This window comes from Diabrotica undecimpunctata, chromosome 1 (genome assembly GCF_040954645.1).
Source record: "Diabrotica undecimpunctata isolate CICGRU chromosome 1, icDiaUnde3, whole genome shotgun sequence".
NCBI lineage: Eukaryota > Metazoa > Arthropoda > Insecta > Coleoptera > Chrysomelidae > Diabrotica > Diabrotica undecimpunctata.
In genome coordinates this window covers 5,958,261-6,030,349 of record NC_092803.1, presented here as the reverse complement: position 1 = coordinate 6,030,349, position 72,089 = coordinate 5,958,261, and the positions used below count along the sequence as shown (strand labels likewise).

Genomic DNA, 72,089 nt, shown 5'->3' with positions numbered 1-72,089 from the left:
ATGGTTGTCCTTAGGAAAAGGGCAATGAGGCTGAGCTGCACGTTTACCTCATTGTATCTAGAAACAAGCACAAGCAAAGTGCAGGATACCTCCTCGGAACCAGGAACCTCAGACACGCGGCAACCGACTGCGGTTGCTGAGACTGAGACAACCCTGGTCCCACAGCAGGGAGAAGATCATCAAATGATGGTTGACGAACTCTGCGGAGGAAGTTCCGAAATAACTGAGGCTGCCCCCTCCTCAACTGAGGAGGAAATGGACACCTAAAAAGAGCCGAAACGATACCTAAGCCATGGGCAAGGATGTCGAAAAAAATAAGGTCACTATTATTCAATGCAACCTCCAACACAAAAAGGTGGCAACGGCAACACTATGTCGCCGCCTGGATGTAACGGAGGATGCAATAGCACTAATCCAAGAACCTTGGATAAATAAGACCAAAATAACTGGTCTTAGCAGCCTAAACGGTCAAATTTTCAGCTTACCAAGCAATCAACAACCGAGAACAGCAATATATGTTCCCAGAAAAATCAAAGCCTCCCCTATGGCGCAGTTTTGCACCTCAGACGTAACTGCGGTTAAAGTGAAGTGCCCATGGGGAAAGGGCAAAAATAGAGAGTTGATACTAGCATCAGTCTACCTACCCTCAGATGCAGCCACCCTACCACCAACAAGGGAAATGGAAGATCTGGTAGACCATTGTCTCAGTCAGAAGGTAGAACTTATTATCGGCTGCGATTCGAACTCTCACCATCTAGGCTGGGGCAGCAGAGATAACAACGCCCGAGGTAAGTCTCTTTATAACTATATTACTATAAAAGATTTGTATATCTTAAATAAGGGCACCGAACCTACCTTTATTAATGTTCGTAGCCAAACAGTCATCGATATCACGCTGGCAACAGCTGAAATATCGAATAAAATTCAGAACTGGCAGGTATCGGAGGATATTTCTATGTCCGACCACCGCTGGCTAACCTATAATATTAGTCTGGAAAAAAGCCTTATCAAATCGCGCGACCCTAAGAGGACGGATGTAGAACTCTACAACCGACTCTTAGAAGATGCTCTGCGGAATGAAAGGGCTTCAACTCCAGGAACTAATACAGAATTGGAAAGGTATGCGGTATCTATCCAAAACAAAATAAGCTATGCTTATAAAAAATCCTGTCCAATAAGGACGGTCCAGGAAAGTCGCAAAACCAACTCTTGGTGGTGCACTGAATTGGAACACCTTAGGAAGACAGCAAGAACAGCTTTTAATAGAGCAAAACGCACCAAACTCAAAGAGGATTGGGATTCTTACCAATCAAATCTCAGAGAGTTTAAAAAAGTCTGCAGACAAAGACAAAGAGCTGCTTGGAGAACCTTCTGTGAGGAAATCGAAGATTTCCCGCAGGCTTCCAGGTTACAAAAAGCGCTCTCAAAGGACCCACATCGGCATGTCGGCATACTAACGAAGGAAGATGGGAATAAAACTTCCAACCTTCGCGAAAGTGCTGAGGTCCTGATGAAAACACACTTTCCCGGTTCTAGTGTCTCAACAGCACCAAACCGGATGGAAGAAGCAATCATACCGTCAACAAACGACTGGCATCTCGCCAGAACAATGATTAATGAGGAAAAGGTAAAATGGGCCATATTGTGCTTCACCCCTTTCAAATCACCAGGGCCTGACGGCATATATCCAGCCCTACTACGGTGGGGACTGGATATCCTTCTGCCGCACCTCGTGGAAATATTCAGAGCCTCTTTGGTTCTGAGATATATTCCTAGGAAGTGGAGAGAGGTACGTGTGGTCTTCATACCAAAACCAGGTAGGATGGACTACACCCTACCAAAGGCTTTCCGACCAATTAGCCTAACATCCTTTCTGTTGAAAACGATGGAAAGGCTATGCGAGAGGTACATAAGGGATGAAGTTCTGGTCCATAACCCACTTCACCCAAATCAACATGCATATACTTCGGGAAGATCTACCGATTCTGCACTGCATCATGTAGTGGGAAGAATTGAAAGATCGCTGGATAATAAAGAATCCACCCTAGGTATATTCATAGACATTGAGGGAGCGTTTGATAAAACCACATTCCCAACTATCACCCAACAGCTCAACGTCAGGAATGTTCCCCTGGCCATAAGCGAATGGATATTCAGTATGCTCTCTAATAGAGCAATAAGCATAAATGTAGAAGACGTTTCTGTTAGAGGCATGGTTACGAGGGGCTGTCCACAGGGAGGGGTGCTATCACCACTACTCTGGAACATAGTTCTAGATACCCTGGTTGACCAACTCAGCAGCAACGGTTTCTACACAATAGCCTATGCAGACGATATTGCTGTCCTGCAAAGCGGTAAGTTTGAGAGCACACTATGTGAGAGATCACAAGTTGCTCTCCGACTAATAGAAACATGGTGCAAGGAACACTCACTATCTATAAATCCAAAGAAAACTGAGATGGTCCTCTTTACCAGGAAAAGAAGAATCACGGGCTTAATACCCCCAAGGATTCTAAACTACAGTCTAAATTTTTCTGACGAGGTGAAGTACCTTGGTATTACCCTTGACAAGAAGTTAACATGGAACTCACACTTAGATGGTAGAGCTAAAAGAGCATATATTGCCTATGAGCAGTGTCGACGAACGGTCGGACGCACCTGGGGCCTCACGCCCAGGGTGATCGCCTGGGTCTACACCGCTGTCATTAGGCCAATGCTAACTTACGGAGCTATTGCTTGGGTACCAAAAGTGCTACAGGCAACAGCGATTAACAAACTAAACCATATTCAGCGGATGGCTTGCATAAATATAACAGGTGCCATGAAAACAACACCAACTGCTGCAATGGAGTTGATCATTGGCATCACGCCTCTAGATATATATGTCAAAGAGGTGGCGCTAGTGACAATGATGCGACTGCGCTCAGCTGGTGCAAACCTTGATGTAGGAATGGGACAATTGAGAACTCGTTTCTGGCGAGAAGAGTTGGATGCGTTACCACTTCTACAGGCAGGCTGCGACTCAATTGAACCAAAGTTTGTCTTCAACAAACCCTACAAAATTGAAACAGGACAGTACATGGAGGCAAACGTGGCAAATGCCTATTGCATATACACCGATGGCTCCAAAATGAAAGAAGGCTCAGGATGCGGGATATACTCCAGATCACTGAACCTAAGAATAAAGTGGGGTATGGGCAAAAATGCCAGCGTAGTTCAGACAGAACTGACTGGTATCTCCATAGCCGCAAAAGAGATAACCCAAAAAGGTATAGCAGGTAAAACTATAATCATCTGCACAGATAGCAGACAAGCGCTACTAACCTTGAATAGACCACGTGTCACATCAGGTTTAGTAATGGAGTGTCACAAGTCACTAACCCAAGCTTCGGATGGTAATACCATCATCCTGAGGTGGGTTAAAGGACACAATAGGAATAAAGGCAACCGCATTGCTGACCAATTAGCTAGGAAGGCGGCAGGCCTAAGACTCTTAGGACCTGGGGATCTTTTTGGTTGGTCAACTACAACAATCGCGGAAATTGTCAAATGTCACTCCCATACTCAAACCGTAAAAAGATGGGAAGAAAGGAAAGGATGTAAACTTGCCAGGGTAACACTAAGTAACCTTGAAGAGTCAACATCTAAGAAGTACTTGGGAATGACCAGGAAAAACCTACGTTTGGCAGTTGGTTTTTTAACTGGTCATTGTCAACTAAGCAAACACCTCCATACACTGGGGCTAGCAGACACACCTCTATGTAGGAAGTGTGAACGAGAAGACGAAACTGTAGAGCATGTCCTATGTGAATGCCCAGAGTTATCGTTAATACGAGAGTACGCGTTCGGCGAGTCCTGGCCAACACCTGCCCACATAAGAGAGATGTCTCCTGGTGACTTGTCCACCTTCCTAGAATTGGCAGGATGGACAATGAGCTAAGGGTGACAGCTCCCTGGGAGGATGCACAATGGGTCAATTGTGGCCTAAGTGCTGTGAAACTTAACTCGCCCTCCCTACTCTACAGATACAGATATATATATATATATATATATATATATATATATATATATATATATATATATATATATATATATATAGCGACACACACTCACAAGTCACTCGACACTGAGGAGTAGGCAGATTGTGACCTCAGTGCCGAGAGACAGTTCTTGCAATATAGATACTGGTACGTCTCGAGTGAGGGGAGTAGGCAGATTGAGACTCCGAACTCGAACCGAACCGTATCACTCTTGATAATGCCTCCAAAATGGGTGCCGAAACGTCGAGTTTTAAATTCTCAACGCGGTTCTTCCCGAGAACTCAGTAATTCTCATATATATATATATATATATATATATATATATATATATATATATATATATATATATATATATATGTATATATATATATATATATATATATATATATATATATATATATATATATATATATATAGTAAACTCTTAAATATTGGGGAAATCTGCAAGAAATACTGAAATACTCTAATGTGTATCAATTGTTTCGCCTAACGTTTTCGCCAAAGAGAATTAATTTGGCTTCTTCAGGGCTGAAAGAGAATAAATTATAATTAGCTACCATATATTATCTATTAAAACATTATTGATCTTACCGTAACTTAGAATTGTAGAGTTAGAATATTAAAAAACTTTGCTAGTAACATAGTGGTGTTTTTTGTTACTATGTGCAAAAAAAGTTTTTTATAAGGATTGAAATGTATGGTAGCTTCGAACTTGACACGCAAAGGCTTACCCAAGGTTAATCGAAAAACCCAATGCAACTACATTTAAAAGGAGGTAATTCTTTGAATTGTCGGCAATAACTAAATTTTTGATTTTTATATAGTTAAAAGTGAGGTTCTGTTTAAGCCAGAACTTACTTCACTTTTAACTATATAAAAATCAAAAATTTAGTTATTGCCGACAATTCAAAGAATTACCTCCTTTTAAATGTAGTTGCATTGGGTTTTTCGATTAACCTTGGGTAAGCCTTTGCGTGTCAAGTTCGAAGCTACCATACATTTCAATCCTTATAAAAAACTTTTTTTGCACATAGTAACAAAAAACACCACTATGTTACTAGCAAAGTTTTTTAATATTCTAACTCTACAATTCTGAGTTACGGTAAGATCAATAATGTTTTAATAGATAATATATGGTAGCTAATTATAATTTATTCTCTTTCAGCCCTGAAGAAGCCAAATTAATTCTCTTTGGCGAAAACGTTAGGCGAAACAATTGATACACATTAGAGTATTTCTTGCAGATTTCCCCAATATTTAAGAGTTTACTATTTAACTAATTCTCTATATATATATATATATATATATATATATATATATATATATATATATATCTAGAGGGAAGGTAGTGGCATAATACCTAAATCCAGAAATAAAGCTTTACAGTGCTCCCTATACTCTGCTCTTGCAAGTATCCTCACTACTCTTTTTTGTAGTTTAAAAATTCGATCTGCGTGAGAAGAATTACCCCAAACTTCCGTACTGTAAATGGCTATGAAATAGTGCAAAGTAGCACATTCTAAGGGTATTTTTAGGAATCATATAAACTAAGTTACGTATTAAAAATATACTTGTAGCAAGTCTAGAACTTAAGTAATCTATATGAGCACTTCAATACAAATTATCATCTAGAAAGATTTCTAATAGTTTAACACTATGTCTTGAGATATACTTCCAGTCTGAACTAAAAATAAAATTCTGATTTTTCTCTTCATTTAACTTTAGCCCATTATATGCAAATCAATTTTTTTCTTTCTGGGTATAACTACCTATTTTAATTTTTAAATTATTCTGATTAATATCAGTATTTATGAGAGTTGGATCATCTGCGAAGCAAACAAATTTTTTAGAAAAAGTGTAGTAAAATAAATCGTTCAGGTAAATAAGAAACAAAGTGGGTCCTAATATCGAACTTTGAGGTACACCATATTCGACAGTATTAAACTCAGAATAGCTGTTATTAAGAAAAACTGCCTGTTTTCTATTTGTTAGGTATGATCTAAATAGATTAAGAGTGTTTCCCCTAATACCGTATTTATGCATTTTTCCAACAGTAATTCATGCGAAACACAGTCAAAAGCTTTGGATAAGTCACACAATGTCAAAGACAAAAAATGACCTTCCTCCAAGCCATCAACTATATCTCTCATAATTTTCTGTATAGCTAGTGTAGTGCTACATTTTTTTATAAAGCTATATTGATTACAGTGAAGTATTTTGTGTTTTTTTAGATATTCTACCAAACGAACATTTAGAATACTCTCAAAAATTTTGCCGAAAATGGGAATGATTGAGATGGGACGATAATTTCCAATTTCATCTAAAGCTCCCTCTTTGAGCACTGGTAGCACTTTTGTTACTTTTAAAATATCTGGGAAAATCCCTTCACTAAGACAACTATTATAAAGTATAATTAATTTGCCAATAATTATATCGATTGTTTCCACAATTATGTTTTTGGTTAAGAAATCAAAATCCGTGCAGTGTGAATTTTTCAATCTACGCAAAACATTCCTGATTTCAGTGTCACTAACAGGTAATAAAAATAAAGAGTCGCAAGGAGAATGTACATCTTTTAAAAAATCTATGGCTACATTTTAATTAATGTAGCCACAGTAGCCTAATGTAGAATTAAAAGAACTTCTAATATGTTTAGACACTGAAGTAAAGTAATTATTGAAATCGTTTGATATAATCGCGCTTGGACAGACTTTTTTATTTTGACATTTATTTCTGTGATAATTTTAAACTTTCCAACTATTACAAGATATATTTTCTGAATTGGAAAATAAATTCTAATAAGCTCGTTTTTTCTTTAAGGATATTATTGATTTATAGTGCTTCTTAAATTTTTTATACTGACTTTATTCCTTTGTAACATCAGCAATTATCTTGACTGTGGAAAGATTTTAATGCATTACTATTGGTTTATCATCAAACCAAGAATACACCATGATGAGAAAGTAGTTTCTTACGTTGTTAGCTGATTGGTTGAATATTCTTATTAAATCTTTTATTTAAAAACTTTTACCTTCTAATAATCATTACACTAGTATCATAAAAGTGTCATTATGATATCTAACAAGATGTACATCAAACACAAAACATACTCATAGAAGAAGAGCTAAATGCATATAGTAACTTTTTACTTTTATTTTACATACGTAATCTTGATATTTAATCAAATCAGACTTCTTTTATTAATCATTATCATCATTCAATATTTGCTTATCCACTGCTTGACATCTCCCTCATAATTTTCTATTTATTTTGGTATTGTGCCTCTGGCATCCAATTTCTATGGCAACGTTTTAGACGGTCAGTGCAACGTGTTGATGGACGACCTCTCTTCGGTAAGCATCATCTCTTAATTGTCATTCCAGTATCCGCTTTGTCCATCTGTTATCTGTTATTTGAGCCACCTGATCTGTCAGTTCCACTTCACTGTTGCTATTTTCTCTACAACATCATCTACTCTTGATTTTTGGCTTAGCTGGCGGTTTGGGATTTATTATTACCAATATGTGATCGTTTCTTTCATAGCCTTTTCTAAAACACGCTCGGTCTATGGGGTTTTTTTATTTAATAAAACTCAAACAGGAATCTCATGAATATTGCTATCTAATCATTCACTATGATTAATAAGCAAGTTAGTTCTATATACAAGATATTACAAAAAATTTATCTAAGGTTATATTCAGCAATATTCCTTAGGCTCTAATACAGTATAGTACTACTAGCGAACGTAAACACTTTAGCCGCACTCTGCTCTGCTTTTTCACTTTCACTCACTTATAGAACTAACTCAAATGGCTTCGTTTTCTTAAATCTTTTTATCTGGTTGGCGTTGTCTAGGAGTTTGATGGCCTTGACATTCACGTGTTTGGAGAGCCTTTGTTCATGACTCTCGCCAAACTTACTAGTTGTCTGGATAAGCGTATCCATCATTAATCATTTATTCTGATATCGTTGTATAATTTGGATGTTACTTTCTTTTGTACAGCCCTATATTCTCTCCGTCCGGCTCGCAGAGATAAGAATACGACCGGGGTCAGAAAGCCCTGCCTGTCGTAAGAGGCGACTAATGGGTAGGAATAGAGAGGTGGAGAGCCGTCGCTTGAGGTGTCGGGTTGGTAGAAACGCACACGGTCGCTTCGGCGACACGGTCACCGGTCTACATTCCTAGTCTCCGAGACGAGACTCTCATGGGATCACTCTACTCCCATTCCAAAAGAGCCTGGCGAGGTTGAACGAGCTGGGCCCGTACATACCTCTCCTGACCTTGTGTCAAGCGTGGTGTGGGTGCCCCGGCACGTACCCACCGGGAGATCCAAGAGTGGTAGAGGAGAGATCCTCGGCGGTGACCTGTCTACGTGCGAGGTGGAAATTCCTCCGCCTGCCAAGCCTATCCGCCCGTGGTGTGGGAATAACGGGTAGGTGAGGTACGGAGAGGGTGAAGCCCCCACGTGGTGTGACTTGCACACGCTGCGTGGCACCTTCACTTTGGTGTCGGACTCGTAGGGGCAGAGGTTTCACTAAGCGCGTATGTCGAGAGATAGGTAGTCCAGGGTCCTGCCAGGTCTTTTGTACTTGGAGGGCACGCAATTTTGCAATGTACAGCCCCATAGCTGTATCCTATATACTTGTTTATACAATAACAATTTGTTATAAGTAGACAGAGTGGATTTTTTTCCCATCAACCAGTACATCTTTCTGAGTTTAATTTCTAATTCCTCCTTTTTTTTCTTAATATGTGCTTTCCAACGTAGCTTGGAATCTAATGTCATACCCAAATATTTTGCAGTATTTGCATAAGGTATTTGGTTTCTATTTATACTAACTGGGATATTTTGTTCTCTTTTGTTAGTAAAATTGACCTGAACAGATTTTGTTTCATTCAATTTGATATGCTATCGCCTGGTCCAGATGTTAATTTGTTCAACAGAGTTCTGTAGCATTGTTGCTGCATCCTCGTGGTTTTGTCCGACTGATAGAATGCATGTGTCGTCTGCAAATGTCGCAATTGTGTTAAGTTCTAATGATGAAATATTGCTGGTATAGAGCAGGTATAGGACTGGCCCCAGAACACTTCCTAGTGGAATTCCAGCTTTAACTTCTCTTAATTCTGAATATGCTTCCTCATATTTAACTCGAAAGTATCTGTCGGATATATACATATGATTCTATTAGTTCAGAATATTGTTTTGATAAGTAGCATCCCATTTTATGATATAATCCGTCATGCCACACTTTGTCAAAAGCCTGCGCTACATCGAGGAAAATTGCGGAACAGACTTTTCCTTCTTCTATAGCTTTTTCTACTATATCTGTTATTCTATGCACTTGATCTATCGTTGAGTGGCTTGCTCCAAACCCAAACTGATGATTAGGAATTAGATTTTTTCTCTATAATCGGATTTAGTCTCTTCAACAGTAATTTTTTGTATAATTTAGACATGACAGGTAACAGTGAAATAGGCCTATATGAAGAAGCTTCTTGTGGAGGTTTTCCTGGTTTTAGTGTCATTATAATTTTTGCCACCTTCCATATCTTTGGTACGTACCTTAGCGTAAAGGATGCGTTTATAAGATTTGTTAATATTATTATAGCTTTCCTTGGAAGTTGCTTTAACACTTCCCTAGTAATTAGATCAAATCCAGGAGCTTTCTTTGGATTTATATTTTCTTTTATTTCCAAATATACTTCTTTTGGAGTTAAAGGGCTAATCTCCATTTCATAGTAGTTAGGGAGCTCCCAGTTAATTATTTCTTGTTCTTCATTTGGTTGAAAAGTATTTTCTAGGTGGTCAGCTAGTAAGAAGAAGAATATATATACTATACAGTTATTATAAAACTAAAATTACGTCATTTTATAATCTTCAATAAAATGACAAACGTCATTTTATTGAACTACAATCCCTTGCAGAATACATATGCAACACACAATACACAAACACAAATCTTCTTTGGACAACTTACATTACACAACCACAAATACCATGCAGATTAAACAAACATATAATACAAAAAAAAACACACAAAAACAGTCAGAATTTATTATTTCTAGGGTAAAAACACCACGCTCAGATTTTTTCAACCATATACATGCTGTTACCTACAATATCAAGGCCAAATATGTTAAGTTTAAAAGGAAAACCTTAATAACAAACAACTTAGTTATACATTTTTGCAGAATTCTTTAAAATAATCTTTTTTGAGAACGATTTACTGAGTGAAAGTCGAAACGTCAAATAGTAGTTAAAAATGTAATTTTTATTACAATCAATAATTGTGGCTTTTTTTTTGAAATAATAAAAAGTAAATACACTTAAATTCTGGAAGAAGACTACGATTGGAGAGGAACGAGGATTACTTTTCGCACCTAGGGGTCATTCAAGGTGACTCGCAGACAGAAAGTGTAGACCACGGAAAGTATAGGTAAAAAGGTAAGATATTTGGCGATTCAACAGAGGTAACGAACTTAACACCTACACTAATGTTTTAAGTTACACATTTTAATAAACTTAAGAATAATTTTATATACCTTGTACATATTTAATGATATCAAATAAAGTAGATTGAAAGGGGGGTATAATTTTTGCAATAATAAACTATTAATAAGTTCTTGTCTTTCTATTTCAAATTTACTACAAGCATAAAAAATGTGATCTAAGTCGCAAACCACATTGAAAGTTTCACAAAGTTCGGTGTTGACTACACCGATTTTATATAAGTGTTGAGGGAAGCTTGCATGTCCGAATTTTAGCCTACAAATGGTCGCAATATCATTTCTTGGAAAATCAAATTCTTGGTGCCACAAATCTGTCGGAATACTTGGATGTAATAGTGTATATCGTGTGAGGTTATTAGAGCAATAGTTTTTCCAATGCAATTCCCATTTTGCCTTAAAATTACTCTTAGATATCATTAAATATTCTTGAACACCTAAATTGTTGTTGATATGCTCTCCAGTTGTAACGCTTTCTTTGGCTAAGGAGTCTGCAATTTCATTGCCTCGAAGTCCTATATGAGCTTTTACCCAAGTGAATTTTAATTTGTATTGACTTTTTTTTAATTTATGAATTCTTTCTTTTGATTCTCTAATAAAAGGATTTTTATCAGTAGTCATCACATTAATTGGGTAAGCGATGCATTTAAGAACAGATAAGGAGTCACTCAAAAAACGTATTTTTTTTTAACTTGTTTTTTTCGACATAATTGCAGGCTTTAATAATACCAATCGTTTCTGCACAAAAAAAGGAAGTATTATTATTCAGTTTAAATTTCTCTTGAACGTTTGTTGATGGTATATAGAATGCACATCCCGTACCATTATTTTGTTTTGATGCATCGGTATATATTTCCAGAAAATCTGACAGATTTATTATGCAGGCGCTTAATATATTTTTACTTATCAACAAATTTTCATTATATATAGGAATATTAATTTCTAGTGGTTCCAACATATCAAAGAATTCAGATTTTTCGACTGAAATAGTTCTTTTTAAATCACTATTATAACTAGGTACTTGTATTTCTAAAAGCCATACATAATGGAGGAGAAGGTTTTTTGACTAGTACGTGTTAGTTATATCGTGGTTATTTAATAAGACTATTTTATCTAACAGAGTACGGTTTAAAAAAAAAAAAAAATAATAGATTTTTCTGCTAACCATTCCCTTCGTAAAAATAATGGTGGTTTTAGTGCTTCAATCGAAGTGGTTCCACAGGCGTTGAACACATTGCACCCATACAGAGTCTTAGGGAAATATTTTGAATTATTTCCAGTCGTTTTAGAATGTAAGGACTGGCTGATCCATATAACGTACATCCGTAATCCAAGATGGGCCTAATAAAGGCTTTGTAAAAAGTTAAACACGATTGTGGATCTGCTCCCCACCAGTAATTGTGGCTTAATCTCGTATAAATATAGAAGTCAATCTATTTATGTTACTAATTTATGTTAGACAAAACATCATATTACTCTACGATAAAAATATATTACTTATTAATGAGTATCATAACCTTTAGCCTAATAGTGGACTTTTCGAGCTACACATTTACACTGACGATGTAGTTATTTTATAGAGTCAACATTTTCTTTTAAAATAATTTTAAAACTAAAAAAATAACAAGTATGTGCGTAGTATTTGTTTTTTTTTTTTTTTTTGGTGAAGCATTAGTTTTATAAACTTTAAAACGTTTATTAAATGAGTAGACTTTGTAGACTTTGTGTAAGTTGTATAGTGGGAATTTTCTCTTGTTTCTACATAATATGGCACAAAAAACAAGTCCTATGGTGGAAACTTATACATTAAAGAAAGATGATAAGGATGAAGGTGAAGAAGTTAAATTAAGATTCATTGAAAGGTTTAATGAGAGTACTAATAAAGGTACGCAATTTACTATTTTTATTGAGAATAAGCCACAATTTTACTCTAAAACAAGTTTATTTGGATTTTTTGATATCCATTTCTGAAATCGTTCTCAAAATACAAATAAACCTTCATTACATCCAGTCAATTTTAAAACACCTAGTAACAGATGGGGCGAATTATTGCCCCACTATTTTTTTTTTGTATATTTATACATAATATAATATATAGCAGTGTCATCTGCATACGTTGCAGCAGTAGTTGTACTAGATGTTGGAATGTCCGCTGTGTATAAAAGATATAGAATTGGGCCGAGAACGCTGCCTTGTGGGATGCCAGAGTGAATAGGATATATCTTAGTGTGCTCGGTACCGTGCTTCACTAGGAAGTGTCTATTGTCTATGTGGGATTTTAAGAGCTGGAAGTGAGGATAGGGTGGGAGCTTTTTTAATTTTATTTGTAGTCCATAATATTATTAGCAAGCACAATAATATTATTAGGAAGCATAAGGAAGAAAAAAAGTTGAATTGTGGATCTAAAGAATAGGATAAAAAATGTCTTTTTCCCTTTTTCTTCTTCTGTGTATGTTATCTTCATATATATGACCATGTTTTTCAGTGTGCTTCAAGTAAGTTGTAGTTCCATCGTTTTCGTGGTCTTCTACTGATCATCGTCCTATTGGGGAACCGTCTCTTGCCGTCTTTACTACTCTATTTGTATCATTCGGCTTATATGATCGTTCTATTCTACGCTTATATATCCTACCCAGTTCTTGATGTTCTTAACCTTACATCTACGTCGTATATCTGTACTTCTAGACCTGCCCCATCAAATTTTTTAGGTGTTTTCATCTCTGCTGATTCAACCATCGTTTTTGTCCTTTCTGTGTCAGCTCGTGTTTCTGCCGCGTATGTCATTATTGGTCTGATGACTGTATTGTAAGTTCTGCCTTTCATTTCTTTCCTGATATTTTTATTTTTCCATATTGTTTTATTCAGGCAAACTGCGGCTTTGTTTGCTCTATTCACTTGATCTTCTACTTCAGTTTCGAGCTTTCCGTACCTAGATAATGTGATACCTAAATATTTATTAATTATTAAAAAAATATCTGACCTGAAATTAACATGTTAAATTTTCTGGCGGTTATATTAAAGTGGTTCAGCATACGTTGTGAATCATCTTCACTTTAAGAGAGTAGTATTGCGTCGTCTGCATAGCAGATTATTTTAAGTTCTTTCTCTCCCATTTGGTATCCTCTTCTTCGTTCTTACTTTTTTTATTATTTTATCCATAATCAGGTTGAACAATAGAGGACTCAGGGAATCTCCCTGTCTTATCCCATTGTCAGCTTCAATAGGGTTGGTTAGTTCTTCTTCTACTTGTACTTTTATTGTATTATTTTGGTAGATATTGTCGATCATTTTGATTATTTCTAGAGGTATCTCTCTTGCATACAATAAGTGAATAACTTCCTTTAATTTAATCTTGTCATATGCCTTCTTAAGTTCCACGAAACATAGATATGCCGGTTTGTTGTATTCTAATGATTTCTCTTGCACTTGCTTCATTATAAATATAGCGTCAGTGCATGATCTTCCCGACTTAAAATCTTTTTTTTCTTCTGCTAGTGTTATAATTTCATTCAGTTTATTTGTTATCACTTTGGTTGCTACTTTTAGTTTTGTGTTTTATAAATTAATTCCTCTGTAATTTTCCTGGTTCGATTTGTCTTGCTTTTTGAAGAGAGGTATTAGAATGCTTTTTCTCTATTCTTGAGGAATTCTGTTTTGCTTTATTATTTTTTGGATTATTTTTTGGATATTTACTGCCAGCCATGGTACATTATGGGGTATGATTTCCAAAATATTCAACATTACTTTGAGTTAGTTTTTTATACATTTTTAAAGCAACTGGATCATACTTTTTCCCATGTAATATTGCAGTATTTTCTTTAAAATTGAAATTATACGATTGGTTGACTTTAAGTGGCCAATTTGGGTTTTTATTTTCACTGTATTTAAATAAATGATAACAAGTGGTTCCAGTTACTCTCAGTCGCCTCAGGCTTTTTCACGCTTTTTTAGTTTGGTTTAGCGTACCTAAACACATTTTAACAGAATTACTGTAGATTACTTCAACATTATTTGTATAAAATATAAATAAATCATATTCAAGTACAATATCAACAGCCCATGTATCAGCAAAGCCTGATAGAACTTTATTTTTGCCAATAATACTGTGACATAGAAATATCTGAAGCATTTCTTCCTCATAGAACTTTGTGTCGTCTTGATGTACCTATAGAAATCACACTTTTTAAAGTCAGACTTAATTTTGAATCTTCTGCTCCGGAGAGTAATATATTCAATATCTCAGTATCTTCTGGTTTTGCTAGACGCTTATCTAATTCTCTTCTCGTAGTGTTTTTTTAGTGGTAAAACTGGTTAATTGGCACGATACTTTATTATTATTATATTATTATATTTATATTATTATTTTCCCCACTGTTGTTTGATGTACGTGGTGCTTAATTCTTCCATTTTTCTTCATCGTTTACCTGTAAGTAATAAAAAGGAAGTATAGGCATGAATTGATAGCAAAATGGTTCTTCTACTTTTATGAAATCACTATGTAATCACTTACCGAAAAATATATAGTAATTTGCCAATTATATGTTTGTATTTGCCTGAATTTCCAGCCTTACATCTACAATCACAAACAACGTTTTTAATATTATCAATCACTTCAATTTTTACTTGTATTTGGTGGGGTACTAATCTCAAATTGCCCGTTTAAAGGCACAATGCTTATATCACTACGGTTTTCCTACGACATGATAATATTCCACAAATAATAATATTGTTAGAATCTAAAATTGCTTGCCCTTCAACTAGGGATCTTTTAAAATTCTCTATCAAATTTACAATATCAACCAACAATATCTCTATTTCGTCCGCCATCCTTCAAAATAAGTGCTGCCACCTATAGTCCTTTGAAAACGCACATAAAAGAATAGTCATTTTATATATTATGTCTATGGAATAGCTATATTATCTTTCTTCTTTCTACACATAATTTGACAAATTATGTCATAATAAAAGTGTGTTTAAATAAAACTTATTGGCCTGTATATAATTTAAATACGAGCGGCTTTTATCTTGTTAAAGGACAGCAATAAAAGACACAAAACCGCGCATGCGTATATGTCCAATTAAAGTTGTTTCCATTACAGGTCCACATAACACACCTCTTCTCTCTACTAACACTACTCTCTATTAACGGTTTTAATTTCGCTGTCAAACTGTCAAAAATAATTAAATTATAAACAAAAGGATATTGTCACTAGTTGTCACATTTGCTTTTATGGTAAATAATCATTAAAATAAGAAATAAATTGGGATGTAAAAAATTCTTCATGGTTAGGTCTCTAATATCGAGATGTACAATTTGGTTTTTAGATTCGCCGTTTGGAAAACGACATGTCGAGGCTCTCAGCTTCTTCCTGGCTGTATTTCTTGGATTTTCTATAAGGGTAAATTTATCTTTAACTATAGTAGCGATGACGGATCCAAATGCAAATGAAAATAAAGATATACCGGTAGGTAAAACATTTATTATTTTTAGTGTTAACATAACTTGAAATCGCAAATTGTATTAAAATTCTTAAAAATAAGCACCTGATTTTAAGGGTAAATATAATTGGGAGTTATAGATTGTTGATGATTAACTGTAAGGTACCTTATATCTGTTAGCGATACACAACGCAGATAAATAGTTCCATACCCTATAAAATTGGGTAAGTATGGCATATTAAGAATACAAACTACAAGCTGCATTTACTAGCATGTCAGAAAAGTCTCTTTTATAGACCGTTGGATTTTAGTACGAAGTTTGACCACGATTTTATCCCATATGCTTTTTTGTCTACTGAAATTGTCGGAGTTCAACACCATTTAGAGTTATTTCTTGCGAGAACCAGGAAATATTTAAGTCATGGACTAAGTTTCTTTCTCTTTTATATACAAAAAGTTGTCCTTTCAAAACACAACCTGCACGACAAGTAAGCATTGTTTCTCATCACCCTCGAATGATGTTACATTGTCAGACTGTTACTGGCCGTGAATGAAGAAAGTATTGTTACTAAGCCTAAGAGGAAACGAATTTCACTACCAGAAGGCTGTTTTCATATGCCAGAGTTAGCATATTGTGGACGTTTACAGAGCTTTGTGTAATCAACAGAAGCAGATCTGTATGATATTACTTTTGAAAATATCTTCTTCTTAGAGTGCCATATCCCTACGGAACGTCGGCGACTACCATGCTTATAATATTGTTAAACTAATCTCGGTCTTGTGCTACGTGTAGCAATTGGTCCGCTGTCAAACTTTTCCACTGCCGCAAATTCCTCAACCAAGAGAGTTTCTTCCGTCTTATCCATTTCTTTCCTTCGATTTTACCGTTGAGAATTAGCCGAAGGAACTCATATCTTGGTCCTCTGATTGTATGTCCAAGATATTCTAGTTTACGCCTCTTAATATTATTTAATAGAGTTCGTTGATGTCCCATTCTTCGAAGAACTTCTTCGTTTCTGGTTCTGCTAGTCCATGGAATTTTTAGTATCCTTCGATACAACCACATCTCAAACGCCTCGATTTTATTCATGATATCGGCGTTTAAAGTCCAAGTTTCACATCCATACAAAAGTTCAGACCACACGTAACATCTTGTAAACTTTTCACGGATTTCCAAATTTAATGAGTTGATGGATAATAGAGGCTTGCATTTTTAAAATGAGTTTCTTGTCTGTTCAATTCTACATCGAATTTCGAAGGATGGATCCAGATTTTGGGTAATCCAACATCCAAGGTATTTGAATCTCTGAACTCTCTGCAGCGGTTGTTGGTTTAATAATTAAAATATAGACTACCTTATTTGTATATTAAGTTTCATTTTAAGACACGTTAGTGGACCCTCATCCATTTAGCCTGAGATTTTATGCCTGAAATTTCATGATTTCATATTTATAGTAATATTTATAATTTCAGACATTCGACTGGAAAAACAGAAACGTAATCCTTTCATCATTCTTTTGGGGTTACGTCATTCCACAGATAGGAGCAGGCTGGCTAATGACCCGATACGGACCAAAGTGGTTTCTGATAAGCAGCATGTTTTTAGGATCTGCAGTAGGATTTTTAATGCCACCGCTGGCCAGTGTATGGGGATCCACGTCCGTCATAGTCTTCCGCGTTATACAAGGGCTATGCCAAGGTTTCATACTCCCTTCAGTGCCTTGCTTCATGGGCAACTGGGTGCCGGTAGGTGAAAGGGGGAGGATTGGGACCTTTGTATACGCAGGTTTGTTTAAGATAAGAAAGTTTAGACATAGTTACAGTTTTATTAACTTGATTATATTCATTTCTAAATTTTTGGGATATTCTTACCAAAAACTGAGTACCGTACATTGTACATAGAATTGTTAAATTATCCTTTTTTTAAGTTCTTGTTTGGCTTTAAAAGGTAATTTTTTTATTTCGTGTTTAAAATATCAGTATAAATATTTTTCCAATTATATTTTGGGAAGTACTGAATATTCTTCGTCCAAGGTAAATATTGACGTCTTTTGAACTGAGTTACACACATCAAAATAATCCAGTGACACCTATAATAATAACTGTAAATAAATGTTAGCTGAAAATAAAAAAAAATCATTTATGTTTTTAATCTTTTCTGTGGTTTTTTCAATTATTTTATCAATTGGACAATAATGCTGATAAAAACGGCTCTAAAAATTTATCAAAACTGTAATATTTTCAAGATAAAAATTAATATTTCTTTATTGGTACGATGTATATTTGGTTTTTTGTTCAGTTTTGCAATTGCCAATGCGCTTATCGACTTCAGTGGACACAGGAACACGCAAATTTGGATGGACATAAGTGGGTCTCCACTTTATTTGCAAACGAGTCTCAAATTGGATTTGCACCAGATACAAGAAGGACAAGAATTTGGAGACGATTTGGCAATGTTTGATGATTGGCCACAGTGCAGGAGATTCATAGACAGCAAGGCGGGAATATAATGATATAAGGTAGCATCACTCTTTAGGTGGTGATAGAATTAATCTCGTTTGTCTAAATGCAAATGGTCTAAAATGGTTTCTAAATGCAAATCTACCGCGATATTATTCTCGAAAATATTGTTGTATTCTTTGCACAACAAACTGATCTCCAACTTTAATTAATCCATAACAATGTGCGTCCGCATACTGCCATGGATCATGCGAACATTTCTTGAAGGTAATGAAATTGCGGTTTTACCATGACATGCATAATCGCCAGATTTAAACCCAATTCAACTTGTATGGGAGATATTAGGTAGACGCATTCCATAACAAAATGTTACGTTTAACACAAGGCAGCAACTGTTTGAGGGCCTTTCAATGGAGTAGATCAAATTGCAGTCGCCGCCGCAATGACATTGACCATCTGATCATGAGTTTGCCTTACAGATGTAAGACAATAATCAATATCCGTAAAGATCATACAATTTTACTAACTTAACCTAAAGACTACTTTGTTGGGAGATGAGGGGCAACAACTTAGTTTTTTTGTTACCATTTTTTGACTTATGGAGTTCTCTTTTAATTTTCTTAAGAGCTATTGCGATAATTCTAAGAAAAAAAATGTTCACTCAAAAAAAAGGCAGGGAAAACTAAAGGAAATAAACGCAGTAAGAGATACTTCAAACCAAATACAAATAAGCCCAGAACAAATAGCTAGGGTATGGAAAGAATATTATGAGAAAAAAATTTTATACCGAAGTGATAAAGGAAGACAATATAATCAATAAAGACGAAGAAAACACAGAGCCAGAACAAATAAGTAGAGAAGAAGTAATAGAAGGATTATCAAATATAAAAATAGGCAAGGCAGGTGGAGATGATGAAATTAAACCGGAAATGGTAAAATACATGGGAGAAGAAGGAATAAACTGGCTATGGAAAATATATAAAGAGGCGTGGGAAAAACAAACAATCCCTAAAGACTGGCAGAACAATATCATCGTGCCAATATACCAAAAAGGAGAACATGTAAACTGCGACAACTATAGGGCAATATGTCTGTCATCGGTGTGCTTTAAAATATATACGAAAATAATAGAGAAGAGACTGAGACAAGAAGTAGAAATGGTATTGGGAGAAGAACAAATGGCATTTAGACCGGGAAGACAGACAAATGACAACATATATATCATTAGAAACCTAATAGAAAGAAGCATAGATACGGGGAAAAAACTAGTATTAGCATTCATAGACCTAAGAGCAGCATTTGACACGATAGAAAGACATATTATAGGGAAATGCTTGAGGAAAATTAACGTACCTAATGCATTGATAAAAATTATAGATAGTACTTACAAAGAGGTAAAAGGAAGGGTACAAATAACAGGGGAAAGATCGGAAGCATTTAATTGGAAGAAAGGTATTAAATAAGTTCATAATAGTAATGAACGAATTGATAAAAAACACTAGAGTCAGAACTAATCAACTACAGACAATAATAGGTTACGGCAGATTACAACCGGTAACAATAGAGTCCTTAATGTATGCAGACGACATAGTACTAATAGCAGATTCCGAGAATAAAATGCAGAAACTAATGGATATATGGGTAGAACAAATAGAAGAACTTAAAATGGAGATAAACGAGGAAAAAAGTAAGATAATGATAATCAACGGCAAACGAGATAAGGAAGATAATCAAATAAAGATAAAATGTAAAAACTCAGAATTGGAAATAGTAACAACTTACGAATACCTGGGAAGTATAATAACTAATGATGGAAAAATAGACTGGGAAATAACAAATAGAGCAAAGAAATCAAACAAGTTATATTATGCGTTAGCCCCAATAATGGGAAAAAGAGAACTTGCACGAGAAACAAGAATAAAAATATATAACACAATAGTGATACCGACTGTGCTCTATGCAAGTGAAAACTGGACAATTCTGGAAAAACATAAGAGCAGAATAAACGCAATGGAGATGAGACATCTAAGAAGGATAGTTGGAAAGACAAAATGGGATAGATTAAGCAACGAGACTATTAGGAGAATGGCCAACCAGGAACCGATAATGAACAAAATAGCAAAGAGACAAATGAACTGGTATGGGCATCTGATGAGGATGCAATCCAATAGAATAACAAGAAAAATTTATGAAGCAAAAAACATCGGAAAAAGAAAAAGAGGCAGACCAAGAAAAAAATGGATACAACAAGTAGTAGAGGCGGGAAAACTTAAACAAAAATCACTCGAGGAATTGAAAATAATGGCAGGAAACAGAAAAGAATGGAAGAGGTGGGTTAATGGAAATTAAAATAGCTAGCCCAAATCCGACACCCTGTTAGGGTAAAAGGAAGGGGAGAAAGAAAGAAAGAAGTAAAAAATATTTAAAATAAATTATTTGAAATCCTTCTGTAATCTTACATTTTGTTTTAGTTTCCTACAGACTGTTTCAAGTTAAGAATTCACAACTGAACAGATAGGCCAGTGCATTTCTTACGGGCGTATGTTGCCAATAGTTCACGGGACTATGCAGGGCCGGCCGAAATAACCCATTCTTTATTTATATTCAAATTTTTATTTATATTTTCCAATGTTAATCAAATTTATTTTAAAAAGATAGGTACGTATCTATTTAATAAGCTTAACGACTACAATTACTTATAAATATGGTTACATTTTCAGGGAAGTGATTTTAAAGATTATTAGAAAAATGTCTTTATTAGTGGTTAAAATATTAGGTTTTACGCAATTGGTTAATTATTATGGCACAGGTAATTCTGACAGCTTAGGTGTCAACTCTCAAAATTATTTATAAAATATTACTTTCACAATAGTTAATAAATAGAAAGCAATAATAATTAAGATATTGTGCTTAAACTTCCATTATCGGGCAAGCCGGGCTAACAGGCCCTAACAGTAAACAATATTGATTACTTTATAATTGACTATTAATAGTTTTCTAATTCTCTTTATGTACTTAGTCATTCCAAACAATAGTGTCATTTGGAAAGCACATTTGGAAAGCAGACAGATTTATGAGTTATAGATAAATGAGCGGTATGTTTTTCAAAATAGTGTAATTAGGTGAAGTGGAGATTATATGTTTGTCTGTATACATAAGCCCAAACTGCCCGATTACGTTTTTAAATTCTTCTGCCCGGACAAGGGTTAAGGCATAACCATCGCGCACTCAAATCTCAAGTGTAAAAAATTATATTGTTAAAATGGATCCAGTTTTGCCGTTTAAAAGTGGTCAAATTTTACATCTGAGTGCTAAAAAAGTGATCTTAAACGTAGTGAGATACCACATTAATTTGCTTCGAGATGAAAGTCAACGTATTGTATTCGACAAAGTATCCGCGATGACAGGAGTGTCAGTTCGTACGATTCAAAAAATCGTACAGGAAGACAAAGAAGGTGAGCTTTCTGAGGTAAAAACAAACAGAAAAAGAACCCGTTGCCGAAACAACTCCAGAGACTATACTTACGATGAAGGTGTTCGTATCGGCGTTCGTCGAACAGTGCATAGTTTTTTTTTTGAAAACATTCCTCCTACTTTGAATCGTCTTCTGCCAAAAGTGAACCAAGACGAAAACTTGCCAAATTTTACCCGCAGTACAATGTACAGGTTGTTAAAAGACATGAACTTTGTTTATGCAAAACGTGATAAAAGTGCCGTGCTAATAGAACGTCCTGATATAATTGCATGGAGGCATGGATATTTAAGGGCCATTAAACAATATCGGGCTGAGGGCTATGACATTGTGTATTTGGATGAGTCATGGGTCAATGTGGGGCACTCGGTTTCCAGAGAATGGAAAGACAAAACCGTCACCTCGGCAAGAGATGCGTTCATAAAAGGGCTAAGTACTGGACTAAAGCATCCCACTCAGCGTGGACCACGTTTCATCCTTGTCCATGCCGGAAGTGAAAATGGTTTTGTAAACGGTGCTGAAATGTTTTTCCTTGCAAAAAAAAACAGCGCTGATTATCACGACGAAATGGACGGTCCGTGTTTTGAGAACTGGTTTGAAAACAAACTGTTGCCCAACTTAGTTCGAAAAACGGTTATTGTTATGGACAATGCTCCATATCATAGTGTAAAAACCGAGTTGTTGCCTAACCAATCGTGGAATAAGAATAACATTATGGACTGGTTAAGACAAAAAGACATATTTTTTGAAGAAAATTATCTGAAGTGCGAGCTTTTGGAGGTAGTCGCGCAATTTAAACAAAATTTTGATAATTACAAAATTGAAGAACTTTGTAAACAACAAAATAATGTCAAAGTGCTTCGTTTGCCTCCATACCATTGCGAATTAAATCCAATTGAAATGGTATGGAGCCAAGTAAAAAGGCATGTGGCCGTAAATAACAGCACCTTCAAAGCGAAGGATATGGAGGACCTCATAAAAAAAGCGTTTTCAAATGTTACGTCTGATAACTGGAAAAACTATATTCAACATGTAATGACTCTGGAGAAAAAATTTTGGGAAGTGGACGGTCTAATGGAAGACGTAACTCCCATAGTTATAGATTTATATGATAGTAGTGACAATTCCGATTTGGATATGGACGAAGAATGTACATAGTTTTTGATAATTGTAATATTGTAAATATATAAATGTCAAACTAAAAAACCAAATAATTTGTTACATTTCTATGGTTCTGTTGTATTTTTTTTAAAATATACAGAAGTTTTTATTGTTTTTTTATGTTTTTTACTGACACTAATAATATCTACCACAATACTCACTCAATTTGTTCATTAAACAATTAAGAATATTTTTAAGAGTCTGATGATGACCTAAGCCGAAATTTAATAAATAACTGTTGTGAGAAAAAGACATGTCTTTAATTTTTATTTTTCAAAAAAACAAAAAAAATTTAAAGTTACCTAAGTGAAAAAACGTCTAATGTGCAATATAACATGCAGTTCGGCCCTGCTTTTTCGCTGCAACTCCACTACTCTCGCCTATCTCAGTCTATCGGTAGTTCTGGCATCACCGCTTCCCATAAGGCTCCTTTATGAATTCTTAACTTGACACAGACAGTAGATTATTTTGATGTGTGTAATTACGTTTAATTTTGAACAGATAGATGGATAATAGTTTTTTTGGATAAACGTTTAATTTTAAATTTTTTCAAGATTAAGATATTTTTTTAAAGTTTGTTTATTTAATTAAGTATTTTTAAATTTGAAAGAACATGCAGTGGATGAATTATAGTTTTTTGTCTTGTATGATTAATACATTTGTATACCTTTTTAGCTGGGCCATTGGGAACAGTGTTTAGTATGCTGATAGCAGGTCTGATATCAGCTAGTCGCTTCGGGTGGCCATGGGTGTTTCATTTCTTCAGCATACTTGGTATACTTTGGTGTATATTTTATGCCATTGTTGGAAGAAACACCCCAGCTGAACATCCAACGATAACACAAGAGGAACGAAATTATATAGAAAAGACGGCAAGTTCGTCGATCAAAAGCCGTGTAAGATATTTTCAGATATCTTTGGGAAAGTATTATTATAGAATATTATTAATTACTAGACTTCGGCAAATATGCATATTGCATATTTTGCATATTGTGCATATTTTATGCAAATATTTCATATTTTGGCATATTTGTATAAAAGTTTGCATAAAGTGCATAAAAGTTCAGATTTTTATACTGTATTTGAAAATTTTTAAACATACCAATTTATTTCAATTCTTGTATAAAATTTTGTAGTCATTTTAATCAAGAAATGATCTAAGTACGTAATCTCTACAGGTACAAAACATTTACAATTTCAAAGAAGATCAATTTCAGTAGCCCTCAACATTCTTAGAAAGTCTCGGTCACTGAGGCATTCAGTTATTGGACAATCGCTAAGGGTTCGCTCATTTGCATTTTATGATCTAATCCCCAAATCTATCTACAATTTATTGTATCTTAACAGCAGGTAAACGGCTAATAGTTTTGTTCCTAATTTAGGGATTTTCCAAAATCTCCCAGTTTATTGAATTAGGTACCTAAACATTTCTAATTTGATACTCAGATTTGTAAATCATTTTTGTTTTGATATTCAAAGCGTAAACACTCGTTGTGCGTAACAAAAAGGAAGATTGTGATTTTATAATGCCTAAAACAACCAGTACTTCAACTTGGATTAAACCTTATAAAGAGCTGTCTATGGATATGGGGAAAATCTACTGTTCAGTCTGTGGCAAACTTGTAAGTATCTAATATTTTCTATTAAATATCTAATATTTCATACATACAGGGTGTTTCCAAATGACACTTACAACGTTTGACTGTAGATACTTCTCGAAAAATTGAACAAAACGATATAGTTAATGAGGGGTCAAACTTATTTACTTTTCGAGATACAGGGTGTTAAAATTAAAAAAAATTAAATTCTTTTAGTTAATAACAACAATAACTTTAAAACCAATAAACGTATTTACTTGAAATTTAGTACTCGTAGGTTGTTTTTAAATGAAAAATAGCTTCCTTTAGTGAGAAAAAATTGTCCATGGTACAATACAATGGTGTGTATTTAGAAAAATTTTTCACCTTTACTTTTTTTTATGAAGTCAGCTATTCTAAAACACAATTATTTTTATTGTAATTGAATTAACAAAAAAAAAACTTTTGTTGAATTTTAAAATAAGTTATATGATGTACTAATGGTTAGTAACAAAAACTAATTTGTGGATTAATACTGCATTTAAAACACTTAGCGAGTGTTTTTTTTCCAAACCAGTTATTTGATTAACCAAAAACACCTTATATATTTTTATATTTTAAAGGTTGGGTTAAAATAAAGGTTTTTATTTTTATTTATAGATAGCATGTGAGAAGAAATTTCAGATAGACCAACATGTGAGAACTGCTTCACACATTGCAAAAAAAGGAAAAATAGGAGGAAAACATCAAACTTCAATGGCTAAATGTTTCCAATCTACTTCAAAAAAATTAGATGAGCAAGAAACTTTTAATGAAGACTTGTGTCGCGCATTAGTGTCTGCAAACATACCGCTTTCAAAATTAGCAAATGTAAATTTTAGTTCGGTTCTAAAAAAATATTGCAAACTTAATGTTCCAAGTGATCGGTCTCTAAGAAGAAATAATGTAAACGGGCTATACTCGTCGGTGTTAATTAATATTAAGGAAGAAATTGCAGATAATTATTTTTACATATCTGTAGACGAAACCACTGATTCCTCAGGAAAGTATATTGCTCATTTATTGATTGGTGTTCTTAAAGAAGATACCTTACCAAAATCTCATCTTATTTCATGCCAGCAACTTGAGAAAACAAATGCTTTAACAATTTCGCGTTTTATACAAGAAACATTAGCAACTTTTTTTCTTCCGACAACTATTCCTTCTAATAAATTACTGCTTATTTTATCGGATGCTGCTCCCTATATGGTGAAAGCAGGACAAAATTTAAAAATATTTTTCCCAGATTTAATACATGTTACTTGTGTAGCGCATGGATTAGACAGAGTTGCAGAGGAAATACGAAAAAAGTTTCCTCTTGTAAATACCATGATATCCAGTGTCAAAAAAGTATTTCTTAAGAATAAGAATAAGAATTCAACTTTATAAAGAAATGCTACCTAACATTCCTCTTCCACCACAACCTATTTTAACGCGATGGGGAACATGGTTAGAAGCAGCTAATTTGTATGCAGATCATTTTGTTATAATAAAGAACATAATTGATACGTTAACAGATGAAAGTTCCCAATCTCTTTTGGATTCTAAACAAACTTTTCAGAGTAACTTGCTTCAACAAGAACTTTCATTTATAAAATCAAATTTTAGTTTTGTTCAAAAAACAATTACTCAGTTAGAATCACCAAAACTGTCATTGTTCGAAAGTACAGCATTAATAAAAGAATTTGCGTCATGTTGTCGGAACGTTAGAGGTAATATTGGAAAAGATATTTTAAAAAAATTTGAAGCTACTATGGAAAAAAATAAAGGTTACCATATTCTTTCTGAAGTAGTCAGTGTTCTAGCTGGAAATATTTCGGAAACATTTAATTTAGAACCAAATGTTTTGGTTAGTTTGAAAAATGCTCCCGTTACATCAGTTGATGTTGAACGAAGTTTTTCCATATATAAATATATGTACTCAGACAGAAGCCACAAGTTTTTGTTAGAAAATTTTGAACACCACTTGGTCATTTATTGTTACCATAATTCTAAATAAGTTTAATCATACTTAAAAATGATGTAGTTACTTAAAATAAATGTAAATCTTAATGAATAGTAGGAAATATTTAGTTATGTACACTTTTTTTTTAAATAAAATTGTTACTATTTTACGATTTTTTTATTTATTTGTATGCATATTTTGTAAAATATTTGCATATTTTCGGGTAAACACGTGCATATTTATGCGCATATTTTCTACATTTTTATTTGCATATTTGCCGAAGTCTATTAATTACTAACTACTAATTACTTACTAACTAAATTAATAATTTTAAAAAGAAAATATAAGTGAAGGTATAATATTATTATATTAAGTAAATGAGAAAGGATAAACAAAATTAAATGATATCCATTAAACATTGTTTGTTTACGAGTTTTATGTTCATTTTAATAACCTTACTAGATTAATCTTTATCGGACGGTGCTTTTTCCAATCAATATATTTTAGTAGCCACAATGTATAGGAATTAATACCTGCGACATCAATAACATGAGAGAATATAGCCATCGATCAACGGTTTGTTTTTCTTTGTACCGTATATTCTTTAGCTAAGTCATCAACGGCTCCTTTCATTTTGTTTTAGTCTAGAATAATTTCCTAAAGATTTATAGGAGTGTTCTTCACCAGCCACTTTGTCGTCAACATGCTTACTTGAAAGTAGGGTGACTGCAGTTCTTGGTTTTGGAACATAAGAGCCTAACGTTCGATGTATGTTTGAAGCAAACATACTTAAATAATCTGTTTTATATGATGCTGTTTTTTTTCCTAAGTTAATGGCACTGGCAAAGCCAAAAGGCCAGTCATGTATATGATGCTGGTAGAAGCTTCCTTTGAATAAACATTTTATTTTTTCGAAGAGTTCCACATAGAGATATCTTCTTATCCAATAACTTATCGGCAAGTTTAAATTCGTAAAAAAATTGTCAGTTGTTATTTCAAACCCTCCTTCCAAATGGTCTATCAAATCTAGGACAACTCTTTGGCCTTAAGCTTTTTCCGCCTCACGACATTGTTTTCCTAAAAATTAGTAGATGTAAAAATTTGAATGTTTTCTTATTGGCAATTCAAAATCTTACTCAAATAAATTTGAATGTATACAATAAAAGAAGTGGTGCAGTCGATAAGGGCTTATTTGTTTAATCCGTACTTGTCAGGTTTGCTCTTCATATAAACTCGGAATCGTGCTTTACCTCTAAAAGACACGAGCTGCTCATCTACACAAAGATGGTCGCCTGTATTAAGTGATTTCTTACAATAAGAAATAAAAATATCATAAACATCTCTTATTGGGGCCAGTTTATCTACTGATTTTCGTTCTTGTCTGGTTTCAAAACTATCAAAACGTATAAATGAAGTTATTTGTTTGAACATATCTCTAAACATAGCAGCTTGTATTATAGGACGGTAGTAAGCAATATCGTTACACCAAAGCATATCGACCGCCTCTGTGGATCCATGAAAAGCTCCAAGTATAAGCAATACTCCAATATAATCTTGAATTTCTACAGAATCAACGCAAACATGCACTTCAGTTTTATTTGGGTTTTTACTATCCCATTCATCGTAATACGCTTGAGCCTTCCGATTAGTTTCCATGACAATTATGTTTAGAATTTCGTCTGAAAAAAAAACGGGAGGAAAGCGTTTTTGATACTTGATATATCATCACTGTAATTTGTAAATCCTAGAGCCTGTCTACGAATATTGACCTTTGCGCGTGTCCCTTTTCTGTTTTTTGGCAAACTTGACCACTCAGTTCCATCTTTAGATACAAATACCGGTAAGCCTTTAGAGTTGGTTCATTTTGCTCTATGCTTTGATCAATATTAAGGTCATTTTCTTCGTCTAACTCTGTTACATTGTCTTAATCTTCTAAATCACTTGCTGTATCCTCATTTATATCAAGATCGGGATCATCACTTTCAAGTAAAGTAAAAGTTCATTTTCAGTCAGTTGGAGACAACTGACACTGGAACTCAATATATTTATATTATTTAAATTTATCGCAGCCCGGGGAATTCCCCATTTAAACATGTCAAACCCTTACATAAAACGATAGTACACTCATAGTCGGTACTAATCCGTAAAATCTATGGGATTCCCATATTATTACAACTTTATTAGAATTCATTTTATATGACATAAAAGGCTGGCCGGAGTATTAGGAGACCCAAGCCTATAAAATTGAAGTTTAAATTTAATCTAACCTTTAAATGTTCTTGTAGGCATAATTTTTTATCAATACAATATACAGTATGGTGGAAATGAAAGGAATAAATTCGTTTCGTAAACCGGAGACTTTAAGGAAAAATCCTGAAACCCGTCGATTTTTATTTTTAAATAAGCTATTCGTAAGAATACATTTTTATTTTTGACGTCATCTATGTGAGCGTGATGACGTCATTGCTAAAATTTTTGAATAGAAAGGGGGTATTGTAATACATCATTTGAAAGGTCTTTTAAATACCTATTCAGCTATATCAATATGTCTAGGTAATTAAAGTTTGTAATTGTTTAAAAAAATAATTAAATTTTTATTATTACAATAAATGTTTATTAAGTATTATTCAATAAATACAACGAAACCTAAATTAAGTGCTCAAATTGTTTACCTTCAGCTAAAATACAATGAGAAAGGCGTGCCGCGAACTCTTCTCTAACATTCTCTAAAACTTCCGGAGTTATTTGAACAACCTTATTACGTATTCTTTCTTTCAGTTTATTAATATTTTGTGGTCTGTTTTGATACACCGTACTTTTTAAATATCCCCATAAAAAGAAATCAAGAGGAGTCAAATCAGGTGACCTAGGCGGCCATTCTATTGTTCCTCTTCGACCTATCCACCGATTTGGAAAGACGTTGTTTAAGTAGTTGCGTACCAAGACAGCATAGTGTGGAGGCGCATCATCTTGCTGTAGCCATAAATCATTTCTGTTTGGAAACAACCGGTTCAATTCTGGAAGCAAGAAATTTTGAAGAAATTCTAAATATCGAGGACCTGTTAAGTTTTCTTCGAAAAAGTATGGTCCAATACACCTATTATCTATTATTCCCACCCAAACATTAATTTTCTCTGGGTATTGAGTACGGTACTCTTGCATCCAGTCTGGATTTTCCGTAGCCCAGTACCGATAAGTTTGACGATTGACATGACCGTTTAGTAGAAATGTAGCTTCAGTAGAGAAAATAATCTTTTTTAAAAACATCGGATCTCTGTTATTTCGTTCCATTATAATGTCACAAAATTCAATTCGTCTATCAAAATCATCTTCCATAAGTTCTTGTACTAAACTTACTTTGTAGGGATGCCACTTTTCCTTCTTTAGCTGTTTAAGAACTGTTGAATGGTCCATGTCATTATCTAATGCTACTTGCCGTGAACTGTTATGAGGATTATCTTAAAAAGCTAACAGAACGTCTACTTGTTGGTTTTCAGATATTGGTTTTCTACTCCCTTTAGGAAGGTCTTTAACATGACCCGTTTCTCTAATTTTTTTCTCAATTTTGCTTACAGTGGATTGTGAAATTGGTTCTCGACGGGGGTATTTATTATTAAATAACGCACATACTTCTTTCTGCGTACGTGTTATATCTCCATAACCAATCATTATGAGAATTTCAATTCTTTGCGTTTCAGTTAGCTTCATGTTTAAAGATACAAAACTTTTTTAATACGTTTACTACAATAATACTATTAATCACTTGACAGAAATATAATTAAGTTTGAATGTCCAACTATCAATGTTCATATTGATAAGGTAACTAGATTTTTTAAAAAGGTAAAAAGTAGATAAAAAAGACATTTCATTACCAGTGATGGCCTTTATAAAATTTATTTTTGGGTGTCAATAATACATTATATCAATACTTAATAAATATTTATTGTAATAATAAATATTTAATAATTTTTTTAAACAATTACAAACATCAAATACTTAGACATATTGATATGGCTGAATAGGTATTTAAAAGACCTTTCAAATGATGTATTACAATACCCCCCCTTTCTATTTAAAAATTTTAGCAATGACGTCATCACGCTCACATAGATGACGTCAAAAGTAAAAATGTATTCTTACGAATAGCTTATTTAAACATACTGTATAAACTATAGATAGATGGAAGATTGCCGATTAAAAATTAAGATCGATAAAGTAACAGCCAAAAATTATGATCTGGGGTCAAAATAGACCCCGGCCAGTCCGATGAAGGTGACACAAATAGGCTAAAAACAGTATTGCTGTTTTATATTTGTATCTGAAATTAAAATAATTTTCTTAATCGAATTTTAGGCTTTACTTATAATGCAGGCTTTCGTAACAGTGTGAAATACAACACATATTTAATAAAAAAAATATGTTTTAATATGCGAGCAAGAAAAATTCTAAAAGTGTTTTTCACATTATAGATGCCCACGCCATGGAAGGCTATTTTTACATCAGTGCCATTCTTAGCTCTCTTTTATTCGTACGCCTGCTTCATTTTTGGATTTTGGGTGCTACTTACACAAATACCAACATACATGAATGAAATTCTAAAGTTTAACTTGAGAAAAGTAAGTATACATATTAATATACATATCAGTATTATTTGAGTAGAAAACAATCATAAACAAAAAGCTTTATATAATAGAAGAAAGCTTTATATAAAAGTGAATGAGAATCGGCGGATCTCCTCGCATTTCTGTTATGCGTCTACTAAATTTAGTCCACATAAGGTAAAATCGGTGTATAAAATCAAATAAGTGTTTTTTATGGAGAATGATAAAAGTAGACTAGATAAAGTTTTTTAATTAATTAAGTCTTAATAATAAATAAACACATAGGGAAAGTCAAATAACTATCAAAGTCTAAAGACGCATTTATATAAATAATAATGTAACAACTATAGGAAACACTATAAAGAACAATGCCGGAGCACAGGCGGCCGAACAGAATATTGGACTGGGAGTCGCCGGAAAGAAGCCGAAGAGAAGACCTGCTACAAGAAGAAAACATACATAGGAAATGTTATAATAGATAGAGATCTCAGAGAAGGTGATTGGGAAAATAGAGTGCTGTGGAGGACGAAAACGGCAAACTAATAATGGGAAAAAAAGCCGAAGAAGAAGAAGATAAAAAGGAGGTGGTAATCAAAGCTTTAACGAATACCTGAATACTTTAACTGCATGTTAGACGAGATAATTGAAACGTTTAGAGAACCAGCTGAGAGATAACGGTATACGTGAAATTAAGTGATCTATCCGCTCAAAAATATTCAAAAACAATATCAACGGCCACGGGAAACAAAAGATAAAACTTTTTACGTTACAAAATGTGAAGGGCTGTATTGGCAAAGTCAAAAGCGAAACAAGACGTTTACCTTCAAACCAAAGAAGACAAAACGAGGAAATCGAAGATCAAACAAAGAATTGAAGCAAAACATAGTATAAATAGTTGCCAACCGTTGTCCGTTTGAAGAGGTTTACTCTCCGGACACTGGAACTCACTTAAGCATGGGTGTATGTTACCTGAAGTAAAATCTAATTAAAATATTAAACATCATATAATATTATAAACATCATGTACATTCTTCGGTAACATTTTTCAATTTAAAGGGTTTTTACCCAAATATTTTGGTGGCTCAGGCATGTTAACCTGCATTTTAACCTGATGATGGAACAGTTGTTCCGAAAACGTTCGTGCTTGTAATGTTGCCCTTTTAAGGGTTTTTATAAAATAAAATATACCCACATACAAAGACTAACCTCTTTTGTTATACGTGGTATACAGCCAGCTACAGGAATTATTTTCCTTGTGGATTTTATAGTATAAATACTCGTTTGACTGAACATAAGTGACTGAACAGTCGGAGACGAAACGTCAAATAGAAATAATGCCAGGAAACCTGGAAAACAATATATGATTAAGAAATGAAGAAGTTAAATCAGCAGATTGAAATAAGAAGTTATCGTAAAATGGTCCGACTTAAAAATCCAATAAGTAAATAGTATTAAAGTAGTAACTTTCAAGTTAGCTAAAGGTCAGCTAAAATTACATATTTCCATCAACTTTACCTTTTCTTTTAGTTTTTGATTTACATGTTAAATGAAAATCAGTAACAGAAATACTTAAAAAAATCTACTTAACAAAAAGTAACGAAATAAAACTTACATAGAAATTCCAGATACTCCCGAAACCCTTCTATCGTCGAAGGCTTCCGGAGGTCGAGCATACCTCTGGAGGAAATCTTCCCATCGCTAAGGGGAAGTACTAGGTGAACTATCGGTGGTAATAGAACGGGCGTTCTTCGAAGACGGCCGGACGTTTTCATAAGGACTACCTAAGAAGCAAAAGAAGATGGTTAATGTTTCACATAGTCCACAATAAAAATCTCTAAAGTTAGGAGACGTATTTATTTATTATATGGTCAAATTATACAAAACTTATAGCACTATTTTTTTTATAGTAAGTGAACTAATTTTTCTAATTTTAACAACCATCAAAGGTATGACTTAACCTTTCAGTAGATGCAGCTTGTCTAGAAGACCTGTGTGAGTCAATGACGGTCAATTCTAAAGCCAATCGAAAGCTTTCGTCTGTATTCGGCTCTGTACCTTCTTTTGACAGGTACATTTATCGACAGTGTATCATTGCATTGTTGATACCGGCGGGCGAACTTTCGACACCAAATTGTCTTTGTACCTGGGGTAATCGAAGGGTCAAATTTTATTATAGGAAATTTCGACACCGCGGCGTAAAGCAGGTAGGTAGGTAATTAGCGCAGATGGACATTTGCACCCAAGCAGGACAAGCGGGTTTTCCCAATATTTATTGTCACGGCGGGGGGCGTGGTACTTGTGTACTTGTGACTAAATTATTTCAGTTGTAATTTATTTCTTGTTTGACGTTGACTTGTGCACGTATACGGATATTTAAAAAATGAGTTTGATAAAAAGTTCCCGTGGTCGAGATTTATTAGTGGTGGAGCATCATTCGTTCTCGAAACAGAAAGTGTTAAAAAGCGGCGAGATATTTTGGCGCTGCATCCAAAGAAACACTAAGTGTTCCGCAAAAGTGTTTACAATAGGCTGTGAGGACCTCACCATCACAACAAGTGATTTGGTACATAATCATGAAGCCGATCCAAAAAAGTTTGAAGTAAAGATGGTAACCAATGCATGTAAAAGAAAAGCCCAAGAGGACATATCGGAAAAGTCTGCCAAAATTACAAGAACTGCTGTTGCTGAGTGTGATGCCAATTTGCTGACCGTTCCTGACATAGCTAGCATAAGAAAGAACATTTACAACTGTCGTCGTAAACTGTTACCAGGTCCGTTACCAAGAAGCATATCAGAAGTCCATAACGCGGTTCGTAATTATTCTCCTAAAACCTGTCGCAATGAAAGTTTTTTGTTTTTAAATCATCCTGAATTAAATGTAATTGTATTTTCATGCGAGACAAATATTCGTTTGTTGTGTAAATTAAAAACTTTGTATATGGATGGTACATTTTCATACAGTACCAAATATTTTCTACAATTATATTCTATACATGGCTTGGAAAATGGACATTATGTTCCTTTAGCATACTGTTTGTTAAAGGACAAATTGTCAATGACATACAAAAATTTATATTTTTATTTTTATTGAAAAGTTAAAAGAATTTCAAGTAGACACTTATGTCAAAATAAATAGTTTACATATACTAGCAAAAATCAAAGATACTACTGTTAAGGCTAAATTGGCATTTTTGGAGAAAATGATGGATAAACTACGATCCCAACAAATACGTAGGTTAGATTTTATAAAAGCTGTATCTTATCATTCCTATAATAGCAAATAAATCATTGTATACAAGTATGTTAACGGTAAAATGTACAAAAATTAGGTACTAGTTGTATTATATTTAGATATTATTACAGTTATAAAGAAATAAAATGCACATTACTTTTATTAAAATAAATAAATTAATTAATTATGGTATTGAAAATGATGGATAAACTACGATCCCAACAAATACGTAGGTTAGATTTTATAAAAGCTGTATCTTATCATTCCTATAATAGCAAATAAATCATTGTATACAAGTATATTAACGGTAAAATGTACAAAAATTAATATTATATTTAGATATTATTACAGTTATAAAGAAATAAAATGCACATTACTTTTATTAAAATAAATAAATAAATTAATTATGGTATTTTATTTATGTTGCAGCTATATTTATTTGGTGTCGAATATACCTGTAAGATAAAAACGGGAATTGGGGCTGGTGTCGAAAATTGCCATTAAATTTTAGTCGCTACCTGCTTAGTGTCGAAATTTCCTACGCCCGTTGATACTCACACTGTAATTTGTAAAACCGGTGCAATGAACCGTGTGCGTCTAGAGAAGTAATAGAATTTTGTAGCTATATTTTTGAGACATTATGGATTATGAAAAAGAGCAAAACAGTTTGTTAGCACTTTTTGAAGAAGTTTCGACGCATGATTAGTATGATGCTAAAGAGAAATCGGGAGAAAAAGATCATGTAGAAGAAAACTTGAAGGAAAGCGATAGATGATGAGACAGATTTCGTCATTGGTCTATATTTTTTGGGCAAAGATAATAAAACAAAATGGGCTACGCATATTGCCCCTAAGAATGTCAGAACTCGAAGTGAAAATATTGTTCTGCAGCTTTCGTGTTTAAAATAATGTAGACAGAAAATCGATATTTTAGATATCTGGAACAATCTATTTGATACTGATATGTTGCAAATAATTGTTAATGGGACCAATACAAAAATAGAACCAGAAAAGCCGCAGTTCAGTCGCGATCGAGATATTTTATACCCAACAAACATTGATGAAATTCGTGCCCTTTTAGGTCTCTTATATCTTGTAGGTGTAAGAAAGGCAAGTCACCTTAATACAACAGACTTGTGGAAAACGGACGGCACTGGTTTAGAGGTTTTCCGACCGGCAATGAACATCATGAGATTCATAAATTTACTAAGGTACATGAGAACTGATGATATTAATAAAAGCATGATAGAGTTAGTTTGGATAAATTAGCGCCAATAAGATATCTTATTACCAAGTGGACGAAAATCAGACAAAATGTTTCTATCATTCGCAATACGTAACCGTGGAAGAAAAGTTATGGGCTTTTAGAGGACGGTGCTCGTTCCTCCAGTACATACCAAGCAAACCCAATAGATACAGTATAAAAATATTTGCACTGTCTGATGCGAAGTTATTTTATACTAGTACCATGGAAGTATACGTTGGCAAAAACCAAGTGGGTGGTTCATACTATCTAGACACTAGTGAGCAACTAGTACAGTAGTAGCAAGGCAGTGGTGGAACGGGCTTGTCAACATCTTTATACGGATCTAAGAGAAATGTATGCGTCCGACAATTGGTACACCACCATTAATTTTGGTATATCTTGGTATTGATCAATACAAACATTCGTTAATGTTTGTATTTTGGGAACGATTTCCGAAGTGGCGATTGAAGTGTCAATAAACTTATATTAACTTTCAATTGTGGCTTATAGCCATTAAAATTGTAACTACTTTAAAATGCCACAAAAAAATAGCTTCATAACAATATTATGTACCTAATTGACTTTTGTTTAAATTATGCCTCTTTTAGAATGGCGTTTTGTCGGCTCTTCCATATATATTACAATGGCTGACAGGATTGGTGCTTAGTGTTATTTCAGATAAGATGATCATCAGAGGTTTTGTTTCGATAGCGATTGCTAGAAAAATGATGACCGCAATTGGTAAGTTTTTTACTTATCAGATGATTTTCCTTGAAAAATCATAATTTTTATTATTTTTAATTTTCAACACAGTGTCTTAATTGTTAGATTCTTCATTTTGCTGCTCTCATATTTTAAAAACCGAGGGACACAACTAAATGCTTTGACAGTTGAGTCATAGAACTTTATAAACGATTTTTGTTCTTTTATTTCAGTTATGTTCTGCTGTACTTTTAACATCTTTTTTGATAGTTATATCAATCCAAAGTTCGTACTTCCCACCTACTCTATTAACGGTATTCAGTATCTCTTGTAGTTCTTTTATACTATCCATTATTAGAGCTGTTTGGTTATTGAATCTTATCATATCACTTTCGTAATATCCCCCTTATTTCTTAAGCCCTTGTTAGAGTGTGGTGAGACTCTTAGTATTGTTAGCTTGGCTGTCCTTATTGACTGTGATCCTGTGCGATATAAACGACTTTATGTAGGAATTTTTCCACTAGAGTGATCGTTTGGTCTACCCATCGTATTGGAGAGCTTCCTCTTCGATCTTCGTTCCTTTTACTACTAATAGTTCGATATCCTTCTTCTTCTGATTATAAAACCAAAGTAATTTAATTTTACTTTTTTTAATAGCCTCTCAGTTATATCCAGAATAGACAGGTTGGGTTTATATTCTGTGCAGGACACGCAAAGGCAAGTTTTTTATTGGTATACGTTTCAAAGGCTTCTATCGATCATTTTACTTCTATCGATTTTTCCACGTATCAACTGCGTGTGTAGTAATAAAAAAAAATAGGGATTGGCCAATGTAGGCTAAGTATTCCTTGTGATTGTTATAGTTGAGTCTTTCAATATTTTAACTAAATTATCCGTTGTAGTTCGGACCTAAGCAAAATGAAATTAAAGGAAAATGAAATGAAAATTAAAGGAAATTGTCTTCTTCTTCAGTGCCTTATTCGGTCCGGATGTTGACGATCATCAAGACTATCATGGTTTTGTTGACTGCTATGCGAAACAGTTCCGCGGAGGTCATCCTAAACCATTGTTGAAGGTTTTTTAACCAAGAGATACAACGGCGTCCTGGTCCTCTCCTGCCAAATACTTTACCCTACATAACGAGTTGTTATACCAAAGGAAATTGTACACCTGGAAATCTTCACAGGATTCTGGGGGATTCTGTGGGAAGGATTATAAGAAATCAGATTGATTTCGTGCTAGTAAATAAGAGGTATAGGAACAGCTGTACGTCTATCGAAACATACACGGAAGCAAACATCAATTCTGATCATGTTCCAGTTGCAAATAATTTTAAAGTCAAAATGAAGAAGCTTACAAGTAAGTCGATGAAGAAGTATGATGTTAGAAAACTAAAATATCCTAATGTTCGACTAAAGGTGAGTGGAAACCTCAGTACAAAGGTGCTAAAATGCAGAAATAAAATTCAAGAACTATAGAGGAAAGTCTGACCATCATACAACAAACAGTAAGAGAAATAAAAGAACAACACCTGAAGAATGATACAGAGTAATTTAAATCATGGATGACCGATGAAATACTTGAACTTATGGATCAGAAAAAAAAACAAAAAAAATTTCCAAGAATATAAGAGAATACATATCATCCTCAGAATAAAGATAAGAGAAGCCAAAGGGAAACAAAAAACAGAGCAATGTCAATAAATAGAGGAGTATCAGAGTCGATACGATAACTTGAATGTCTATCGAAAGGTGAAGGAAATAGCTGGAAAGTTCAGAAAAGACAACACCGGAAAAATAACAGATGATCAAGGCAATCTTGTCATAACCAAAGAAGATATAAAGAAAGTATGGGAACAATACTTGGAAAAACTTTTCCACGACCTTAGAACAATACAAGAACTCACCATTAAAGAAAATACAGGTCTGGAAATCCTATCAGAAAAAATAACGGCAGCCGTCAAACAAATGAAGGATGGAAAGGCACCGGGACTTGATAAAATTCCTGCAGAACTGCTGAAGCTCTCAGATGCAGAACAAATAAAAATAATAACAGAAATATTTAATGAAATAAAGTGGCTCAAAGCGGAGTTCGTACCACTGCCAAAAAACAGGAGCAAAAGTTTGTAAAGACTATAGGACCATAAGCCTAATGAGCTATCTGCTCAAGCTGTTTTTAAAAGTCATCCACAAAAAAATTTACCGGAATTAATTTGGATTTGTGAACGTCGTTGGTACGAGGGAAGCTTTATTTAGCATGCAGGTATTGCTTCAGAAATGTAGAGATGTCATCTGTGATTTTTTTGCATTCTTGATTGACTACAAGAAGGCTTTCGATAGAATCAGGCATGAACAAATGATGGAAGTGCTGAAGAGGACAAGAGTTGACGGAAGAGGCCTAAAAATAATAGCTAATCTGTATTGGAATCAATCAGCGGTGCTCCAATTGGATGGGGAATATACAGATCAGGCTCTAAAATATATTGATGAAAGTATCTTATTAAATAAAGTCCCGCTCAATAACCTGCGTTATGCAGATGAGTTAATAGTTTTTTATAATACCATAGAAGTGCTACAAAACTTATTGAAGAAAATAACACAAACAAGTATACCATATAGACTAGATATAAACACCAGCAAAACCAAAATAATGGGCATAAGCAAGGAAAACATAACTGCAGCAAGTCTGTATGTGAACCAAATGAGAATTGATCGTATCTCACAGTAAAACTACTTGGGAACTATAATCAATGAGTCGTGGGACAATACCCAAGAGATTAAATGTCGCATCGGAAAGGCAAAATACATTGAAGGTGGAAACTCGATCAAAACTTCAGGTTTTTGAGCTATGGTTATACAGAAGGATCCCGAAGATACCATGGATAGACAAAGTCACCAATGAAGAAGTACTACGGAGGATGAACACAACATCGGATTTGGTCAACATCGTGAACGGTTGTAAGCTGTAGTATGTATGTATGTACAGCGTTAATAGGCCTTTTAGGCCCATTGCTGGATGGATAATTTCCATCGTTTTCTATTCTTAGCTAACAGCTTCCAATCTCTGAATCCCATCTCTCTGACATCTTCCATCTCTCCATTTCTTTCTTGGTTTTCCTCTCTTTTTTTGCCCTCAGGTACTCTCCAAGCAATATTCTTGACTAGTCTATTACCTTGCATTCTTTCTAGATGGCCGAGCCATTCTAGTCTACGTTTTTTCACCACATTTGTTATTGTAGGGTTAGCATACAACTGATACACTTTTGCATTAGTTCGTCTTCTCAATTCTCCTTCTACTACTTTTCCACCAAATATTCTGCGAAGTATCTTTCTTTCCTACTAACCATACTAACATATATAGAACAAAAAAGACTAAAGTGGTATGGACATGTAAGAAGAGCTAGCGACAGCAGATGGATAAAAAGAATAACCGAATGGAGCCCCATAGGAAGGAGGAAAAGAGGACGACCCCGAAAATCCTGGAGGAACGAAGTAGACGACGTCATGAGTAAGAGAGGACTAAACGATGGAGAATGGAACAACAGAGAGAGATGGAAACAGTTGAGCGAGGGAAGGCAGTGAATACTGTAGAATCCCTAAATATATCTTTCTTTCCCATGCTTCCAATGTGTTCTGTACGGTTTTGTTCATAGTCCATGTCTCGGCAGCGTATAGCATTGTGGGTCTAATTATAGTTTTGTATACTCTTATTTTTGTATTACGAGATATATCTTTGGCCTTCATTATTTTGCTCATGGCTCCAGCACACCTGTTGCTCTTGGTCAGTCTCAGGTTGATTTCAGTTTCTTCTTTACATGTCTGATCAATAAGAGTACCTAAGTACATATATTCATCCACCTTCTCGAATTCTACAACTGATCCATTCTCCACCTCCAATTTAAAGGATCCCCTGGTGCTTATTCCTTTTTTGCTCGAGATCTCCATGTACTTCGATTTATTAATATTAACTTTCAGTCCCATTTTAAAGCTTTCCCGGATCAGTCTTTTTGTTATATTTGATAGTTCTTTTCCATTTCTTGCAATGAGAACCACATCATCAGCGTATGCTAAGCATTGGTGCTCCTTGTATAAAATAGTACCGGACCTATTTATCCCACTAATCCTTACAATTTTTTCTAGAACTATATTGAATAGCAATGTAGACAACGGGTCTCCTTGGCGAACACCTTTTTTTACTTCGAATTCTTCTGAGACTGTACCGTTGCATCTCACAGCACAAATGGTTTGTCTAATTGTCATTTTTACCAATCTTATTATTTTTTCTGGCACTTGGAATTCTTTTAGTGTTTCTATTAACTTGTTTCTGTTTATTGTATCGTAGGCAGCTTTGTAATCAATGAAAAGTACTTGTGCTGAAATGTTGTATTCATAGCAATTGGTCAGGATTTGTTTTAGCATAAAAATTTGATCGGTTGTTGATCTTCCTTTCCGAAATTCTCCCTGTTATTCTCCTAGATTCTTCTCTATATATATTTCTAATCGTTTTTTAATTAGTATGGCGAGTACTTTATACATTACTTCTAATAAGGATATTCCTGTATAGTTTGTGCATTCAGTTCTATCTCCCTTTTTGTGTATAGGAATTATAATCGACTTATTCCATTCTTGAGGCATTTCTTCGGCATCCCATACTTCTAGTATTAGCTCACCAAGTTTGTTTATTAAGACCTCTCCTCCATATTTTATGTTCTCTGCCACAATGCCGCTCTCCCCGGGACTTTTTTGGTTTTTGATATCTTTTATTATTTCTTCAATTTCTTCTCTTGTGGGCTTTGGTATTTCTTTTATTACTATTTGGGGTCTAGGAACATAACAATTTTCTTCAGTAGTCACTTCGTCATTTAGTATCTCTTCGAAATATTCTTTCCACCTTTCACATATTTGGTCTTCATCAACTATCAGGTTTCCTTGCTTATCTTTTACATTCATCGTTCTTCCCTGGTACCCAGTTTTAATGTATTTTACTTCTTTATAAAAATTTTTTATTTCATTTTTCTTGTAATTTTCTTCAATGCGCTTAATTTTATTCTCCATATACTTTCGTTTCCGCTCCCTTAGGATTCTCTTTACTTTTTTTCGTTGTACGGCATACATTTCTAGGTCGTCTTGTTTTTGCGAACGTAAACTTTTTAATCTCAAATCTGATCTTTTTTTAACTCTGTTCTGCATTCGTCATTGAACCAGTGGTTTTTTCTAAATCTTTTTGCTCTTGGTATGTTCTTCGACGTAGCTTCCTTTATAGTGTTTGTCATTTTCAAGAACTTTTGTGGTATGTTACTCACAGTAGTACTATATTGTTTAGCGTAGGTTTCTTGTATATCCTTTTGATAGTCCTGCGATACCTCAAATTTACGCAGTTTTTCAAAGTTAAATTTACGTTGCACTTTCTTTTTCCGTTTATGCTTTTTAATTATTGCTTCTCTCATATTAATTCTAACCAAAAAATGATCTGAGTCTACGTCAGCCCCTCTGCACATTTTCACATTTGTTATTAAATTCGCAAACTTCTCTTGTATTAAGATGTGGTCTATTTGATTAGTTCCATTTGACCCCGGAATTTTTCACGTTCCTTTATATATATTTTTTCTCCTAAAATGGGTACTCATTATCTTCATCCTGTGTTCAATTGCGAATGTGATTAATCTCTGTCCATTATCATTTGTATTCAAATGTTTACTTTCACCCCCTGTTATGTTTTTATATATATCTTCTCTTCTGACCTTTGCATTGGCGTCGCCTATAATAATTTTAGTGTCTTGTCTGGGCATTTCTTCACACAATGACTCTAATTCTTCATAGAATTCATCTTTCACTTCTTCTTCTTTTTCTTCTGTTGGAGCATGTATATTTATCAACGATATCATGTTCTGTTTTCCTTTAATTCTAATTGCACACATTCTGTCAGATTTTACTACGAATCGTTTTACCTACTCCACGTCTTCATGTACCAGAAAACCCACTCCAAAGTTCCTATTATTGCCTCCACTTGTATAAAACGTGTATGGGCCAATCTTTTCGACGTTGTTTCCAGTTAAATGTGTTTCCTGTATTGCTAAGATGTGTATTTTATATTTTTTTAGTTCTTCTATTAGGTTAATTAATGCTCCCTCCTCGTATACTCCTCGAACACTTCCATGTCGCAATATTTAGGTACATATTCTTATTTTTTATTTTGCTATTTAATAATGGCAAAATACATTGAAGGTGGAAACTCGATCAAAACTTCAGGTTTTTGAGTTATGGTTATACAGAAGGATCCCGAAGATACCATGGATAGACAAAGTCACCAATGAAGAAGTACTACGGAGGATGAACACAAGCGCGGATTTGGTCAACATCGTGAAGGGTCGTAAGCTGTAGTACTTGGAATATATAATGAGAAATCAATGCAGATATGAGCTACCTTAATTTGCAAAGTAAAATTAAAGGACTATTGTATCTGCGTAGGTAAAGTTGTGTAGTCTTCCTTTATTAAGATAGCAATTTTGATGCATATTTTGGAGCAGATGTAAAGAATTTATTGATCCAGTTAATAAGTAAATCTGTTAAATAAATACAAATATATTTCATGCTTTCAGGTATGTTAATTCCGGCATTTGCTTTATTATTTTTGGGTTATTGTTCAAAAGATAGCGCCGTCGCAGCAGTTATCTTATTAATAATAGCAGTTGGTGCAAACGGTGCTACTTTTTGTGGAACGTTCATCAACAACGTTGATCTATCTCCGAACTTCGCGGGAGTCTTGTATGGAATCATGAATGGATGTTCGAATATTTTTGGTATCCTGGCTCCATTGATAGTCGACGTTATGGTAAAAGATCTGGTAAGTGGTAATTATTTACTTTTGTCGATCTTTCCTATAATAGTACTTTTTTTCAATCCTCTTTCTCCTGGTTTAATTTTTCATGAATATTTTCATCATTAGAAAAAGATTGTTCATTATCATCACTCTCACTTGAAGGTCGATATCCATGTTCTTCTTCGATATCATATCCATTTTCTATATCAGACAAGTCAGATTCCTTCTGGTTATACCATCTTAAAACAGTTTTTTATTATTGTCTAATAGATTAACTTTTTTGATGTACTAAGAACGAAATCCATCTAAATATAATAAGTTTTACACAAAAATTTAGCTTTAGATTTCTAATTTGAACGTGGTCACAGTATCCCAGCTGAAAACCCACTGAATATTAATAACTCATGGTACAATGAATACACAAGGTATGATACATAATGTTCCAAAATCGGTTCGCTTTCGCGCATGACGTAGTCAAGAACGCTTATTCCCGCAACATTTGAATGTAGTTGTATTGGAAAGACTTTTAATTTTACGTTTTTTTTTATATAATTTGGCTAATTTAATTACAGTAATTATAAAAAGCTGATAAAATTATGTTATTATAATATTTATCCTTTATAAAACATAGATATCCTTTATAAGACAAGTTTTAATTATCTTTTATTACACGTAGGTACAGGTTAATTAACTTATACTCCAGAGTTCGATATTTCAGATGTTTAAAAAGATACAGAAAAGTGGTAATGGAGGTACACAAAATTTGTATGTATATATATACCTACTGAACTAAACACAAAATCAAAATAAATAATGACAAAGTCAACTTTATTTATATCGAATGAGCTAGCTGGCCATCGAATATGAGTGTAGTGAGGGCACACAATATTGCACAACATTTAAAATGACATTTTTGTAATATTCACACCTAAAATTATCTTGGTATTGTTTATAATAATGATAACATTGTATATTTTAATAATGATAACATGATTTAACAAAGAAAAATAAGTTATTTTGGAAGATGCTACATTGATTTCCTCCGAAACAGTTCTTATTGCAAATTGCATAGCAGGCTGAGGCTAGTTTCTTACTTAACAAATCGATATGAAAAAACCATTTAAGGTTTCATGACTAATAATTAATAAAAATAAAGATTTAGACTTACGTCGTTGACCTAGAAGTAGTAAGAAGCTGCTCAACATACTTTTTGGACTCTCTGTGTTCGCCTCCTTGTACGCGTTTCTTTTGGTTGGTTAAAAGGGTAGCCGATTTTGTTTTATACAAATAAAGACTAGGTACTGCCTCAGGTTTGAGTTTTAGACCCTTTTTAGAAACGTAATTTACAAGTTCCTGTTGTAGATTTCTTTGGTAATCGTCAGTTTTAAAATGTGTGTAACAAATTCTTGCAGTATTCCAATTAAAATTATCCTTTCTACAACAAGATATAATCCACAGTTTTCTGGTCACACTATCTTTAGGAAACCTAAAGATCTATCTTCATTGTCACTATTGCAACAAGCAATTGCACAGCGTACTTTGAAAAAGGTACAAAACCAGATATACAATGGCAAATAAAAACTTTCAGTTTTACAAAAAAATACTATACAGTATAAATAAATAGTAACTAAACACCATTTGAATAAAGACACATATGTAAGCATAAATCTAAATTATTTTTCTATTATAAAATACATGACTCAGTCAGTATTGAGTTACTTTAAAATATATTTATTATCTTAACTTGCAATTTGCAATAGTCACCATTGATAACCGATATTATTGTTGAACTTTTGTATTTATACAAGCTTTCTGTCTTGCCGGTGTAAAGTCGTCTGAAGTCGATATTTATTGTGTTTTGCGTTTGAACTAATTTGTGTCTTATTTTCATATTATTATATTGTTTGATAAGTAAATTTTGCATACAATAATCGGTAGGTTATAGTAATGTGTATATTTTTATTTTACTAAATTTCATTATAACTCATCTAAAATACCATATTGAATTCTAAAACAGATTTTTCTCTATTGTACTCTATTTTGTTTTTATTTTAGTAAAACTGCTTGGAAGTGAGTGACAGTGAATCAGAATAAGCAAATCTACTACTATTTACCTATTCACAGTATTTCCTCTGCAGAAAATTTTTAAATTTCAAGGGATTTGCATACAAAAAGAGTACTTATATTATTAGTATATGTATGAAAACAAAAATAAATATTTGGCCTGAATCTCTAGGAGAAGTAAAGGTTTTACGCTACTGAAAATATATTTTTTATTCAATTATAACCAAAACAAAACATTTAAAAAAAAAATAGATCACTTTTTAACCATAATTTCAAAATTAATGTGTACGTTAAGCTGTAATAATGGGTTCGAGGTTGTTCAGGCGATCTTAACTACGTCACACTCCTGGGCCAGCTGTCAAATGTCATGCGCAATATCATACCTTGTGTATTCATTGTATCATGTTAATAACTAACAATAGTGACTTGAAGGAACATGAGCGCGCGAAAGATTCAAGGTTATAGCATTTTAACTTGTTAATTACATTGTGATAATATTTTTCTGTTTATTTTCTTTTCTTATTATTTTTTCTGAATAATACTAAACGTTTTGTAACTGCTAAGTATATTAATAATAGGTTTATTTATGTATAAATAAATTTTAAGTCAAGGTAAAGTTTGTTTCACGAAAAATGGATGAATGAATAATGGTTACCTGAGTTGATCCTATTGTGTATACAAGAGTCTCTCAATAAACTACCGAAGTACACAGGGTCGCACTTCAGAAAGTTTGTTATTTAATATATTTTATTGGTAGCTGTGTAATACACGATTATAAAAATTTATTAAATTATTTCAGGTATAATGATAATACAGAGGTATTTTCAGGTTGTTCAAGTGAATATACTTGATAATTGAACAATTTGTAACATGAAGAAAGTAGTTTTTTTGTTCTACGTGAATAATTGTAGTGTATGGATCTAAATTCAGAAATGTACAGTAATAATAGTTCTATTTACAGTATATACATAAAAGCGAATACATAATGTACAAAAAATAGATGAATTGAAAAAAAATATAGAAAAATATATACAAGTTAATATTTACAAGAAAAATACCCAAAATAACCAAAATATATTTATGAATTTCTAAATACCTAATTCTGTTTCGCTGTCGCTATCCTCTGCAAGATTAATAACAATTGGTTTAATTATGTGATTAAAAGTAACATATGAATTTTCTACGTTCGTTACATGGCGTACTAAATTTTCCCAACTTTCTGGGGAGATATCATCAACACATTTTCTTATTAATTCGACTACACTACCAGTTGAAGTCGGAGAAACATTTTGTGACCAAACATTTGACTTTAGTTGGTGCCACATATGCTCTATGGGATTAAATAAACAATAGTAGGGTGGAAGCCGTAACACTGTATGTCTCATGTCCTCGGCCAATGCGTCACAAACATATACTTTTTTAATAGAAAATGATTTTAACACTTCTAACAGTTCATTTTTTAAATAACTTTCTTTAAAATATATATCGTTTTCTAACAGGTAGTTTTGAACTTCAATTTTCGTGTTATTTGCACTTGGAGACTTATGTAATTGACGACTGTGGTAACTTGCATTGTCCATTACTATCACACTATTTTAAGGAAGGTTAGATATAAGACAATTCTTAAACCATTGCTCAAAAAGCTCTGCCATTGTATCCTCATGGTAGTCCACGCAGGAGTCTTTAATGTTCTTTGCAGAAAGCCATAAGGCATTTGGGACCCAACCATTTTCTGATCCTGCATGCAAAATTGTTATTCTTTTCCCTTTGTTTGATGGAGCTTTTGTTTGACACCTGTTGGAAGAATCGGACCATCCTTTGGATGGTGTTTTATGAGTGTCAAACCATGTCTCGTTCAGATAAATTATTGGTCGATCTTCTGTACGGTACTTTCTTATGGAAGTTATATATTCAGTACGCCACTTTTGTAAACGATGGAACTCCATAAGTACTTGCCTTTTGTCAATTGTACGATATCTGAAGCCCATTTTAGACAAAATCCTTCAAAGACTAATGCGGCTACAGTTTATTTGTGTATCATCATTAGTAAGCCGTTGTTTTAAAGCATCTAATGTAGGTATCCGTTGCTCTTCGTACATTGTGTAAATTTTTCGTCTTATTAAGTCGTTATAATTTTCGTCAGTACATTTGGTAAAACCGGCATCCTTACGCTTCCTTCTTGACTTAATGGGATTTGACGTAATTATTTTTACTGTGGTTAGAGGTATTTTCGTTAAATCAGATATTTCACTGGCAGCAGTATTAGCAGTAAGTCCTCTTGTAAGTAAAGAACTATATATTGTTTTTACGATTTCTCTAGTGTCAGCAGTTAAATGCTTTTTCTTTGCTGGAACACTGGAAGAAGCACTATCAATGTTTTTCCACGGACGCCAGATAATGCTGTTTTATAGGTGTAAATCTGTATAACACTGGTAACACTTGTAACACTTTCAACTAAATGAAACAAAATGTATATTTAAAAATTTCTCATCGGTTTTATATACTTTTACAAATTATACAGAATAGGGGGAAACTGTATAATTATTCTAGGAAATACTTAACGATCAACAAATTTATTGTGGTCATTAAAAGATCAACCATTGATACTGAAACTCACTGTTAAAATGTTTACAACTTTATGAAATAAAATGTATTTTAATCGTGTTTATAATTTTATACGATTTTTTAATCGTTTTTATATTACAAGGAATTTATTATACAAACAAGATAACGACACTCCACAGTAGCTTCAATTTTACCTGAATACTTACCTGCTCAACTAATTTTGACTAAACTGGGGTACTTGCGGTCGGGTTTTATTGAAATCATTAAGCACTCAACCATTTTTCTTGAAATAAACTATATCCACTTTTTTTCTATTGACAGTTACATCGCAGAGAGCGAGCAATCCGTTTATCATTATTTATTTGTTCAAATTTTTAATTACTTAAAGTTCCTTTTTGTTTTAGATATAGAGGCTATGAACCTTAGGATTTTTAGTTCGACTTTTATTTTCTACTGCTTTGACCATACTCCTTTACTTGACAGTTCAACTAGTTTATCCTCGACTTTCTTGGTTTGTCGTAATTGTGATCCCTCGTGGTTTTTAATTTGATTCGTCTTCACTTTATCTATTAAAGTTACTACTTTTCTATTAGCCTACTATTTTATGACCTTAATTAGATCTTCAAAATTATTACCTCTAATTTAAATATATTTAAATATATTTTTTAATGCTTTTTTTAGTACAATCCAAAGCAGTGGAGGAATGTTTTCTATCTGGCAAGTGCAGTTTATGCATCAGGAGCTGTAGTATTTTGGATATTTGGATCTGGAGAAGTCCAGCCGTGGAACGAAAAAAGGATTAAAATAGGTACTTATGCTACTAATATAAATAATTAATAATCACATTCATTATGGTGGCCATTTACATACATTTGTATCATTATATCTAACCATTTAAAGAATTTTGTGTAATTTTTACTATTTTGTGTTAATCATACTTCATCGCTTACTTGATGATTCATACAGGCAATTTTTTACATAAAAATTTATTGGAAGTATAATTATAAACGAGTATTAAATAAACTAAATGATTAATACAAATAGATCATATTAGGATGTCATAGATAGACAATAGATTAGCACCTACTTTCCATTTGTCAGCTATTATTTTCATATATGGTATAAATTTATGTTATAGATTTCAAGGCAGTAGATTGGTGTCATAGACCTTTCACACTATGACTTAACGTGCAGAAAATATTTAGGTTACTTAAATGTTACAAATCTTAGTTGTGTGTGATGTCTACACTCCTTTTATTCTTCAGTTGCTTGTTCTCTTAGTGCATATCAATGAATCAGTGTTAACTTTTTTAATTTAGTCCTAATCCTTGCAATGATTATTCGCTTTATTTCATGAGAGAGTTTTTTGTTATTTTATTAAATACTCCATCCGTCTTACTAGAGTATATTAGCAAGTCGGCTTTCATGTTGATGTATTTTCCCATTCCATTTCACGTTATCTTATTGAGACCTAGTATATATCAACTTTCCACCGAGCGATTACCGGTATAAGCAGCAAACCCCTGCTTACTGGCCAACAGCTTTGGGTGGAGGAGCTTGTTAACAGTAAAGGGGTAAAGGGGCACCCCTTTGTCCTGGAGTTGGGAAACTGGCTTCAAAGGCGGAAAAACCGTGAAAGCGTTCAACGGCATAGGGATGAGGAAGAAAGATTAAGACAAGACACCTTAATAAAGATCCGAATTGAATAAGTTCTAGTAGAATGAAATGGCTATTCAATTCAATTCCGGAGTAAGCACCTCAATCGGACCTCCGGGAAGAACAGTTACAAGTATAACAAAAAGATTAAAATGCAAAGAAGACGTCAGAATAGACACATGGAACGTGAAAACTATGGCACAGGAAGGTAAAGGTTCGGGAACCGCGTAAAGGAACACCGCGTTCACTATTTTGGAATAGATAACTGCAAACATGTGTTAGCTGTCGGCATTATATTAAGAAAAGAAGTGGCAAAAGCTGTTGAACTCATCCCAATCTCAGCAAGAGTGATGCTTATTTAACTGAAAGCAAGACCAATCGACATCAATATAATTCAAGTGTATGCACTTAAAACAGAAGAGGTAGAAGAACTATACCATAGCATTAACCAAGTCGTGAAAAAGCAAGACCTAACATTTGTTATAGATGACTTCAACACCAAAGTTGGGACCAGCAACACATCATCTGCAGTTGGACTATTTGGACCAGAAAACCGCAACGACAGGGGAGATATATTGGAGATTTTTACGGAAGCAAATCAATTAGTAATAATAAACATCTGGTTTGAGCTACACCCAATGAAATTATATACGTGGAAGTCGTCAGAATTCTGTGGGAAGGATTGTGTCGAAACTCTAGTAATTTGAGGCATATACGTAATTGACCGCTCGCATCCAATTCTGATGTCGGGGCTGCCAGCTTCTAACTGCTAGAATGACTAAACACTGCCACGAATTCCATCCAGAACAAGATGTCAGACAAGGATGTATATTGTCTCCACAATTGTTTAATATATATATATATATATATATATATATATATATATATATATATGGGGAACATATGAGAAGAGCGCTAGAAAGGGCTGGAAAGGGAATTGACCGGTTTAAGATTGTGAGCTCATACTTATATAATTAGCCTTGTGCTTGTGATCGTTTATTACAAATACAGAGTTACTTAAGGAAGAAATAAAACATAGATGTGATCTAACAAACGTGGCCGTAGGAAAGATGGCTAAAATATAGAAGGACTCTCAAATTTCACGAATGAATGAATAATTGATGGATTTGGCCGTTACTTGACGGAAATTCATTTTATGTAACAATAAAACACTGAAAACTTTGTTTTCAAAACTTCCACAAAATATATTTTAAACTCTTATCACTACAGCTATTTCGGCTGATTACCTTTCTCAAGTGGTCTATTTTTGGCATGCGTTTATACTTTATAGTCTCTAATGAAATAGGTTTAGGAGGGAAGAACTGTTTGTCAAAAGTTGGACATTCTGAATTATATCTGTGTTTTTTATATAATCTAAAATTCTATCTAAAAATGAAGTTGATTAACTGCTTAGTATTCCCAGTACTAACATACGGATATGAATCGTGTACCATACGACAAGCAGAAAGAAGAAAATTAGACATCACTGAAATGTTCTGTCGGAGAAGAATGTTACCGATTCCGTGGTCCGACAACACGACAAATATTTCAAGTTCAAATGAGTTAAAAGTCCATCTCCAATAATTAAAATTCTTTGGACATGTCATGAGGGTAGTTAGAGAAAACATGGAATGACTTTTATCCAAGGAAAAATAGAAGACTGAAGGTCAAGAAGAAGATCCTCAACACGATGGATCGACGAAATTACAGGAAGGACCAGAGGCAGAGATCTTTGTTGGCAGACAATACACGACATCAGAATGGCCTTGGGAGGGTCAGGACTAAAGAAAGGGAATGGTGTTATTATTGTATGCCTTGTAATAGTTTATAATTTGGTTTATATCCCCTACCAATAAATGCTATTGGTTGATGATAGATTATTTTGGTTCAAAAAATGTATACAACACTATAACATATTTTTCTATTAGGACATTAATAATAATGTATTTTTTACTTTTCAGATCCAGATGCTGTTTCGAACGTAAGCAGTATTTACTAAACCACTTGTAATGTTCGTTTTAGAATACTAATAAATATATTATACTCAGTAATAAAGATATTTTAAACACCTTTTTTTTCTAAGAATCATTTTCATTATAAGAAATTAAAATTCCCATTTTTTATAAAACAAAAAACAGAATTGTATTAATTTGACAATTTAAAATGACAGGCCAATCGACTTAATAGAATGATATAATGAAGACTTGCTTCAAGACTTTCAGCCAGAATTTTTTTTATCGTTTAAATGTAGAGTCCCAATTAGATCTGCGACTTGGTATTGAATATCGATACACTATCAATACATAATTGTTCAAATGTATTGCACAGTGTACAAACCAAATTAGAACACCTCAGTAAAGTTCAACTTAGGTTCAGAGTAGGAATGAGGGAAGCACTTTTTAGTTTGTCTGTTCTAATACAGAGAGCCAGGGATGTTAACTGCGATGTGTATGCATGTTTCATTGATTTCGAGAAGGTTAACATGGGACAAGACAAGGTAACAAGAGTCTTACATGGGAAACTAATCGTAATATAAAATAATCGATATCCTAAAAACATCAGGACTCGATGGTAAGGATATAAGACTGATCTCAAACTTATATCTCCAACAAAGAGTAACATTGCGATTATAGAATAAAGTGTCCAAGATCTTTAAAGTCGAAAAAGAAGACAGGGTTGCATATTGTCACCGGCATTATTCAACATATACTCTGAAAACATCTTTAGAGAGTCCTTGAATGAATCAGAAGATGGGATTGCTGTAAATGTTCAACTTATACACAATATTAGATACACAGACGATACAGTGTTGCTGACTCCTTGCCATTGTATCCAGTTGTACCTTTTCCTGTTTTTAAGAAGCCAAGTCCAGTTTAGTTTCCACGGTTTGTGTTCCAGTGACCCATTTTCCTTTTTGTTCGTGTGTCAGAGATTCCCAGCCATTGTTGGGTTTTTAAGAAGTCCAGTTTACAGCGCAAGTGTAATTTTAGTGAAATCCAGGTAACTTTCAAATTTTAAAGTAAAGACAGACATTTTTTTAATAATAAGAATTTGCTTTCATAACAAAAAGGATTTGTAATACTTAATAAATTGTAAAATTTTAGGGTTTGACTTAGCTGTCAATTTATTTGTTCAGTTTTTTTTAATTTAATGTTAACTCACAACAGCTCGTTTTATTATTTTTGATTTTAGTTTGTTTTATTTAAAAAAAAAAAGGTTAATCTCTGTGCGGTAAATTTTATAAGTTTAGAATAGTATCTCCAACTCCTGGAATTTGTAAACAGATGAAACATGTAAGTCTTTTTTGTATTTTTGTATTTTGCGACTATTGTTGTATTATTTTTTCACTGTCTATTGTGTAACCGTTTGTGGTGACACAAAAATAAATGTTAAATTTTGTTTCTTAACATTTTGTTTATTCTTTTTTTAACTAACCTTTTTTTTTAGTTTCCATTTGGAAAAGATATGTTTTTTATGTTTAATAATTATATCTCAAGTTACAACTAGTTGTTGTAATAGTTATAATTAGGCACCTTAAAGTGGCTCTCTTTATAAATTACTAGAGGTGTTTCCTGTTTCTTTTTATTTTGTCCCAAGAGATTCATAACCGTTTGTTTCATATTTTTGTAGTTGCCCCAATCCAAACCTCTTGATATTTTTTATCCATCCACTTATCCACGACCCCAGCTCTCCTAACAAACCCTGAGTGCCGTTCGCACAAGTAGCGTTTATTTTGCTTACCCTATCTCCACCCCCATAGTTTCTATTCCCCAATCTTTTACCCCCAAAATCTTACCCTATGGTAGGCAAAATATATTATCGTTCCAATATTAAGGATACTTGGGATCACAGCTACAAAATAAAAACTAAGATTGAAAAAGTTAGAAGCTCTTTCAGCAGCCTTAGGAAGATTCTCTGCAACTTATCTTTAAGTATCAATATACGCATAAGAATTCTTAGATGTTACTTTTTTAGTGTCTTCCTCTATGGAGTAGAAAGTTGGAGCTTTACAGAAGAGGCATTTGAAATATGGTGCTACCGATGTATGTTGAAGGTCTCATATATACACCACATAAGTAACATAATTATTTTCCAGAGTCTAAGAAAAGACAAAGAAATTATTAACACCATAAAGAACAGAAAATTGGGTTACTTCGGCCACATCATCCGTAATAATAAGTAATGACTTCTACAGTTGATTCTATAAGGCAATATTGAGGGTAAGAGAGGCCCTGGACGTGGACGTATATGCTGGCTGGCCAATCTTGGGAAATGGACTATTAACAGAACTATTTCGAACTGCTATAAATAGAATAAGATGGGTCAATGTAGTCGCCAACATCTATAGAAAATAGGCACATTTAGAAAAAGATTGCACAATAAAATTGTGAAAATTGTCGACAGTTAACTCCGCTTGGAATGGTTGATGGCTTTATCGATCATTACCGACTCCAAACTCGGATAAGGATATAGGGTTAGACCAGCAACCTGCTCGTAAAACATCTGAATTGCTTTCAGAACTAGTGTATCAATCTCGAAACCTGGAACATTTAGTGACGACGACACTCCGTAAATCGTTAACGATTTTTAAAGTGGAAATCGAAAAGTCAAATTTTAGTTAAAACACAATTTTCATTTTAATTAATTGTGGCTTAATTGCTACACTTAATATAACATGCTTGATTTGTTATTTAATGTAATTTCAATTTCTTAAAAATATTTCGATTATGCCCGAATTAATATATACTATAGACACTTACTTTTATGGGGGAAGTAGACACTCCCCATTCTGTCAATATGACTTCTACAAACAATTTAAAAGGTAAAGTTTTTTACCATAACATATTCCCATATAAACACAACACTGCCCAGCTAAGGAAAAGTACCGTTAGTCCAAAAATATTGAATATTGAGTTATATATGGTTTGCTACAATTTCTACCATGCAGAATTCAATGGGCTACTTCAAATTACCGTATCTCCATTAGTGATTGAGATATAAAAGAAATTTTTGCAGTGTGCGCATCAAAAGTTTTAAAATAATAAGCAAGACTGCCGTAAGTACAATAGACTAACCAAGAATGCAGTAACTTCTTTGCACATACTGTGTTTATGTTTAGTACACTTGACTTACTGCAGTCTTGTTTAGTGGTTGTTTAAACAGCTGATGTTCGTACTGCATTATAATTTATGTAAACTGTAAATTGTGAGGTTATGTTTGTGGCGCATGAGTTTGTTAATAATTTGCTGTATTCAGTTTAGGTTATAATAAGCTAATACTTGTTTTGTTGCAGTGGTTAATAAAGTATATAAATTACTTGTTAAATTATTGTTTTAGAACATGAGTGCTTCAAAGTTTAATACTGTGTCAACTCGTTCTGAACTTATTGTAAACTTGGATCTAAAAAGCACCAAGACTGACACAAGAGTTAAACAAGATGATAAATTAAAACTAATTTTACCTACAAAATGTCCTTCCAGTGATTTATTTGAAGCTAATGAAGGATCTTAACCATCCAGTTCCACTGTAACGTTGTCAGATAATGTTGGAGATGTGAGATTACCTGACAGTATAATTCAACAGGTAATAGACAACCATATACTAGTTTACTGATACTAGTACTGATATCACGTCTACTGAAAGAATTTGATGTTTGTAAATCTGTTTATTTAGAATCACACACTAACCTCCAAGTTATAGATGTACCTGAAGTATTTGAGAATCCATTTCCAAATGTGGTCCAACCAAACAATGATAATATAATCTTGAAAGAAGATTTAGATGTGCCAGCTGCTAGTGTTGATTTTCTGCCAACTGCAGGTGAAAATAGTAAATAAATGAGTGTGTATTGTAATGACAATGCAGACCAACATATTGACAATATCAACATAGAAAATCAATTAACCCCTGTCACAAAGAAAAGAAAAAGGTTTGAAACCAGCCTGGAAGAAAGGAAAAAACCTAAAAATAAAGAAATAAAAACATATCAAACAGTAAAAAACATACCGTGAAAACACTGATACAAAAAAAGTGTAGAGAGAAAATAACTGCAGAAATAATAAAGTTTATAAATGAAAAGTTTTAAAAAATGGCGTGGTCTAAACGTAGGCATTTTGACGTCATGAAATAAGGTTGATGTTAAACGAAGAAGAAATAGAAAGGCGATCATTGTCTATTCAACACAAACTAAAAGATTGCTCTGACATTACTCAAGAGTTTGTAAGCGTTTTTTCCCCACCACATTAGGCTTTAAGGAAAATAATGACAGAATTGTGTATTACACACTCACAAATACGCCTAAAGCTACTTTAACTTTACCTAGTGACACGAGAGGAAGAGGGCCATCAAAAAATAACGGACCCCATCACATAATCATCGAACACATCGAATCATTCCATCCTATGATCTCCCATTACAGACGGTAGAATGCTCCAAATGTGCGGTAGCTTCTAGGTGATGTTAATGTAGCACTTATGCACAGTGAGTTCATCAGAAAATTTCCCGAGTTTAAAGGGAAAGTATCATATGGTTTATACATTCGAATCGTTAAGCAGCAACATATATTATTTGCACAATTTTTTTAAATTTAAATTTAAATAAATAAAAAAAATATTTTGTAGCTTTATGGTTCTGCGTAGTTATTACCATAACCGGATTTTAATTGCTTTTTAATAATTCTGAGGATCGCTTAATTACAACAAGCAAAAAAATTGTTTTTATTGAAACAATTATCATGTACTGTTAATGAATATTTTTTCTACAAAAGGTACACAAAGCAGATTCTTTCATTACACATTTCAAATAAATATCCAGCTAATAACAATGCGCCGTTCGCAGCTCTTCAACAACGTTTTTTGCACACTTTCAAAAAATGTAATTTCACATAACCGACTACGTTTCGTTATTCTATTGTCTCATAACGGAGCGTTTAGAACGAATTTAAAAAACGTTGTACGGCGTGAAAAGGCGCAAAACACAAACTAATTTTAGTATTTTTAGTGGCTGTATGAGGGCGTAATTGTTGCGGTTAGAGCCGCAGAAAAGAAGGAGGAAATATCATCGCTTTATTGTTGAACAGCTTCTGAAATTTGAATACTGTCTGCATGTATAGCTACTGCGGGTCCATTTTAATATAATTGGAGCAGTTTGCCTTTTTGTGGGGGATTCTTTGTGAGGGTAATTTTTCGCTGAATTAAATTGCGAGGTAATTGTGCGTCGCTATTCAGCATCGGATTAAAAATTCTGATCTGAAAGGACTTTATTTCATTGCTGGAGTTTACAACCGCTAAACCAGTAACAAAATCATTGTGTATAGGGGAGAAAACATTAAAAAATTATATTTATGACAAAGACTGTAATATAAATTAGGTCAAAATTCTCAACCTTGATCGGTTGAATCTTCTTCTTCTTATTGCACCGTCTTCTTTCGGTTGGCGATCCAAATGGCAATTGTAGTTTTGGAAACTGCTACACAAAAGATTTCCGTGGATGAGCCGTCAAACCATCTCCGGTCGGATCGGTGGAATGGACCTAATTAAAATATCAAATATGGATTTATCCATTGCGATATTCCATTGCGCTGAGTATATTTAAATAAAAATTACTTACAAATTCTTAAAAACAATAAAATTATGCAGTTTCCCGAATGTAAAACTAGTCAAAATGATTTGGGCGGTGTTTTCAGATAAGCGACGATATACTTATATATTATGGTACTACTATTGCCAACTAGACATAGCCATAGACACTGCTAGACATAGATCTCCCTCATAATTTTCCATCTATTTCGATCTTGTGCCTCTTGCATCCAATTCCTATGACAACGTTTTAGATCGTCAGTCCAACGTGTTGGTGGACGACCTCTACTTCGGTAGGCATCATCTCTTGGTCTCCATTTCAGTATCCGCTTTGTCCATCTATTGTCTGTCATTCGAGCCACGTGACCTGCCCAGTTCCATTTTAGTGTTGCTACTCTCTCCACTTCATCAGCCACTCCTGTTCTTTATCGTAGCTGGCGATTTGGGATCTTGTCTTTTAGTGAAACGCCCAACATAGCACGCTCCATCGCCCTTTGACAGACACGGATCTTTTGAACTGTTCTCCTTGTCATGGTCAACGTTTCGGCACCGTAAGTTAACACTGGTAAAACACACTGATTAAACGTTTTTCTTGTAAGGCATATTGGTATATCAGACGATTTGAAAATATGGTTTAGCTTGCCGAAGGCTACCCAAGTCAGTCTTATACGACGGAGAAGCTCAACGGTTTGGTTATCTTTTCCTATGCGAATCTCATGACCTAGGTATTTATAGGCCATTACCTGGTCTATGGATCTTGTTCCTACGCATATATCTTCGCTGACTACAAGATTTGTCATCATCTGGGTTTTAGATATATTTATTTTCAATCCCCCTTCTAGCGAGGAAAGGTAGAGCTGATTTAAAAGTTCTTTGGCCTCATCTATCCTATCAGCTATTAGTACAATATCATCTGCAAACCTTAGATGGCTAAGCTTTTCTCCGTTTATGTTTATGCCCTTGTCGGTCAGTTTTGCCCTTTTACATATATATTCCAAAAGCGTAGTGAACAGTTTCGGCGATATGGTGTCCCCCTGGCGTACTCCACGTTGTATCGGGAATTTCTGGGTTTGACGATCACCCACTCTAACACTGGCTGTTGCGTTTTGGTATATATGTTTAATTATATTTATATACCGATAGTCAATTCGGCATTCTGTCAAGGCTTCCAACATTTTTTGTTGATTTACGGTGTCGAATGCCTTTTCATAGTCGACAAATATTAAAGCTAGTGGTTTATTATATTCAGTGCATTTTTCTATAAGATTTTTTATTACCAGTAGGTGATCGTTTGTTCCATAGCCTTTTCTAAAACCCGTCTGTTCTATGGGCTGATAAAATTCCAATTTATTTTCTAGTCGTTTCGTAATTATTTTTGTAAATAGTTTATAAATATGTGAAAGTAGACTTATGGGCCTGTAATTCCTGAGGTCGGTAGCATCCCCTTTTTATGAAGTATGATAATTTCTGCGTTATACCACTGGGTTGGTGTTATTGCTTCCTGCAAACATCTAGTGAATAGTTTGGCAAGGACCTGCCATAATCTTTTTCCGGCCACCTTCAAGGCATCTGCCACTATTTCATCGCCTCCGGGGGACTTATTGTTTTTCATTTCTTGCACTAACCTTCGAACTTCATTGGGTGTTACGTCCGGTAAAATTTCAGATCCCTGATTGATTATCTTTGGTAATGATCCACTCCGGTTACATTGCTGTTCTTTGTATAGTTGTCTATAAAAACTCTCTATCGTATTCATAATTTGAATTCTATCCTCAATGATTTGCCCCTGTTCATTTCTTAATTTGTGGACGCTGACTAGTAGTAGACATCAAAATACATTTAGGAGAATGGTGAAAGGTACACATTGGCGCCCAACGTGGGGCCCGATGTGTAACAATTTAACAACCAACATACGTCACCCTCTTCATTATTTCTCCTCACAGATTTGAATCAGTAGGTGTCAGCACTACCTAGACTTCAGTACCTTCTAAGCAGTGAATGAATGAATGTATAACGTGTTTGTGCACAGTAACACGTGCTTAGTTGCCAAGCATTTTCATAAATCTTTTAGTGGTTGACGACTGCTCTTCACGCCATTAACCATATTCTTAAGTTTGTCAAAGTAAGTTTTCGATTTTGGTCTACTAACTATACTAATTTTTTAGTACATACTGATAGTACTTACGAATCCTGATTCATAATGATATTAACTCGTTATTTTTACCGGATCTTACTTTTGTTATAACAAAATGGTGAATTTGAAGCAGCGTAGGGTTGAAATAAGTAACGATCCTGACGTTTGGTTGAAATGGTTCGAGGAGTTGAGTCATAACGGAGATGGACCTAATACTGACGACGAAAGTGATTTTGAAGACGTGACTAGAAGAAAACATAATACGGCTTCCAAACAAGAAGTAGATGAAACTAACAAAAGTGATCCTGGTGTAAGTGAAAGTGAAGAAATTAACAATCAAAAAAGGGAAAAGATGGAACAAAATGAAGAAAAAGAGGCCATGTAAAACACGTACGGAATCGTTCACTTAACAATAAAATTTTCAGAAATTCTCTTCTCTAGATATAGTATGAAGCTTTGCGCTAGTCTGCAGTACCCAATATTGCACCACTTTTTATTACAAAGTCTACAATCTACAAGTAATGAATAATTTCTGTTATACAGCGGATTCTGTGTAACAATATAAGGACTGCTCAGGTTCCACTTAACACTAACAATGAAGTTTAAACTTACAACCAATGAAATCAACGTAAATATTTCATTTTTTTCTTAACAAAATCAATTTTACAATTTGTCCAAGCCATCTCGTTGATTCTTTATAAACTGGAGCTTTAAATTTACGATTTTTGTTTTTTGTCGAAACCTATACAACGCAATTAAGCGTAAAGACGAAATAAACAAATAATTTCTACCTTCCTTGATGTACACCATGTTAAAAAGACTAATCAACAAACTTTTTATAAAGTTTTTTCCAAAGCCGCTTCGCTAATGACCAAAAGAAAATGTAAACGTAGAAATTTTATTCTCTAAGCGAGGAACAGATAAATTAACCTCTAGACAGTGGCGGCGTTTAACAACAATTTAATTCTCCATTTCTAAAACTTAAAAAAATATTTTTAGAATCTAAATATGCAGGCATCTGTTTTTTTTTTTAGATTAAGTTATAAGTAAGCATATTTTAGTTACTGTAGTGAAAGTACATCACATAGAAACCATGTTTTAAAAGTGTACAAGTGATTAAAGTGGTTTGGAGAACTCGTAATCATCAAAAGAATTAAAAGGACAGATTGCTCTATAAGATTTTGCTAACAAAATGGACAGGAAGTTGTTTAACTGAGGGTAATTTTAGTAAGGATTAGAAAAGTACGAAGAAATATTTGTATTATATAAAAATAAGCTCTACGATATGGTTTTTATGGAAAAGGATAAGCTGGGTAAATTGTTTCTATTCAACTCGAAAAAAATAAAGGTCGATAGTTGTTTCCCAATTTTCTACGACGGCTACAAGGTTTTTACCAAGCAACCGTAAAGGATTATTTTGGATAGGATGGAGTGAATAGATAGAAAGGTTGGCCAAAGAGAGGAGAGGGGAAGATATGTTATTTGAAAAGAAAATATAAGCGGGGAGTCCCGAACAAGATTGGAAAAGAAAAAGTGGTGTTCTTTTCAAAAAACGGCACTCTTCAAATCCAGATCTTCAGTTATAAAGAAACAACTTAACTTATGTGGCATACTTACAATTTTTAGGTATGATCTTCGATTAATAAAATTATAAAAAAAAATAAAATTTTTGTTTTTACTGGTAGAGAAAAACTTTTAGTAGTGAAAGAAAGTTTGTGAAGGAAATAAATTCCAACAATTTAGAAAAGTAACAACTTTTCTAAAGAGATTATCAATACTAAGATGATTTCGGAAAATCAACTAATAGATTTTGATTATATTGAAATAATCCTGTTAATATAACATTTACCATGGAAGAGCTTAATTACTCTACCTAACCTAACTAGACAAGATTCCTGTTAGTTTCTTCCAAACTACCAGATAATGGAAAAAAATATCTTCTTAATATAATATTATACAACAGAATTTGGACAAATAATAAGTTTCCCACAAAATGGACGCAGGCGATAATAATTCCATTACTAAAACCAAATAAATCATGAACTGATCCTGATTCCTATAGGCCAATTTCTCTTACCAATACAATGTGCAAAATTTTAGAAAAAATGGTGAATTATAGACTAAGATGGTTTCTGGAAAATATTAAATTAATATTCAATAAACAAAGCGGCTTTCGCAAGAACAGATCCGCCATAGATAATTTAATATTCCTTGAGTCCGAAATACATGAATCATTTGCAATTTCACAGGAATGTCTTGTTGTCTTTTTCGATATAACAAAAGCGTTTGACATGACTTAGAGATACGACATTCTTTACACACCTAGTCATTGGGGTGTCAAAGGTAACATGCTATATATTATTCATAATTTTCTTAACAAGAGACAATTTAAAGTAAAGATAAATCGTACAATATCCAGCACTAAGGACCAAACAAATGAAACACCTTAAGGATCCGTTATTATTTCAACACTATTCTTCGTAGCAATAAACAGAATCTTAGAAAACTTTTCAAAACTTGTTAAGGCGAGATGATACGCTGATGATTTGGTTATAAGTTCAAGAGGAAAAAATATTGTTTCTATAGAGAAAAACTTACAATGTGCAATAAGTCACCTAGAAAACTGGTCAAAAGCTGTGGGATTGCAATTTTCTACAGCCAAAACCAAAAATATTTTCTTTTCAAAAAACGGCACTCTTCAAATTCAGATCTTTAGTTAAAAGGAAACAACTTAACTTATGTGGAATACTTAAAATTGTTAGGCATGATCTTTGATAAGAAACTATCTTGGAAATACCATTTTATACAAATTAAGCAATATTGACAATCTGATCCCAATTTAAAGCGAACACCATGCAATCGCAATTGGGGCTCAGATTTTGTAAGTCTGATTCATATTTACAAATTACTAGTACGATCAAAACCCGATTATGGATCAGTTGTATGCTCATATTCATAGAAAACTCTTCTTGTTTAACTAGAAGTCATGCAAAATACAGCACTAAGAATAGCTACAGGAGCATTTTGTACTAGCCCCATTAAAAGTCTACAATGTTTAACTGGGAAACCACCTTTAAATTTTAGAATGACTTGTCAATAACATACGCATCATTCATGTGTGCGATAAAATCGCATACCGCTTTCCATCATACTATCTGAAAGTTTTAAAGAAACTTATATAAATAAAAAAAGGACAAACCCTCCCTTTTACGAGAGAATCACAAGATATCTCTGTCTCTCTCTCTCCGTAATATTCAATTTCCAAAATTTTTTGATCAGTCAAATACAGTCACACCTCCCCCCTGGACCTTTCCTGCTGCAATAGGTGATTTAACTCTTTCTAAATAAAATAAGATTGATACCCCCCATTCAACAATTATTCAATTATTTTACAACATACTTGCTTCTTTCCTAGATCATTGTCATATCTATACAGATTCATCCAAAACTATTGATGATGTAAGATCAGCAGTTATAACTCCGAACTCTGTATTACAGTTTAAATTATCTTCCAGTTGTAGTATTTATTCTGAAAAACTATACTAAATTTTGTAAGCCCTCATTTATATACATACTGTACATAAAAAATTCCAAATTCTTTCATAATTACCGACTCTCTCAGTGCATTACATGCGATAGGACAGTTATATACAAGTAATCCCATAGGTATTTTAATAAAAGAACAATTACACTTGCTAAACAACGCGAGGCAGCACGTAAGCTTTATATGGGTTCCATTACATATTGGACTTCAAGGAAACGAACAAGCAGATTTTCATGTCAGGGAAGCAATACACAGTGCCTCTACAGTGGCAGTAAACTTAGTGTCTGTTTTCGACTACAAATCGTTCCTTAAAGAAAAAGTGACAAATGAATGGAAAAACGAATGGAATCTTTCACATTCAACTCTACACATCATAAAACCTTCAATCGAATCTTGGTCGGAGATAAATTTAAATCGCCAGCTGTTTGTTAACCTAACGAAAGACAAACAAAAACACTCACTACCTAACCATATAAAAGCAGTCTTAGGAGCACATTGTAAATTTAAAAATATGTTTAATTACTTGAAAGATATTAATGTTTTGAACAAATTGTAACTACTTATTAATGTTTTTTAAACCCTATTTACAAATTATAAAATATGACATTCTTTCGTAATTGTGAACTTAATAATTAATCTAAAACACTGTTTAGATTTAAATATCTATGTATTACCTATAGTACAGGTAATAACCCAAAGTGTTTGATGCTGTTATTAATAAAATAAAAAAAAGGTTTGTTAAGTTTTGTGGCAGCAGAGAAGTAGATTGTAAGCAGAGATCTCCAAATTCACAATTGTAAGTTTTAAAAATAAGGATTATTTGAGGCTAGGCAGTCTGTCTTTTTTTTTTAGAGGACATCAGATTTGAAGGTTTGGAGAAGCAGCACCCAGAGAATCAAAATCAACAATTAACCCTCGGTTAGTTTTCTGGAGTATACCATCGTATTAAAATCGAAAGTAGATGAAATAGCGCCTTCTAGTGCCTAGTAGCTGTAGTTTATACATGTTTTCTCACGATGACAATTTTACCAGATGTACATACAATTTCAGTTTGAATTAGGAGTTGGTCAAAGACGGTTGAAGTGTGTGATACCCCGGTACACTACTGTTGTAACTTTTAGTTGTTTTGTGTTGTAGAGGTAAATTTACATGATATTTTTGATATTTTTTTGAGATGTACTAAGAGCAGGAAAGGTTAAAATGTTTATGGGCGGAGTTTGGTAGTATTTCTGACGATGATAAATCGTTCATTGATAGTGAATCTAAAAAAGAACAAACGGCATTAGAACATCAAGAGACAATATTATTTAAAGAAGGGGATCAAGGAGAGACAGCACAAAAAAAGGGAAGATTCTGAAGAAGTTGAGGCTGAAGAATAAAGTGAATTTTCAAGTGGTTCAGAAAGTAGTAGTGAGAATAATGATAAGAGATACTTTTTAGATAAAGACAAATCAAAGTGGTTCTAGCTTCCAAAAAACAAACAAGTGAGAACAAGGTCGGATAATCTAATTACATATTTAACTGGTGTAAAAGGAATAGCACGAGAAAAGCAGAGTGTTCTTGATTGTTGGTTGTTATTATTTAAAGAAGAAATGTTAGCTGGTATAGGCCTGCTCTATTTGACGGGACTTTACAAGTCAAACCGACAAAATATTTCAGATCTTTGGAATACTCATGGCAGCGGTATTGATCTCATTCGAACAACAATGTCACAACAAAGATATTCCATTTTGTTGCAATCTTTGCCATTCGACTATGTGCAAAATAAAGTAGAACGGAAACAGATCGACAAATTGGCAGCAATTAGAGGTATATTTGATCAACTCGTTGTCAATTGTAAGACACACTATATACCAAGTCAATATCTTACAATAGACAAGAAGCTGGAATCGTTCAGGGGACATTGTGTCATTTCTTCAATACATATCGAATAAGCCAGCGAAGTATGGCTTAAAAGTATTTGCGCTAGTAGATACCAAAAACTTACTACTGTTTAACATGGAAGTTTACGTCGGCATACAGCCAGAAGGACCTTTCCGACAAAGTAACAATCCTCTAATCATAGTTGAACGTTTGATTGCGCCAGTTTCTGGTACTAAACGTAATATTACTTTCGATAACTGGTTTACCAGTTATCCGCTCATGATCCGTTGTGACAGTTAGGAAGAACGAAAGGCAAATTTAAACAGCACTTCTGAACACACGAGGAAGAGAATTTTGCAGTTCAAAATTTGCCTTCAAAGAAGATATAACGGCTGTCACATATGTGCCAAAAAAGTCCAAAAATGTAATCCTTTTTTGTACATTGCATCATGATAAAACTGGTGAAAAGAAATTACCTGAAATTATCAACTTTTACAATTCAACCAAAGGCGGTGTAGACATATTGGATGAGCTATCTGCTAATTACAGCGTATCAAGAAATAGTCGTCGTTTGACTTTGACACTATTTTTTTCGTGTTTAAATAAAGCTGGAGTGAATTCTGAAGTTATACATAAAACAAATACAAAAAACAATAAATTAAAAAGACGAATTTTTTTGAAAGAACTGGGTGTGCAGCTGATTTCTGAGTTTTAAAACCAACGAAGATAAAACGCTTCCTTGCGTCGACCACTACGTGATAATCAGCAACCAGAGGTACATCAGTTGGGGCCTAAGCGACGTAGGACAAGCAGTAGATGTTCTGTTTGTCCATGAAATAAAGATAGGAAGACTTTTTTACATATGCATGCTATGTGATACTCCAATTTGTTTGGAACACGCAATAATGACGTGTTCAAATTGCGACAATTTTGAGAAGTCGTAACTTTTTTATTTTTCAATGTATTTTGACGAACATTTTTTTGTTCAGTTTGCAAAATCTTACGCTATAAGTTTATTAAGAGTTGTGTGATTAATAAAATTTTTCGTAATATCTGAGTGTATTATTGTTCACTCGTGTTTTTTGACTAGCATAATTGCAATGTGTTGGATAAATGATGTTTACCATTTAAATATAAGACTTTTACAGTACCATATTTAATTTTGAATCATAAATAAGTAAAAAACCAAGATTAACCATTTTAAATGATTAAATTTAAAAATTTTAACTTCCTGCGTTAGTTTAGTTTGGAGTATGACATACCCCAGAACACCTCTTGTGCTGATTTATCTAGGCACACTAACGCAGGGTTAATTTTAATTTAGATAAAACAGGAAATTGAATTATTTCTTTGGTTAAAGTCCGACATAGAAGGAGAATAGCTGAACTAGGAGAAATTGGAGCCAAGCAATTCAATTTTTATAAAAGAAAAAAAATTTACAGGGAGTTAGAAAGGATTTATAGGTTTTTTTTAATTAAATGAATAGATACAGTTTTCTCATAAATTTAGAGGACCAGAGAGAACGGTAGTAACATCTGATCTATTTTTCATTGATTTTGACAATTAGTTGATATAATTTGTTTTCTGTAAATTTATATATTTATACAGCAAGTATATTAATCTTAAGTAGTACAATATATTATTGACACATTTTCAAAATAATAATTAAGCCTTTTAAAAATTTTTATAATAAGTCAAGATTTCCACACAATAATTAACGTTTTGATAATGTTTTGAAAATAAAATTAGGAATTACCGCGTTTTGCTTTTAAATACCTCATACATAAACTTTAATATAAAACCTGAATTACTGGAATTGATTATTTCTTTTACAAAAAACAAAGACATTCTTGTATTGGAGTCGCCACTGTCCTGTAGTCAATCTTCTTTTTATACCTTTTTATGGAGCTTCCAAATACTAATTTATTTTTCTCGAACCTAACTTTCCAGATATATTTTGATTACAGATGTTTGTTTATTAGAAAACGACGAATAAGATCGCCCCGAAAGACTATAATTGGTTTTTATATCTGACATAAAAGAGTTTTGGATCGTAATGTTTATTTAAAACGGACCTTCAGGGTTTGATTAATTGGACTGTAAGACTGAGAGCCAAACGATGCGATGGTATTAAATATCTTTTTGAAACTTGCAAAAGAAATATAAATATAAGTTAAAGCAGGAATAATTGATTTGACTAACATATTGGGAAAGGCTGAGAAAGGAAGGGATAATATATGCAAATAATGACAAATTGGTCTTAAGCGGAAGCTTTATATGTATTATAAACAAACTGCTACAGTCTATGCAAGCCTCTGGTTTCTAGGTTTCTATATGCTTGTTTAGTTTTTTCTACTTTTTTCGATACCTTCTTCATTTCTTCTCTTCAATCTAGTATTTCAATTTTTTCGAGATCCTTAGGACTAAATGTATCAATTTTTTTTGACGGCCTCTCTTTCTGCTCCATCTTTATCCTGTTTGTGTTATTTTTAAGGCATTTTTTCATTTGGTATCCATAACACGTGTACCAGCTATATTTTTAATGCCACAATTTTCTATGCTATTTTAGATCGCCCATACGAGTATCTCCCTTAACTGTTAGTTGGTCTCCTCCATTTTCCTTTATAGAGTTTCATACCAAGGCTTTATATCGGTTTTTTGAGCCTTGTTTCCTTTTACAATGGGTAGGATGCTAACCTGGCTTATCAACCTTTCTCTTTTATCTGGGCTTGGGACCGGCTGTGGATATGAACAAGGCTTCTTAGCTACTCAATCCACCCAGTCCGCGCGCTCATAACTCCCAGACAGAGTTCTTCTTCTAAGGTACACAAAAACAAATATGGAGATTCATAAGAAACCAAACGAAAGGAAGGGCAGAATTGAAGGAATACAATAACATACCAGCAAACAAATATGATAGATACCTTCCGGAACTATTTAAAGGAAAGGAAAATAATAGTCAACACAATAACGTACTTGCATTAGGACACAAAATAGAAATCAGTTTGCAGGAAATAGAGATAGCCATAAATTTATTCAAAAATAGACAGTCACCAGGACCAGACGAAATAACCAACGAGCTTCTAAAACACGGAGAAGAAATTATAGCCCTAGAGATGAAAAAACTTATACAAAAACTCATATTGCACTGCAAGATACCAGACGCATGGAGAAACAGCATAATAATACCAATGTTAGAAGATAAAGAAGACATCAACAATTATAGAAATATAAATCTACTGAACATCGCACTTAAGCTTACGAAAAAAGTCTAACCAACAAAATCAATAAACTAACAACTTTATCAGATAAACAACATGAATTTAGATCCGGAAGATTCTGCGTAGACGCCGTATTTGTACTAAGACAAATCACAGAACCTGTATTACTGTATGGATATGAAACCTGGATTATGAAGGTTAACATGATGAACAAATTAGAAGCCTTCGAGATGTGGTTATATCGTAGAATGCTCAGAATATCATGGGTTTAAAACATTTCAAACAGAGAAGTCTTGAACAGAGTAGGTCAAGGTGAAGGCGACTTAATGAGAGGAAGCAGATACAGGATAATGTAGTTGATACTCAGGCTTATCAGCAGATGAATTATTACATGCCGAGCAAGATCGAGAACGATATTGGCAAAAGGTCATGGAAGCTACCCACTCCTAAAACTTGGGCACAGTACTCAAAGAAGAAGAAGGAATTACAGAAAAGGCCATCGAGTACAATAAACTAGCATATCTATGTTTTATAGACCTGACAAAGGCTTTCGATCGCATCAAGTCGAAGACGCCTCACACCCACTGTATTAAAAATGCATACCAATCAATATTATAAAAACCATTGAAAACATCTACTTCCATAATCGAATACAGGCAAAGATAAATGGAAAACTAACACAGTGTATACCAGTACAAAGTGGAGTCAGACAGGGTCACTCGTTAAGCCCACTTCTCTTTAATATAATAATGGACGAAATATTACAAGCAATAATTAAAGGTAATAGTTACATAATGAGAAACAAAGAAATCCAAATATTATGTTATGCAGACGACGCCGCATTAGTCGCCGAGACAGAGGATGAGCTCCAAAGATTAACACACATATTCAATACAACAGCCAATGAATACAATATGATAATATCAGCAGGAAAACCCAAATGTACTTACCCACTACGATGTAAAATCGAAATTGATGGGAGAATAATAAAACAGGAAGCAAGGTTTAGATATCTGGGAATAGATATAACTAGTTACGGAGATGAAGAACTAGATTGAAGAAGAAGTACGAAAACAAAGCCCAAACACAAGTAAAGTGGCGGGATCTCTTAATGACACAATCTGAAAGAACAAACACCTAAGACAAGACACAAAAACAAGAATCTATAAAGCAGCAATTAACGTACATGGCGGAGACAAGACCTGACACATCTAGAACGAAACGACTACTAGAAAAAACAGAGATGAAAATACTTCGACGAATATCAGGGAAAAGTCTGTTGGATAGGCAGAGAAGCGAAAACATAAGAAGAGCATGCAATATAGAAGACATAAATGGATGGGTAACAAAACGAAAACAGGAGTGAAACGAACACATTAGTAGAATGGCAGAGGATAGGACAGTACGAATAGCACGAGTATGGGCAGACGAAGAAAAAGATGGTGCGATAATTTAAACAATTTATGAGGCTAATATTGAAGAAAAAACAGGCTTTAAAGCCTACATACAAGAAGGAAGAAGAAGAAAAAGACTTTTATACCTCCGAAGGTTTTCATTATTAACGTTTTCTTTCAAGTCTTTTGTCTTGTCTCAAGACGATCTCTCTTTCTTCCTTCTGGTTTATGGTCTATGTTTCACATACTTATTTACCAAATTAAAGCTTCATATGTTTTATTATTATTGATTCGTCTATGACCATGCCTTTTATTAGTCTTCTATCAATTTTTTTTTGTATATACTCTTAAAATTCTTTTTTAATTGAATCCATTTATTCTCTTTAACCCTCTCCTCTTATCACCTTATTTTTTTTTTAGTTTTTGAATATGGGTTTTCTGAAGAAGTTTAAAGATCTCTTGGATGGATCACGTGATTAATAATTATTTGCTCAAAAAAATATAATTCTGAGATATATTGAAATGCCGAGAAACATTAATAGAGCAGAAAGATGCAAATCACTACAACCAATATAGAAGGAGTGGTTAAAGAAAAACGGGATGTGGGGAAAAATTAGTGTTAAAGAACACCCATTCATTATTAAGAACAGCATAATCTAGAGAATATTTTGTCGAAATTATTTTCAAGCTTTAGTGTTGAAGAAGGTACTAGAAAAATAAATTTTTCATTAATTTCGTCCATCATTTTTTATTAATTTTAATAATAAATTATTATCTATTTTATTCTTCTTCTTCTTCTCGTAGCACTACAACCCGGGGTGGGTTTTGGCTGACTGCACAACTTGCTTCCATCTTGAACGGTCGTACATAATAGTTGGGTCAGTCGGCAGTCCCATTGTTCTTAGATCTGACCATATATTGTCTCTTCATCGCATTCGTGGACGTCCTAAGGGTCTTCTTCCTGTGGGGGCTTCCTGCCATATTAATTTGGCATTATCTTATTATTATATTCTCTGTTTTACTTCTGATTGCCTTAAACTTTTGACTGGTTTTAATTTCATTACCTTTCATTAACTTTCTTATGATGGTTTTACTACGTTTTTTTTTGGTTAATATGAAGCAGCATTGTTTATAATTTCCGCTTTCTTTTTGTAATCTCCATCCAAAATTTGCTCAAAATTAACGATGCCCTTCTGAATATTCTTTTTAGTTTGTTTGTTTAAAATCTGTAGTTTTCTAAATTCTTTATAATATTTCTTTTGAATTTATCTTCTTGGGACATCTTACAAAATAAAGAGTAGTTTTCTATCAATAATTTAGATAACAGATAAATCATTTTGGTAATATTATTTAAGTATAAAATTTGTTGGTGGTATGACATTACCAAAATTATGAAATTAAATAAAATAACAAATAACGACATGTAATTTTAAAAACAATAACCCAAAATTTGAGTTAAGCATAATTGCTTGTAGGGTTTTTAATTGTTGACACTAAAAACCGCTGTGGGTTGCGGTTGAAAAGATCGTCCTATTTTTTTTTAGTTTTTTTTATTTTTTTTTATTTTTAAATGCATATTTACAGTCTACTCATAAACAGTACATTGAATAACTAGTAAATGTGATGACAATATTGACTTGATTTGGATACCGTTCAGCGACGGTCCTCCATTTTTACCTATGTAAACAGGTCTTCTGGCCAAGATCTCTCCAGTCCTTATTCCTCCATTGATGGCTTCTATAATTCACTAATAATTTGGCTGTGTTGCACTTAATTACAAATTTGGACCTTGTTGGCGTAATAGTGATATGATTGGTGCTCCTAGATATTTGTGGATGGTTCCAATGTTTTTATTTGAAAGGTCTGCAAAATTTTTGTAGTTGAAGGCTTGCTACAGTCCCCCCCCCCCCCAGAATACAGCCGCAGTAAGTCTATATTGGTTGTAGTATTACTTTGTAAAGCAGTATTTTGTTCTTCAATGACAGTTGTGACTTTTTTCTGCCAAGTAACCAATTCATTTATTTCAATTTAATATTGAGTTTATTGGCGTTAATGTGTTGTTTCCAGGTGAGTATTCGGTGCAAATGCAACCCAAGATGTTTCACTACGTCTATAGCAGAAATGTGGATGTTGTTTAAACTAACTTGTGTAGAGGTGCCTCTTCTTGTTGTGAATGTGATTTGGGTTAATTTTTCGTTGTTTACTTTAGTTTTACATTTTGTTAACCAATTCTCTAATGAAAGCAAGTAATTTTAAAAGTTTTTTTTCTTTATTTTATTTACTATTCTGTGACACTATTGGGTTGTTGAATATTTTTGAGCGAAACCACGTCCTGTATTTGAAGCAGGTTTTTAGCCCTCAAAGTATTAGATTAAGAAAATTGGAAATGATTACGAATACATTCAATTTTGTTGTACCTAATGGATATGTTGCAGTTATTGCTTCAGATGCGGCGCAACGATGATTGTAGATTTGTATTAATGAAATACGACACAGCAAAAATAATTAATTTGTTCTTTGTCGTGACTTTCAATAAGTCCCAAGCCACATCAGTGTAGGTAGCTTTTTCAACCTCAATTATAGCTAAATATTTAAAGAGAATTTTAATTAAGCAGCCGTCAGCATGGCAGCCATTGCGGAAATTCGACGGCATGTGGAAAATCGGTCGGGAAAACCAGCCGCTCTCATTATAAATGCATAACCCCCAACAAAACAATGCAATTAATTATATTCCAATTACATTACCGATATGTAAAATGGGCTACAGGGCTGTAATAGACTAAGAAGCTGAGTAAGTTATCGGAAAAATATTGAGAATTAAAAAGATGTAA

The 72,089-nt window shown here is 33.6% G+C and overlaps 1 protein-coding gene across 3 annotated transcripts; it reads left to right on the top strand.

Annotated features, from left to right (window-relative positions):
- The first annotated feature begins 12,269 nt into the window (after window positions 1-12,269).
- On the top strand, window positions 12,270-51,595 carry LOC140444456 (putative inorganic phosphate cotransporter). 3 transcript variants are annotated; one of them, XM_072536211.1, is made up of 9 exons: window positions 12,270-12,433; window positions 15,874-16,013; window positions 17,461-17,773; window positions 23,756-23,976; window positions 31,111-31,257; window positions 36,328-36,460; window positions 43,020-43,264; window positions 48,551-48,677; window positions 51,487-51,595. In XM_072536211.1, the coding sequence occupies exons 1-9, from the start codon at window positions 12,316-12,318 to the stop codon at window positions 51,522-51,524; spliced, it is 1,482 nt and encodes a 493-aa protein (XP_072392312.1). In that variant the 5' UTR covers window positions 12,270-12,315; the 3' UTR covers window positions 51,525-51,595. The 3 variants fall into 3 exon arrangements, with proteins under 3 accessions (XP_072392312.1, XP_072392320.1, XP_072392315.1); XM_072536214.1 differs by lacking the exon at window positions 12,270-12,433 and adding an exon at window positions 15,683-15,781; XM_072536219.1 differs by lacking the exon at window positions 43,020-43,264.
- The last annotated feature ends 20,494 nt before the right edge of the window (window positions 51,596-72,089 follow it).

Coding starts and splice junctions, on each gene's coding strand:
- LOC140444456 (XM_072536211.1), top strand. CDS start 12,316: ATGGCACAAAAAACAAGTCCTATGGTGGAAACTTATACATTAAAGAAA. Junction 23,977..31,110: donor GTTCGTCGATCAAAAGCCGT/GTAAGATATTTT, acceptor TTCACATTATAG/ATGCCCACGCCATGGAAGGC. Junction 48,678..51,486: donor CGAAAAAAGGATTAAAATAG/GTACTTATGCTA, acceptor TTTACTTTTCAG/ATCCAGATGCTGTTTCGAAC.